Source organism: Amborella trichopoda, chromosome 12, assembly GCF_054954075.1.
Source record: "Amborella trichopoda isolate Santa Cruz 75 chromosome 12, AtrichopodaSantaCruz75HAP2 v2.0, whole genome shotgun sequence".
Classification (NCBI taxonomy): Eukaryota; Viridiplantae; Streptophyta; class Magnoliopsida; order Amborellales; family Amborellaceae; genus Amborella; species Amborella trichopoda.
Window position 1 is genome coordinate 28,150,767 of NC_142347.1, and position 60,948 is coordinate 28,211,714.

At 42.4% G+C, this 60,948-nt stretch overlaps 1 long non-coding RNA gene across 1 annotated transcript; it reads right to left on the reverse strand.

The window, feature by feature from the left end:
* Positions 1 to 50,197: 50,197 nt before the first annotated feature.
* On the reverse strand, positions 50,198 to 60,661 carry LOC148779510 (uncharacterized). Its single transcript, XR_016045139.1, has 3 exons — positions 60,606 to 60,661; positions 55,756 to 55,803; positions 50,198 to 51,362 (listed from the first exon to the last, which is right to left on the reverse strand). It is a non-coding gene; the product is annotated as an uncharacterized LOC148779510 (long non-coding RNA).
* Positions 60,662 to 60,948: the final 287 nt, after the last annotated feature.

The following is a 60,948-nucleotide window of genomic DNA, read 5'->3' on the forward strand; positions in this document are numbered from 1 at the left end:
AGACCTCCTCTACAGTTTATGGTTTTATAGTTTGGACCGTGCTATTTGAAGTCATGCACCTAGACAAAAGCTATGCAATTTTAAGGTCATGCAACACGGACCAAGGCTATGCAGTTTAAGGTCATGCAGCACGGACCAAGACTAGGAAGTTTAAGGTCATGCAGCACGGACCAAGGTTGTGCAGTTTAAGGTCATACAGAACGTACCATTGTGTGGGCCACCATGTAGGTGTAGCTCCATAAGGGTAGGTATGCGGAAAGCAATCTGACTCCTTGGAAATAAAATAGCAAAGGCTATACAAAAGCGGAGAGCTGTAGATGAAAATCGTGGCCCTATGAGGAGTGGTAAACCTTACTGGGGATTAAGAGGGTAAGTGTGACTCTCTGGGAATAAAATGATTAAAGCCAGCAAGAGACTAGATGGGAAAGCCGACTCCATTGGGGAAAAGGGGACAAATGTGGTCCTTTATATCCTTAAGGACTGAATAACAAGGTGTGAGATAGACCCACTGGGGTTTGCAGCAGTAAAAATGACCCTAACTCCGCTGGGGATAATAAGTTGCAGTACGAGTATGACCCTCCTATAGGGGATGAGAAGTCATGACCTGAGTTTGAAAGACCAGGGTTCCACTTTTCTGGGGATAATAATAATAAGACACACACGGCTTCAGGATGGGGTGTGCGAAAATGGACTGTTTAGAACACAGTCGACACCGGGTGCAGCGACCATTATTTCTTTTGAGTGCTCAACCGTCGATGAGTCTTACAAAATGCAACCGGCGCTGAAAACTGTCAACATTGCTTCTTAACAACTCAGCCAGCATTAAATTTGTTAAAAACACAGTCAACGCTGAGGACGGCTCGTGCTATCGCATGAACACAGCCGGCGCTAAGTTGTCGAGCACACAGCTGGTGCTAGAGTTATTGAAACGCAGCCGGCGCTAGGTAACTTCAACCGCGTGGCCGACGCTGGGAAGGGAATACTCGAGCCATGACCCGAGCCCAACCCAATATTAGTCTGTGTCACATGGCGTTTGATGAGGTGGCAATGAAACTTTTCCCCAGCCTCGGGTGAAAGCCCGACTCGTTCTGACCCATTTGTCGCTTGGCTTTTCAGGATGCGGCTGGAATCCTCAGTTTGCAAGGGACATTTGAGGGTAGTGTTGGTTATTTAAAGGGGGTAAAACCCCATTTCCCTACTTTTCACCGAAGGTAAAAAAAGGACTTAAGCAATAAACTTTAACGGTGGGAAGACGGTTCCCGGTGGAAGCTCCGGCAAACAGTGGGATTCCGACAAGAGTTAGCGAAAGATTTTCCAGCAAGCAGAGAAAGTTTCGACGGGCAAGAGACGACACTTAGCATAGAAGTGGCAAAGGATCCGTTGAACTTGCAGGAGCTTCACGACCGGCACAGGGGTTTTTTCCAAGGAAACTCCAGCTGTGGTTTTTACGGCTCCGACAAAGGAAAAGGAGATGGGAACTGCAGCAATGGGCTGCCCAAGCATCTCCGTTAGTTCTTTGGGAATTTTCCATGAGACATAAGTGGTTTCCCGATAACTTGGTGGTGTTGTAGAGGTTTTCCAACAATGGCAGGGGAGTTTCGATGGGAAACCGAAGGGCCCAGGGAAACGAACCATCACTGAAGCTGGATGGTTATGTGTGAGACACATGTCAGGCGGTGTAGGAAGATGTGGTGATGACTGTCAGGCGGCATATCAGGGCTTGAGGTTTCACGGGTAGAATCTGTGGCACGTGTGAGAGATCTGAACACAGTCAACACTAGCTATTGGCGAATATAGCTAGTGCTAGGTATTAGCAGACACAACCAACGCTAAGCATTGGTGAACACAGCCGTCACTAGGCTTTGGCGAACACAACCGGTGCTAAGCTTTAGCAAACACAACCGACGCTAAGCGTTAGCGGACACAGCTGATGCTAGGCTTCGGCGGATGCAGTTAGGGCCAAGGTGGCTCTGAAGTGGGGGTAAAGGGTGAGGACTCCTCTTCAAGTGAAGATGCAGTTTCTTCAGAGATGGTTGTGGGGATGCTCGAATGAATAGGGGGTAGAAGGAGAATTTTGCCTTGCCTTTCTTCCAATTTGAACATGTTCACCAATGTTCTCCCAACATCCTCAACATCTTCATGAGGCGAAGATGTTGTCTTCATTGTAGAATTGTGACCTCCATCATTCAGCTTCTGAGGCCACACCAAATCTGTGAAGTAATATTTAGAATCAGCATAGTGAGTCTAAGCTACAGGGAACGGTCTCTTATCAGCATAGTCCGTATGTTATCTCCCATCTCGACTATACTTGAATCACTGATGCAATGTTAGTGGAATCACCCCCTGGTCATGGAGCCATGGCTGACTGAGGAGAATGTTGTAGGAAGTGTCGATGTCGATTATATGAAACCTGGCGTAATCATTCAGCTCATCGATCTTAAAACCAAGGCGAACCGTGCCAGCTGGCTTCTCTCCTGACTGATTGAACCCTTGAACTGTGACGTGGGTCGGAGTAAGATCTTTGGACCCTAACCCTGATCGAGTAAGGATCCTCCTTGGGATAAGGTTGACTATCGACCTGCTATCTAACATAATTCGGTTGATGGGACATACATGTAATTCACCAGTGACAAAGAGATGGTGATTATGAAACTTCTCTCTCAGTTGTAGATAATCCTCTGATAAGGTAATTGGCATACATCCTTCTAAAATTGTCGAGTCTACTTCAATGGGTTCTACTTTGATTTTGTACACCTCTGAGTTAGAGAGAGCCTGAACCAAAGCCATCCAGTAATCATTTTAGAGCATGAGGGTGTCGTAGATACTGAGGAGAGCTGGAAGCTTTTGTAGATGCCCCATCACATCATAATTCACCTTTTTTGGTTCAAGGCCTTGTGCTCTTAGTCCTGGAATAGATTTGGATGGTATATTGGGTTGAGGAGTAGACATGGGTGGAAGAGGTTTATTTTGGCCTACTGACAGTCTTGATTGCACGGCGGGTTTGGTTTGGGTGATGGAGGTTTGAGGTTTTTGGAAGTGATTGAGTCAGAGGTATCCCAGGTAATTGGAGAATAGGTGGATTGTTTGAGGCATTTGGATTGGGAAGGAGCCTAGGGAGCTGTAGGATAAGTAGATTAGTCTTTGGATTGGAGGTTGTAGATTGGAAGAGAACTAAGAAACTTCAAGGAGTCTGACTTCTGTGTTGGAGGTTGCAGCATCTTCCCTTATCTGAGATTTATCTGCCCCGTGTTGGGGGATGCTCCTGAGATTTACACCATATGGCAAGTTTCCTGAGAGTAGAAGCTTTTCCCCTTTGATTCTCTCAGTCTCTACTCAAGGTCGGGCTCAGGGGGCCACTGGGGTTTCTTCGACTTTGACTTTTTTATGCTTCTTCGAAGTAGATGGCTTTGCTTTAGCTTTAGCTACCAAGGCATCATCAACTATTTGGAATCCTGTTGCCTGTGCTAGAGTATTTCTTAATCATTTCTGTTGCATCCTGCTTATGTTGATTTCTTCAAATTCTCTGTCAAGAGCCTCGACGTCTGGACATTTCAAGGTTGTATCTGCAGGAGACATAGGTGAAGAAAGATGAGAAGTAGAAGAAGGAGAAGAAGAAGGGTTAGAAAGTGGGGGACTTTTAAGGTCATTCCCCTCATCGAAATGATCTGAGCGGCTTTTTACGTCATCACCAAGGTTGGACATGTGCAGGAAATCTTTTAGGTCTTTCCCTTGCTTAGACCATTGGGGAGTGCTTTTAACGTCATCACCCTCATTGGACGTGCTCTAATGAGAAGATGGCTCGGGGACATCTTCTTGATGGGATGGAGAAGGAAGAAGGATCGTGCCAGGGATAAAGTCCACTAAAGTTGGCAATGGGGAAATTCCTGCTCAACTGGAGGTTGAGCCGTCTTGTTTCTCTGGCGAGCAGCCCTTGGTGCCTGTCTTCTTCTGGTTTTCTGAGGTGGTGCTTGATTCATCTCATTAGGCTTATGAACAGCCCTAGCTTGGTGAATTGATTCTTGTCTTACGGACATGACTCTACTTCGCTCGTGATGGACTATCCACGGCTGGGAAGTCAAGGGTTCAACAGAATCTGAATCATTAATAGGAAGGTCTTGTGTTGGGAGATCCTCTTGTATCAGTGGAGAAGTGTCTTGGGAATCACTTACCGGGACGTTGTAAAACTCCTGACATTCCATCATTTTCATTGCGAATATATCATGGAAACTAGTGCATTCCTACAGGTAGTGGCCCCATATCTAATGATACGGGCACCAACGGTCCTCAGTCCCCAGAGCAAGGCATCGAGGCTGCCTGGCCCGTTTTGGTATGATTAGACCTTCTTGAAGCATTATAACAAAGAAGGCGTGAAGGATACAGGAGCTTGGTCTTCCTCTTGGACAGTTACTGCATGGGAGGCTTCTGCTGCCCCGAATGCTTCTTTAAGTCTTCAAGCTTTATCTGACCCTTCTGGATCAGGGCCTTGATAATATCTTTTAACATGTAGCAGTCATCTGTGGGGTGATTGATCCTTCTATGGTAAGCACAATAATTTGCCTGAGTATCGAGCCCCACTTGCTCAAGGAATTTGGCTTCTGGAAGCACGATCATATTTTGTTCCAATAATAACCGGAATAGTGCAGAGACCCATTCATTCTCAAAGGGGTAGACCTTATTCCTATGCCTGGTGAAATAATCATCCCGATTAAGATTTACCCGAGGGGGTACTCGATTATACGACTGTTGTTGCTTGCCTACCTGAGGCATTGTCTTTGCTATGCTCACCCCTTTAAAGAGGTCCAAAGTTTGGGAGGGAGCTTTCTTTGGATTAGTGATCGTGATAGCTTCACTGATCACTCGCTTCTGTTGACTGCCCCGGCTGTTAGTCTAAGAGCTACCATTGCCCCGATTGATCCCTGGGCTTGCAGACGGTTGTCGTGACCCTCCATGGTGGCGTGATAGACTTTCTATGCGGACTGATTTAAAAATCAGCTCCGACATGGACGTCAGATTAGAGGCCTCAACAAATAGAGTGATTTCAGGTCACATGTTCCACACACAAGTTTAAACTGCTTCCTTCTCAGATGTAGGATTGGATGGCGAGCGACCAAAGTTCTCCATCTTGATATGAACTGGTCCACGGGCTCATAGGGATCTTGAGTCAGGGTGAGAAGTTAAATGGTTTGAACCTTTCTCTCGACCTCATAGAAACGCCGATGGAACAACTTCTAGTATACCACTGACAGAGAAGGAGTCTCCCATCAGCCGTTGTTTCTCGACATGCTACTTGGATGTAAGCAATATGCTAATTGGGGGACGTGGTCCTGTTGAATAAGGGAAACTTTCCTTTCTTGTAATCGGAGGGAAACAAGACCTGGTCAATATATGAAGGGTACGGCCTTTGATAAGGTGTTACACCCTGTATCCCCCGAATTTGTCTGTTCTTTAAGCTATGGGTCACCATAGCATCGATATTTGCCTGTGAGACGGGGTGGGGGACAAAATTGTCATGTGAGGCAGAGCGAAGGGATTGCCTTGGAGGTGCACCATCTGAGTGGTGGGAATTGACCTCATAGTTAACTGATTGTTGTGTGGTATCTATACGATCAATCTTCTCCATCATCGCGCACACCACGTGTTCAAACTTGTTCATGAAGTCTTCCTGCGAGTCAGGTTCGTCTATAACCATCACGCTGACCATTTCTTCAGGGGGGTCAGCCTTAGCTATAGTTGAGGGCTTGCGATCTTGACGGGTCGTCCGTGGTAGATCAGTCAGCAGGGGGTCACTGTGCCTCAATTGGACTCGACTCTTGTATGCAGATTGCGTGAGGACCGGTTCTCAACGGTCTTGAGACCATGGCTGCTGAGTGGCTAGGTCGGTTTCTACAACGTTTACCACAGTGCAGGGCTGATGAAGCCCTTCGTCAGGCTTCATCATCTGAAGAGGGTAGAAGGGGTTCAGGCGAAGAGAGTCATCAGAGCTAGCTGCCCTGATTGCTTTGTGAGAATTCGCAGACCTTTATCGCGTTTAGCTTTGAGGTTTTAATGGACCTCGCACTAAAATTATGATCGGGACTGCGTCTGGTCAGCTCTTCTTACACAAGAGAGAGTTGTCTCAATTAGGTTGGGCAAAGGATGAGGGCTAAGGATTGGAGTCATCTTGGTCTGAGGAGGATGAAGGACTCGATCTTCAATCCTGTCTTTGCCCCGAGCTCTCTTGTGGGCTCCGGAGACATGACTGAAATGACGGGGCTGGTTCAAGATGGGACTCTTGGGGAAGGTCTTCGAGTACCATGGCTGGAGGTGCTTGCTCGAAGAAGGGGGAGCAAGCGAGAGCATGGTTGACTCATGAGGACACCTTAATAAAGGGCGAGGGAATGTCTCTGACGAAGACGTGTGTGTACCCCTTGAAAAAGGATCACGGTTGGCCTGAGAGTCAGCCCAGGCTCGAGCAAGGGGTCCGGCCTTAGGAGGTTGAGAACTGCGAGCAAGTGTCTGCAAGAGAACAGGTGGAGGCATGTCTCTTACAGGGTGCGCTTGTGTGTGCTGAGTAGGAGGATAAGAAGATCGTCTCCTGTGTTCTTAGGTTGGCGTAAGGATGGCGTTTTCTCGAGCAGTGAGATGCATATGAGCAGCGTATGCAGGACTCAGCCTTGGGAGGTCTGATCCGGGATGCTGCCTCAGAGTGACTTGAGCGTTGCCCTGAGGTGTGGCTTGAGTGGGTGACCCACAAGCCTTATGGTGTGTGCGAGGGGTGGAGGCCGTAGGGTCTCCGCCTTGATGTGTCAAGCCTCTATGGATAGAGACTTATGATGGTGCAGGAATATGGGGGGTAGCCTTGTGGCGACACATAGGAGCAATGACAACTTGGTTGCCCTTTACAAAGAGGGAATGGGCAGCCTTACGGTGTACCTCGATAATACGACCGACAAGTGACTTGCCAGTGGCAGGGTGCATGCTATGTGCAGGTGCATGCTGTGTGCGGCAACAGATGTGTTGCCAATGCAAAGGGCCTTGGTGGAAGTTCCACCAGAGCTAGGAGATGGGGACTAGAGGATTTTTTGGTCCCTCTTCATGCCAATCCAGGTTAGGACCTAGGAGCTAGACCTGGGGTCTTTGCTCAAAAGAAGGGTTGGTAACAAAGTTGGAGGAATTTGTTCCCTGGGGACACTTGAGAATGCAGGGATGAGAAAATCTCCGATCCGGATGAATGGGTTACAGAACCCAGCAGCCATAAGTAATGTGTGAATGCAACAAATAAAAGGAGAAACTTAGCCAAACAAGTACGATCCCTCTAAGGGGTAGTAAGTCCCCAATAGAGCCTTCAAGCTGGTTAGGTGCCTTGATCTCGCCCTCCGGATCAGGATGATCTGACGGCACGCATTTTGAGTTTCAAGGGAGACCCGGGACATTGAGATTGCTCTCTTGAGAACCACGTTCGAGAACAAGGGCAAGTATTACCTGCCGATGAGAGAGGAATTTAAGGTGGGTTCGGAACTTACTCAGGCTGGCTCACGTGGGCATCCTCTTAGATCACGAAGAAAGCCCCTAGTAGTAAAACTGGTTTGGAATTGCCTCCCTTTGCCAGTATCCTGTTTTCTACAACCATACACATATGGCAAATGTTATAGAACAGGTGGGTCAGCAGACCTCACCTTGCCTCTTTGGTGAACATACACAAGCATGCACATTCATAAGAAGAAGAGAAGAATAAGAGAAGGAAGATGGGAGAGAGAAGAATTTGACCAGGAGGGGAGATCGACACAGTGACTAAGCTGGTGGGTAATTGACTTGACGTGGTAGTAAAACGGGCTCAGTAACTGAGATCGACTCAACATAATTACTACTAGACGTCTATACCAATACTAACTAGCTAGACACGATGGTTAGTTTATCGTGACAATAAAGAAGGCACAATAATTCTGCCACGACAACATTACGGCTAGATGAGAAGACTATCATGATAGGCTAATCTCAACCCCTCTTAATCAAACGAAAGGATAACAGAAAGAATAGAGATCATAAAGAAAGAATAAGAAGTAAGATAAGAGAAGAAGAAGACAATAGAAAGAAGGAGAGGAAGAAGAAAGGAGGAGAAGAGTATGAGAAAAAATAGAAGAACACAGACTGCGCTAAGCGTCACTGGCTGTATTAAGCAATGACGAGGAAGAGGACACAGTCGGCACTGAGCATCACCGGCTGTGGTTGACAGAGATAAGAAAGAGGACACAGTCAGCACTGAGCGTCGCTGGATGTGTTAGATAAAGAAGAGAGAGAGAACATAGTCGGCACTGAGCTTCACCTGCTGCATTAGACAAAGAGGAGGGAGAAGACGCAGTCAGTGCTGAGCTTCACTGACTGTGCTAGATAAACAAAGGAGAGCAGACATAGTTGGCACTGAGCTTCGGGGACTGTGCTAGATAGAGAAAGGAGAGAAGATGCAGTTGGCAATGAGCTTCACCGACTGTGCTAGACAGAGAAAGGAGAGAAGACACAGTCGGCGCTAAGCTTCGCCGATTATGCTAGACAGAGAAGAGAGAGAAGACGCAGTTGGAGCTGAGCTTCACCGACTGTGCTAGACATAGAAGAGAGAAGATGCAGTCGGTGATAAGCTTCGTCTACCGTGCTAGATAGAGAAGAGAGAGAAGATGCAGTTGGCACTGAGCTTCACCGACTGTATTAGACAGTGGAGAGAATGAGGATACAGTCGGCGCTGAGCTTCGCCGACTGTGTTAAAAGAAGGGGATAGAGGATGGGACATAGACGACACTGAGCATCATCGGCTATGTTAGGAAAAAAAGAGAGAGAAAGAGAGATAAGGATGAGAAGAAGAGAGAGAAAGAGAGATAGAGATGAGGAGAGGAGAAAGAAAGAGAGATAGAGATGAGAAGAGGAGAAAGAAAGAGAGGTAAAGATGGAAAAGAGAGAAAGATAGATATTAGAAGAAGAGAGAGAAAGAGAGATAGGGAAGAGAAGAGAGGGGAGGAGAGAATAAGAGAAAGAAGAGGAAAGAGAAAGAGGAGAGGAGAGAGAAAATTACCTTATCGAAGGGTATCGACCCTTTTTTCTCTCTCCTCTCTCTCTCTCCAAGACGCACCCACGAATTTAAGAAGAAATTAAAACTTTATCGATGCTTTTATGAAATGAACCGAAGGTCCTTTACAATTTGACTTTGCATGTTTATATAGAAGGAGGCCCAAACATGAGTGGACTCTCAAAACCTACCTAAAGTTGAAGATAATTACAATTTAATTGAATTAAAAGAAATTTTAAAAATAGGTGCAAAAGGACTGTTTTACCGCTGCCTAACAATGTGTAGAATTCCAAAACAGTCGCTGCTGCTGCCCGAGAACTTGTGTGATATTTCATGACTGATATGGGGTTGTTCTAATGCCGTTTGATCTAAAAATTATTGTTTTCTTGTATGGATCGGCATGGCGATCGTTTTGATACCAACTTCGAGCCATGAATCATGGTTTTGAGCAATGATCATGAGACTTGAATTTTGGATGAATCTTGAAAACTTTGGATGGATTGTGTGTTCGTTTCTTGATATTTTTTTAGTTTCTTCGCTGAATCACACTGAGCTTATCGTCACTATCACGTTACAACGAACACAGGATGATTTCGTGTCGGAATGAAGATTTTGTCGTCTTGGATTTTCGGACAGAATCTTGAAATCCGGCGGCCAAAATTTACAACAGCTTCGATGCCTCTAGGTGTGAAATCCAACCGTTCATCGTACTCAAGGTTCGGACCAGAGATAGCCTAGAACCTTACGCATATAATGTAATTGATTTCATGCCGAACCGGCATGTGAGCGTCGTGATTTGGTCGTCGAAGTGAGGTGTGCTGTTGCTGAATTTTCTACAATTTTCTTCATTGATCAGCAACACCTCTCCAGTTTTTCTCCGTGCTCGAGCGTCGCCGCGGAGCGTATCACCTATCGAAACGCTCGTCTTGGTGAGATGAACACGCTCACCAAATTTGAGCATGATCCGATTCGGAATAAGTGAGAGATAGGCCCCGAAAGTCACTGCCTGTGACTGTAAGAACAATCGCTTTTAATGATGTTTTGGTGCAAGGTGGCCAAATGGGGATAGTGTGCGGCCTAGCCCTTTTCGGTATTTTATCCATAACTTTGTCCTGGAGTGTCCGATTAAGTCGAAACTTGACCCAAAGGAGTTTTCGATCATTTTGGATCTAATGGCAGTGGTCCCATAGCTGTTTGACACATCAAAAATATAGTTCTAGTTACGGGATCCATTTCAGGGTGCTAGAGGCCAATTTTTTCCAAAATTATTTCTTTATATTCACTACCTTAAAAATGTCTGATTGTGATAAAACTTGGCAGGTGGCATTTCGGAGTGTTGATAAAGGTGGTGACCAATTATTGGACCATTATGAGACTGTCAAAATTTCCACTATTTTGTAAGCTTTATTGACTTGCTTCCGCTTTTTTCCGCATCGGGGACCAAGGTGCTGAAAGATGTGTTCAAATAATGACCTTAAACATGGCCTCACAAAAAAATGAGCATGGTGAAATCCCGAATGGCCACCATGAGTAAAAATGATGGACACGCATGGTCACGAAACCATGAGTAAGAGTGTTCCGTAAAATAAAAATCGGGCACGGTGAAAACCTGAAAGGGCATCGTGAGCAAAAATGGAAAAAGGGCAAACATGACTGTTAGTTCATAGGCAAAAGAGCCTAATAAAAAGGAAGTTGGTGAAAACCATATTTACGGCACTGCTTCCCCCAGTCCAAGTGAAAACCCGAAAGGGCGCTCGGGCCAATAAGCAGGTTGATGCAGCGTTCGCTTCCACTTGCAGCTTCAGACGACACTTCAATAAAAATCCTCAGTAGCAGAATACCCTTTATCGGGACCCAAAAACAAGAAGTTCACAGGCAATAAACTGTCAAATCAAGTCAATACATGCCCACAACAACCAAGGTAGAGCCCTTTCAGGGCCGCCTCGCCAAAATGCCTTCCTGACCTGACCAGACATTCGAGACCCGCCAACAAAAAGTCCCCCGACTGGACTCGACAGGATGGGGCCTACAAAGGTACCCTGCTTGTCAAAGAAAACCTAGTGTAGCAGCAAACAACACCGCCAATACATCCAATAGGGTGTAGACTTCAAGAAACTGTCAAATCAGGTCAATAGCTGCCCACAGCAACAACGGTAAAGCCCTTTCAAAGTCTCCTAGCCAAAATCCCTCCTTGACCGGACCAAACATTTGGGACAGGTCAAAAAAATCCCACAACTGGACTCGGTAGGATGGGGCCCATAGAGGTACCCTTCTTGTCAAAAGAAAACCTGGTGTAGCAGTAAACAACACCGCAAATAAGTCCAACAGGGTGTAGACTTTAAAATCATCCCTCATAGAGTTCCTAACATGGACTAGGGTATTCCATGAGATGTCTCCCACTAGTATATCAAGTCTCTTCTCCCCTCAAAAGTCTCCACATCTGGGTCTACATGCCCTTAAACAAGTCCACCAGTCGTCAGACCACCTTGGTCATCCCATCGAGATGTAGCTTCGCACGAGTATCCCTTTAACGTTTGTGTGATCCGGTGGCCATGAAGAAAACTAAAATCGAAGGACAAATTTTAATTTTGAATATTGTCCTTCTCGCTTCTCTCGAAGCACAATATTCGGCAGGGCAGGCTATTTGAGGGTATTTTTCATCACTTGTATCCCCGATGCGAATAAGGAGAGAGCAGTTCGTGACTGTTTACGATGAAAATCTGACAGATCTTCCGATGAAGATATCTTGAATTTTAACGCCTTAAACTAATTAAAAAGATGTAAATAAAGCGGTAGAGAAAGTAGGACAGATCGCATTCAGATCTGAGGCCAGATTTGCCTGGAAAGGAGTAGATCTACTCTCAGATCTGTGGTAGAGCCAGCATGATCCAAAGCATAAAAATATGATTTTTAATGACAAGTTAACAGATCAAAAATAAATAAAAGAAGAAAAATAGTAAAAAGAAGAAGAAAGAGAGAGAAGAAATAATACCAAAGCGGGCCGGATGGCCCGGGATTCCTGAGCCTTCGAGGGATCGTCCGTATCAGAACCGGTCCTATTTGCCTCTTTGATTCGGATGTTGACCAGCAGATCTATAGTGTAAAGTGTTAGATCTAGGGTTGTTGTACCCTAATTCTAGTTTTTATCTAGGGTTTTTGTGCCCTAGGTCTAGGTTTTCTCAGTCCAGGGGGTTAGGACTTCAGGAGGCTAGGGTTTCTATCTTTTCTAAGGTTTTCAATCTAGAGATTTTTCTAAAGCTATCTGTCGTTCTCGAGGTCTAGAGGAGAATTTTCTTAGTTTTCTAAGGATTTTGTGATCTCTAGAGGTTGAATATGAATTATGATATTTCCTCTAATTATTTGGGATTTTTGGGATTTGTCCTAAATTTTCAAGAATTTTCTAAGGGTTTTTCCTATTTTGATATTTTTGGCTAATTTCCTATTTTCAGAAATTTCTAAAGTTTTTTGGTTTCTTTTTCTCTCCCCTTTTGAGTTAAGGAGAGGGGGTATTTATGAGATTCAATTTTTCCTAAATTTTTCGGAGTTTCTTCAGAATTGTTTAGATTTATCTTGAAGTTTTAACCTTATTTAATTAAAGAAAACACGTTTACTGCATCATCAGATATGTTGACTACGTCATAAGCTCGCATCTGGGCCAGTCGAACTCATTACTGCCCGGCCCATGGCTCGACGGTTGGGTTTGACAGTGACTAAATTGTCATTTGTTATATCTTTTTATCCGTAGGCCCAATTCAGGAGATTCTTGGACCGTTGGAAATCTCATAGGCTCTACTTCAAATTGGAATAGGATTTGGGTAGTTTTGGGGTAATTAAATTGGGTCTACTAGAATAATGTGGTTCTAAGGGTTCAAAAAACTATAGAATTTGTGAAATTTAAAATAGGGTGTCTACAACGACCTAGGTCCACGGGTACCAAAATGCCTGTGGACTATGGAAGCGGTAGGTCAATAAGCCATGATTTAGAAGTGAAAATTTCAACAATCTCATAAGGGCCCGAAAACATGTAAGAATGTGGCTAAGGGTCTCCTAAGAACATCTGCCAAGTTTCGTCACAATCTGACAAAGTTAAGGTAATCCAAATGACAAAACAGTTTTGGGAAATTCCACCCCTATCACGCTGAAAATGGACACTGAACTACAACGCCATAACCAAAGCATCAAATGATCTCCACAGCATTACCATTGGATTCAGATCGTTTGAAAACCCCCTAGTACCAATTTTCGACGCATTTAAACGCTTTTGGAGCAAGTTATAACCAAATTATCTAAAATGTGTGGGTCATACACTATTACGGTGCACCCTCGGTGAACCAGTTTCCATTAATAGAATCTGTGCTTCACCATTTCGAGGTAAACTTTTCATGGTCGTACATTTCTTATCCTGGGTCGGATAGAGTCCAAATTTTGGGAGCATGTTCGTCTCGTCGACCCGGTCGATTTGATATGTGGCACGGGCAAGGACACGGTCTGAGCTGAGAGAAATCAAAAAGAGAAGATCGCCAAAATTCTAAAAGTAGCTAGGAATTTCCAGAAGCACGTCCCCTCGATCGAATGCCCGCATCACGGTGCGCGCTCATTCGACTCACAATCGGACCCGTTTCAACCACAAGGTCGAGAGCTTCCTCCAGGTTGAACCACGCGCGTGATGGACAGTTAGATTCGTGAGAAATGAGGGATGAACGATGAAAAATTCCAGCCATCGAGTCCAAATTCCGGCCAAAATTTTCCAATTTCGAAAACGGTTGTCTGGTCACCAAATCGAGCCGTTCCTTTTGCAGAACATTCGTGGTGACTTGGTCATCATGCTACAGCGAAGAAATCGACCAAAAATGCTGAGAAATGGGCTGAATCATGAATCTAAGGTTGCACGTTTTCTCAAGTTTTTACCGTGTCATCGCTATAGTCCAAAACTCCGATCTATGGCTCGAAATAAATACCAAAACGACCGTCTTCCCAAGCTCATCAATAATACAGTATTCTATTGGCAGGATGGTAGCTGGAAAGGCTTTGAATCAGCCATGAAAAATTGCACAAAGAAGCCATTATAGGGACTGATTTGAAATTTTATAAATTATTGGTGTAGAGACAAAATCGTCATTTTTCCCCCTTTTTTAGAATTTCTTTAATTCATTTAAATGATAATTTCGATCAATTAGATTAGAGTTTGATTATCCACCCACGTTTGGCCCCACCTCTACAAATGTACGCATTCTCATTGTACTCAAGACCTTTCGGCAAAATTAAAAATTTGGGCTTACTCTGCGTTGTCTTTAAGTTGCGAGAGAGGAGAGAGAAACTTTTAGGTTGGTGCCCCCAAGCTTAAGGTAAGTATCTCTCTCTTCTCTTGCTCTTTCTCCTCTTTTTTCTCTTTTTTCTCTCCTCTTCTCTCTCCTTCTCTCTTTCTCTCTCCTCTCTTCTTTTTCTCTTATTTCTCTCTCCTCTCCTCTTTCTCTCTCTTGTTGCCATGCCAGTCCAGCCATAGTATAATCGTCGTGCCGGTCTAGCCATCATGCTCGTTTAGTCGTCGTGCCAGTCTTGACATCATGTCAGTCTTGCCGCCGTGCAGTCTAGCCGCCGTGCCGGTCATGCCACCGTACCCGTCTCGCTGCCGCGCAAAACTCGCTGTCGTGTTAGTCTAGGCGCCGTCCTCTTCTCTCTTTCTCTCTCCTCTTCTCTCCCCCTTTCACTCTCACCTTCTCTCCTTATGCTCCCTCGCGTCCACCTACCCCACTCTCTTTTGCTCAACCAAAAAAAATACACACGCGCCTTCTGTCCAACCTGCCGAGCACGCGCACACACTGTCGTGCCTCCACCCTGCTGCCTCCACCCTGCCGAGCACGCGCACACACTCCCGTGCCTCCACCCTGCCGAGCACGCGCACATACTACCGTGCCTCCACCCTGCCGAGCCCTCTTCCCACTTTGTCGTGCCCTTCCCCCATTTCTCTCCGACATTCTCTCTCTCCCATAAAAGAACACACGGCAACCTCAGGCTGCCATGCCCCTTCTCCCTCTCTCTCTACTGTCCCTGTCCGTGTCCTCGTCCTCCACTCTCTCCCTGCCAACTACGGCCACCTCACTGCGGCCTGCAACCAGATTGCCGTCCTCTCTCCTACCGAGAAACCTTACTGCCGCCTGCAACCAGGCTGCAGCCCCCATCTCCGCCTCTCTCCCCACCTCTGCTGTCTCATCTCAGCCACTCTGTTGTCCCCATTCCCACCATACTTCACCCCCATTTCAGCCACCTTGTTGTCCCATCTCAGCCACCTTGTTGTCCCATCTCAGCCTCTCTGCTACCCCTTCCTCCCATTCTCGCCCATCTCTTCTTTCCTACCTGCAACCAGGCACCAACCTTGCCCACCATTTGAAATCAAGCTGCAGACGCCACACTACCCTCTCCCTGCTCTCTGTCCCTCAGCGGTTCCCTTCAGTCTTCTCCGCCACCTGCAAGCTAGCCACTGCTCTTTCTCTCTCTCACCTCATTGTCCTTCTCTCCTATCCTCTCGCTGCTTTCCCTCTCTAACTCCCTGTAACCGTCTCACCACACGAGAATCCTGCTTCTTCCTCATTTCGTTCAATTTTTCTTTTTCTTTTCGTTTCGTTTTGCTTCCCTACGTTCCACCTTCGTTCCATGCTTCCCTACGTTCCACCTTCGTTCCATGTTCCCCCACCTTCCTACTTAAAACCCAATAATAAAGTTCTCTCTTGACCAAATTCCACTCTCTTTTTTCTATTTTACCTTACCTTCTTTCATGTGTTTTCTTTGATTTCATTACTTCTTTTCACCTTGTCATTCTTATTTCATCTTTTTCTTTTTTTCTTTTTCTTTCTTTCCTAACTCCCTTTCTGCCTCATTTCATTTCATTTTACTCCATTTTGTTTTACGTTTATTACTTATTTTATTCATTCTATTTTATTTTAGTTACATCTTTTATTTTCTTTACCTCTTTTATATTATTTCCATTACCTCATTTTATTTTATTTCTTTTATCCCTTTTATTTTACTTTATTTTATATTATTTTGTTTCTCTTACTTATTTCATTTTATTTTATTCTAATTCCATTTTCTAATTTTATTTTATTTTTACTTTAATTTATTCTTTTTACTTTTATTTCACTTCGTTACATTTTATTTCGTCCTCGACAAGTCAAGGTCTGCAAACCCGCTTGTTTGGACATATTAATTGTGTGTGTGTGCAGGAACGCAGAAAAACGAGTCAAGGGCGTTGACTCCGAACCGGCCTCAGGCCAGAGGGGCATTCTTCGTGATCTAAGAGGGCGCCCACACGAGCCAGCTCGAGTGAGTCACGGACCCATGTGAAATAAGTCTCGCGTCACGGCCCTAATTCTTCTCTCACCGGTTCGTACCCTGCTCGCATCTTCTTTACGCGGTTCTTGAGAGAGCTGTCTCAGGTCCTGGGCACATCGCTAACCCAGAACCCGACCCCAAGGTCATCCCGACCCATGGGCGAGATCGAGGCACCTAACCAAAGTGCACTGCCCCTTGCCTAATGAAATTTGACTTTTGTGTGATAAGGGTAGTCTTCCTGCGAATCCAAGCATCTACTTGTTTGCAGTGCTGCACTAATGAATCTTCCAATAAGGTCAGTTGAGCTCCCTTTAGCTCATTCGCCTCAGATTCTTCCTTTTAAGGCATCTAATCACCAACCCTCCAAGTCACTCAAGAGATTTTCAAAGCAAGCACAGTAGAAGATGCTCAAAGCAGCTGCACAGCCGCTAACATTAGCAATCTCAAGACCAAGCTATGAAATAGGCTTCCCTTTTAATAATTGGAGCCTCGACCGCAGCATGCCAATGACCATGATGGACTTCGTGCTAGAAGGAGACGATGATGAACTCGGGGCTGAAGTCGCCTTGGTCAGGGGAACAACTACGAATGCAGTAGCCACCTCCGGGGTTGTGTCATCAAAGCCCATACTCAAAGACCCCTTTGGCTCCGAGCGTGATTCTATGTCCAAAGCCAAAAAAACCAAGGCCTCACCAACGTCAGTGTTGTCAAAGTGAGGAGCGATCAAGGGCTCTTCAAGCGTCACCTCAACGCCGGAGCTCTCCCTTGGAATATCATCCATGTCACTACCAATGCTCACCATGAACGTGTGAGTTGTTTCTGTCGTGGGGGAAGGATCACTCTCTCAAATGAGAGCCCAAGTCAAAAATGACCCGTCGAGAAGGAGTAGGTACAAAAATCACCATCTTGCACGATGGGTTTGCAATCTGGGGCATCGTGGGAACAACTTTTGGTATAGACGAAGCATCACCGAGATTAGTGTGTCCCATGGCAGTGGTGGTTTCACCATCAGTCTCAGGGGAGATCGGATGGGGAGGGTTGGACACAAACTGGGACCCAGAAACTGACTTTGTCAATCGAGCACTCTTTTGACGAGCGGTGGGTTCTTTGACGACCTCAGGTTCGAACCGCTGGCTTCTTTCTCTTCTTCCTCTCACTTTGAGGTGGCTTATGCTCTTCTGAAATATGGCCATAACGAAAGCCAGCATCCATGGCAGAGTGGGGGCCACTGCCAATTAGGGCATTGTCATCTTGAACAGGGTGCCCCTCACGACCACAAACCTTACTGTCTTTCTTTCACTTGAAGATCAAGCAAAGGTAATGAAAAAGAGTCCCAATCCTCTCTTTGAGGACAAGTACTTGTAGTGAGTCCCCATCTACCACCATGGCTCTCAAGACCCCAAGTTGTTCCCAGTCTCAAGGATAATCCAATTCAAAAAGGTTTAGGGAAGGCGGGTGGCACAAAGTTCTTCCCCTGCTTGGTATCATGCCTCCAGGTGTTGTTCTCTCCCTTCCAAGAGTGATCGACTTGCCAATACCAGCAGTTGGTAATCCTCCACCAACGCTAGTAAGCATTTGTAGCCTGACCCACTTTGGCATATGGGGAACAACAAACTCGTTCACCTCTGTGAGGTCAAGGTAGGTCGTCCAAGCTGTTCTCATATGTATGGCCTTCAATGACTCCCGGCAGGTCCCTAACTCATCATTCTTCCTCTTTGAGCCATCCTTTCCATATCGCTTATCGAACAAAACTGGGAATGGACACCCCTAATCTAGCCCATGCTGCCATGCAAAGCAATGAGGATAGTAGGCCTCAAGTCTCAAGCCTAATGGTGTCCGAAAGGTAGGATGCATCCCCTCATACTCAGCAAAAACATCAGCTCTGAGATGTCAATGGAAGTGCCATCTAGCTCATGGCCCAGCTGATCAACAAAGGGGCAGTTAGTGTAACCACCCATGGGAAATGGATTCCGGTGGGTGAAGAAGAAATTCCCTCTAAAGAGGCTTCGCGTCTGTCTGGGGGTATGAAACTTGGCCTTGTGACCCATGATCTTCACGATCTGAGTGCACATGGTCCCAGACAAGTCAACACTCATTGTGTAAGTGCTCGGGAAGTACTCCGAAAGCCAACCAAACAAGTAATGGACTGGAATGCTATCCTGGAATTCCTTGGGAAGGCCTCTCCCACGACTATCCCTTATCCATCGTCCCCTTTATACAGCTTGCATCGAGTGATGGACCCTAAGCCATAATAGATGATGCATAGAATCAGTTGTGCCAAAGCATACTGGCGTCCTCATGCCATGTCACAGACCACAAAGAAACAATCGGGTTGGATAATGTCACTAGACCACCCAAGGAGAGCAAACTTAAATAAAAAAAAAGTGACAAATACGCGGCAAGATAGACACAGTCTCTCTCGGAACGATGTACAAAAGTTGAAGGAATGGCTACTACACTTTCCTTTCCCTTGCCACCAAGCACGCATTATCCTGGCTCCACAGCATTTGGGCGCTCACCATAGAAAACTCGAATCCAACAGGAAAAGCTCACATGATCGTCATTGGCCTATGACCTTATCAGCTTGTAGATCTCAAACATTTCTCGAAGCTTGAGAGGAGGCACTTCACCCCCCAACAATTCTCTGCCAAAGATAACCGAGTTATATGGAACAAACTCATCATACATGGCGCCCATCATCGAGAGGCCACCAATAAAATGAATATCCAACAAAGAGTATCCACCCTCCCCATGACCGCAGAGCCATGAGTTGCCGAGATGACTCCAAGTCTCTAAAAGGGCCTGCATGGTGTTCGGGCAGCGGTCAAAGTACCCTACCGAACTCTGTACTGCTGCCAGCAAAGAAGCAAGTCTGAGGTCACTTTCATGGACATGAAGTATCTCAAGTGTCCAAGAGCTATACCCCTTTAGGAACTGCTGTTCCCCTTACATCCTCAGTTCATCTAGGGACCAGATCAACCCCTTTTTCTTTGCCATCCGTTTACCGAGGATAGTACATAGTCGAGTACTTCCACTCAAAATAGAACTGGTTGACTAAGCGGTCAACATATTGGCTCCTGAATTGGGGGCCATTGTCAGAATTTATTCGGTCTAGGAACCCGAACCAATATATGATGTGGTACCACACGAAGTTAGCCACAGCAGTCCTTGGAACCTGTCTGAAAGGGATTGGCTCAGCCCATTTGGAAAAGTAGTCTGTCGCCACTAGGATGAAGGCATGACTCAAGGCAGAAGGAGGGCTAATAGGTCCTACCATGTCCATACCCCACTGAGAAAAGGGCAACGAAGTCACTATAGGATGGAGAGGCTCTAGGGGCTGATGAATGAGGCTTGAGTAGATTTGGCACACCTGACATCTTTTGGCGTAGTTTTGAGCGTCAGCTACCATGAAAGACCAGTAATAGCCAAGTCTGCGTATGCGCTCGTAGATCTTAGGGTCGGACTCATGCAGCCTGCAGATGCCCGAGTGTACTTCTTCGAGTACTTTGCTTGCCTCTTGCGTGTCGACGCAGCTGAGGAGGATTCTGTCAAATGACCAACGAAAGAAGACATCCCCATTAAGAAGGGTGTACTTGGTGGACATCCACCGTATGTTGTTGCGTTCCGCCCGATCTTGAGGCAACCTCACATGTTTTACGAAGTCCATGATGGGCTCCCTCCAATTTTCTACTTGTTCAACCTCTGCGCACATCGGGTCGAAGACTTAGAGCTCCTGCTCACTGGCTTTGGCTTCTTTTCCTTGGGAAACTTCCTGTTCCACCTTGAGGACATCCCTAGCCACGAGGAGTGCCCCGAATGGGTAAGGTAGAAACTCAGGGAAGACATCCCTCTCATCATCTGCGTCAACTTCGGTTCTCAAGTCAACATGTCTCAATTCGGTTACCCAGATTAGAGTGGGCCCTGATGAAGACAATTGGATGGTGGCGCCGAGCTTTGAGAGCACATCAGCCTGTGAATTTAGCCTTTTAGGGATATGACTTAGGGAGAAGTCATCGAAATGGGCCATGTAAGTTTTGACTGGGTCATGGTAAGGGTTGAGAGTATCCTTCCTTACGTCATAGATCCCCTTTAGCTGCCAGATGACCAGCTCAGAGTCACCGAAGATGTTTAAATGTTCCAAGTCTAGTTCCTGAGCGATCTTCAGTCCGATTATGAGGGCTTGATACTCGGCTTCACTATGAGAAAACGCCTCTGCAAGTGAGAAGGATAGAGGAATCTTTCCTCCATTGGGAATCAGGAAGATAACTCCGGCACCCCCTCAATCAGACTGGAATGCTCCATCAAAGTACATCTCCCACAGTCAAGCTAGTGCCATACAAAAAAATTCCCCATTCGGGAGATCTCTTGACGGGGGAGATTCTGAGAGGATTGCGTGAGCCACAAGGAAGTCAACTAGGGCCTGACCTTGAACTGCCTTCTCTGGTACATACGTGATGGGGGATCTCTTGACGGGGGAGATTCAGAGAGGATTGCGTGAGCCACAAGGAAGTCAACTAGGGCCTGACCTTTAACTGCCTTCTCTGGTACATACGTGATGTTGAACTCCATTAGCAATAATGCCCACTTGGTTAAATGTACTGACAAACATGGCCGGGTCAAAAGGAACTTGAGCGGCTTTCGTTTCAAACTTTACCACCAAGTCATCCACATAGCACTAGACCACCTTGTGAATCATGTCCCTGAAGATGATTGTCATGGCTCGCTGGTACATGGCACCGGCATTCTTTAGACTGAAAGGCATCATAGTGTAGCAAAAGACACCTTTTGGAATCAAGAACACAGTGGCCTCCTCATCCTCTGGCACCATCCTGATTTGGTTGTAACCAGAATAACCGTCCATAAAGGAGAAGCTTTGGCAATGGGCTGTGGAGTCAACCAGCATCTTGGTGAACGACAGTGGAAATCATCCTTGGGACAAGCAATGTTCAAGTCACAGAAGTCGATGCAGACCCTAATTTGGCCATTCTTCTTCTTGACCGAGACGACGTTCGCCAACCATCTTAGGTATTTGACTGCATGTATGAATCGAGCTTGCCTGAGCTTGTTTACCTCGGCATCAATCTGCATCTCGAGGTCGGGCCTAAACCTTCTTGACTTTTGCTTCATGGATTTGATGGTAGGATCAATACCGAGGCGATGGACAACAATCTTAGGGTCTAGACCAGGCATCTCATGATAAAGCCAGGAGAAGATGTCCTGATTTGCTCGAAGGACGGAGATATAACTTTTTTTCTCTTTTGGGCTCATCTTTGCTGAGATGAAGGTTTGCCTTGCGTCGGTCTCATCCCCTAAGTTGATCTCTTCCAGTTCATCAGCCATGGCCTGACCTCCCTCTTCCCACTCTTCGGGAGCTTCCTGAAGTTCCTCGTTGGGATACTCACAAGGGTTTTCTTCGTTCTCGAGTGCAGCCACCCATGACCCTGACATCTCAACCTCTAGGAGGGGCACAATGTTGGGGAGGGCTGATCTTTGGTTAGTCCAGGCGATAGAAGGGTAAACTTCAAGCGGGGAATCCATAGCCTTGTGATGAGGCTCACTCGGCGCTTGCCCCGAATTGGGCGACGCCTCGTGCGCTTGGATCATGTGGCGAGCTTCATGGAGGGAGGAACTTGGAGATGGCCTGGCTTTGATTGGGGTTGCCAGGGCATCGGTGGCTGTTGAGAATCCTGCCGCTTGGGCCAGCATTTCTCTGAGGCATTCTTGCTGCGGCATGGTGAGGCTGGTGTCTTCGAACTCCCTATTTAGAGAGTTGAAGTTTGGGCATTACCGAGCGGTACATGTAGAAGGAATAGAGGAGAGAGAAGGAGAAGAAGGGTTAGAACATTCTGGGTAGCTTTTTATGTTGTCGTCGGAGTTGAACATTTGCAGGGGGTATTTAAGGTCTTGCCCCCTATTTTGATCGTTGTGGGGTGCTTTTAATAACGTCCCCCATTTTGGCCATCTCCTGACATATTGATGACTCAAGATCGTCTACCTGATTGGATGATAAGATGAGGCGAGCTGTGCCTGGGATGAAGTCCCGCAAGGTCGGCAGCGGAGGCAGGGGTCTAAGGAATTATTCCTTGAATGGTGGCTGAGAAAGATGATTCCTTTGGCGGGCCGACCTAGGTGTTCGTCGCTCCTTCGGGATCCCCGAGGGGGTGTTTGGACCCCCCTATCAGGCTGGTGAGAGGCGGAGTTCCTCGCAACTCAGGGACTTGAGCCGACTTCGCCCATGGTAGACTTCCTAGGGCTGAGAGGTCGAAGGCCATGAGTAGTCCAGTGCATACTTATGAGGGGCCTGCAGTGTGGCTTCTACTTGAACGCGAGCGAGAGCTTGGATGTGTTCTGAAAGAATCGCACAGTCGATGTGACCTTGCTGAAATTTCTCCACGACTATGGCCTCGAACACAGAGCAGTCATTGAGTTCGTGGCCCCACACTTGGTGATAGGGGCACCAGAGTTTTTCCCTGCCCCGGGCAAAGCGTCTCGGCTACCTGGCGAGATTGGGAGTGACGAGACCTTGTTGGCGCATTGCCTCAAAGAGAGATTACAGAGGTTCTGGCTCAACATTTCCCTGGGCTTGCGTCGGGATGTCTTGTGCAGACTGGAGAGGGACTCGAGGGTGTCTCGTCGGGTCGCTTTGAACTTCCTGGCACTGGTGCATCTTCTCGACTATGAGATTATGAAAGCTAGTGCACTCACTGATGTCGTGGCCTCGTATCCGGTGATATGTGCACCACAGGTCCTTGGTACTTGGAGGCAGGAACTTAAGCTGCCTTGTTGGCTTTGGGGTGGCGATTCCTTCTTCGAACATTATGAAGAAAAATGCGTATAGGATAGCGAGTGCCCCGTCATCTTCTTGATATGTGATTATGTGAGATTCTACAGCTGCCCCGAACGCCTTTTTCAATTCTTCAAGCTTTATCTGACCCTTGTTGATAAGGGCTTCGATAGTGTCGTTGAGCTTATAGAAGTCGTGAGTGGGGTGGCAGACCCTCCTGTGATAGGCGCATTACTTCTCATTTGCCTCCTGCCCAGCCAACTCCGCAGTATTGGCCTCCGGCAACTGTATCATGTTCTGTTCTAGCAGCAGTCGAAGTAGTGCAGGTGTCCACTCCGTGTCGAAGGGGTAAACCTTATTCTGGTGCTGCACCAAGTAGTCGCTTCGCCCAGAGTTTTTAGGAAGCAGGACGCTATTGTAGGATTGCTACTTGCCCTTGGCCGGAGACTCCTATGCCTGGGAGAGGTCCAGGGTTTGAGAAACCGAGCCTTTGGTATCAGCCACGGCGACGACCACACTCGCTCTGATTACTGCCTTCTGATTGCCCCGTCTGCTGAGGCATGAGTCGGCAGGTTGTTGATGGGTGTTGATGTGCTAGAACAATCCCTCAATACGAACTGCCTTACAGATGAGCTCTGACATGGAGGGTGGATTGGATGCCTCAACATGTAGGGCGATCTCAGGAAGCATGTTTCGTTTGCAGATTTGGACTGCTTCCTTCCCGATCATGGGAGTGGCATGAAAGGTCGCCAACTCTCTCCATCGGGTGATAAATTTATCGACCGGCTCACCAGGGTCTTGCATCAAGGTGATGAGCTCGATGGTTTCCACATTCCTTTGGACTTTGTAGAAGCATTGGTGGAACAACTGCTCCATTTCTTGCCAAGTATTCACCGAGTTCAGTGACAACCGAGCATACCACTAGAAGGCTGGTCCTTCGAGAGTTTCGACGAACTGGCGAACGAGAAGATGTTTGTCAGTTGTTGTCTCCCGGCAGGCCGCTTGGAAGTGGGTCGTATGCTAGTGAGGAGACGTGGTACCATTGAACAGGGGGAGTTTCCCTTTTTAGTAGTTTGGGGGAAACGCACCTTGTCAATGTACGAAGGATACAGATTTTGGTAGAGTGGCATCTCCTGTATGCCCGGGACCTTGTTCTTGAGGCTATGGGCCACCATAGCATCTATGTCGGTTTGGGAGACCCCGAGAGAAGAGGAGCTGTCTTGAGAGACCGGTGGGGGAGCGTGCTTAGGAGTTGTGTCCTCACCGGTCAGGGAGTCAGGCGTAGAAGGGCCCCTGGAGGCCTCTAGGCGCTCCATCTTTCTGAGGATAGCTTGCATCATTTCCTCGAACTTCTTCATCCGCTCCTCCTGAGCGTCGTTCGGGTCATAGATCACCATGACACTGATCATTTCTTCTAGGAGGTCAAAGTCAAGTGATGCAACAGACTGCCGAGGCTGGTGAGTCACGCATGGCAAGTCAGTCTGGAGGGGCTCAGCTTGCCCCAACTGGACTCGGGCTTTGTATGTCGATCTTGTGAGGACCGGTTCGTGACGGTCTTGCGACCGTGGCTTCTAGGTGGTGATCACCGAATAGTACTCCTGGACTTGCTCAGGCTCCAAAGTTTGAAGAGGGAAAAAGGGATTACAAGGCAGGAGGTTGTCAGGGGTGGCGACTGCAACTGCCTTGGAGGCTTCCCAGGTCAAGATTTGTAAGGCTCTCTTCTGCTTGATCCTGAGGTGGCTGTGGACCTCACTCCAGAACTGAGCCTGAGGCTTGGACTGCTCCGTTTTCTTTAAACAGGCGAGGGCCATGTCTATGAGCTGGAGCAGGGAATGGGGCCCAAGGATGGAGCTCAGCTTGGGTTCTTGTTTTGGAGCCTGAAGGCCACTGTCCCACATGAAGCCAGCCCGAATTCCTTTGTTAGGCCAGGGTGTTCACATGACCCAGGGCTGGCTCAGGATGGTACTCTTAGGGAAGACCTTTGAGTACCAAGGTTCGAGGTGCTTGCCTAGCATCAAGAGAGCAGCAGGGGAAAGAGGGCCGGCTAGTGACCCCGCTTGAGTTTGGCTCCGGAAGGGACTTGCGAAGATGTTGCGTGTGCACCTTTATGGTTAGCCATCCGAGTGACTTGGGGGTCAGCCCAGGCCCGATCAATGGATTCGACCTGTGGAGGCCGAGACCCACGAGCTTGTGTTTGTGAGGGATGAGGCGGGAGCTTGTCTCTCACAAGGTGACGTTGTGTGTGCCGGGAGGGAAGACCCACCCTCCTGTGCTCGAGGTTGCATAGAGCTAACACTACCCCGAGCTGTGGAAAGCGAATGCGTGGTGCATGCAGGGTTTGGCCTGAGAAGGCCTAGTCCTGAATGCAAGCTCAAGGCAATATGAGGGTCGCCCTGAGTTGTGGCTCGAGTGGATAGACCATGAGCCTTTGAGTGTGTGCGAGGGGTGAAGACCTCAGGGCCTCCACCTCTGTGTATCGACCCTCTAGGTGTGGTGGCTCGAAATAGTGAAGGGGCATAGGGGGTTGTCACGTGGGGAACCTAAGGAGAGACTACAGTTCGTTTACCTTCGTAGGGATGGACAAGGCAGCCTTACGGCTTACCATAGTAGTATGACTAGCAGGAGATATGCCAATAGCAGGGTAGCAGCAGCAGAAGTGCTGCCCATGCAAGGCGCCTTGGTGGAGAGTCCACCAAGGCGAGAAAGAGGAGAGGCAGGGACCTTTAAATCCCCTCTCGCACCAACCCAGGTGAGAACCTGAGAGTCAGACCGTGAGTCCTTACTCAGGAGAAGAGTAGGGAAGGAGGCTTGAGTGGCTTGCTTCCTTGGTACAGCTATGAGTGCGAGGATAAGGAAATCCCCGACCTGGAAGAATGGGTTAAACAACCCAAGTGCCACAGAAATGAGTACAGAAAGTAAAGAAGGAAACTAGTCAAATAAGAGCGAACTGACTACGGGGTAATAAGTCCCTAATGGAGTCGCCAAGCTGGTTAGGTGCCTCGATCTCGCCCTCCGGATCTATGTGATCTGACGGCACATGTCTCGGGTCTCTGGTACACCCGGGATTTGAGATCGTTCTCTCGGAACCTTGCTCAAGGGCAAGGGAAAGTATACTACCAATGTGAGAGGAATTGTAGGTCGGTTCGGGACTTACTTGGGCTGGCTCTTGTGGGCGCCCTCTTAAATCAAGAAGAAAGCTCCCAGATGCTTGAGCTAGTTCAGAATCGCCTCCCTTGACTTGTAACCTCTTGTTTTTCTGTACAACACTTATGTGGTTAATTTGTAAGACAAGTGGGTCGAAAAGGACCTACCCTTATCTTAGGGCAATGCACGTTCATGGGAGAAGGTGATGAAGAGCAAGGTTAGATGAAAGATAGAAAGGAGAAGAGAACTTGACAAAGAGGCGAGGCTAGCATGACAATCGAAAGCCACCGACTCGGAGTGGTAGCAAGACAAGCATGGTTCAAAGGACGGCAATGCTACTTGAAACCGAGGTCTGCGCATCGATGCTAGGCTAGGCCTACCCTCAATCAAGTGAGAAGAGAAAGAGGAGGAGAGGAAAGAACAAGACGACAAAGAGAAGGGGAAAATTCGAATGTCGATAGACATCGAGGTGGGCATTGCATGGAGACGGCGTATCCCTTATGGATGGTGCTAGCTCCTGACGAGGCTCACGGTAACAGCTTCTCCTAGGTCGCACGGCGATAGACGTGGGTTGCAGGGAAAACAGTGATAGACACCAAACGCACGGAGGAAGCTCACAAACAGCATAGGGTGTTGCCAGGGCCTCTAGTGGGTAGCGATAGATATCGCCGTCTAGGTTCTTCACTGATACGTCAAAGCTACGTTTGTGGGTGGCGATGGGCAACGCCGTCTACATACTTCACTGAGAGAAAGAAACAGTCAAGAAGGAGGGAAAGAAGACTCGTGCATGGCGTTTCCATCGTCACGTGCGACCTGTGAGACCAAGGGAGAGGCATGTTGTCACGCCCCAAGATTTCTAACATTCCCGAGGTGCGATAGACTATTCTTATACTAGGAAAATTCAAATTCCTATTAACAAAACAAATTTTTCTATTAATTAAAATTTGTACAAAGTTTGCTCACAACTGGTATTAACATGAAGGCTAGGTATACATCTGCTGATAGAACAAGAATTTACAGTGGTGAAGTTAAACAAAAGTTACAAAGGAGAATTTAGTTATGACATGACTGCATTTTCTTCACAAGCTGGTTCTGATGTGCATTTAACTATGAGACTGCAATTACCACGAAAAATATTTACCATAGTTTGGTGAGTTTGGCTACTCAGTAAGTGATTATCTTGGTCCTAAATATAATCATGGTTGGAAGATATAAACATTTTCTGAAAAATGTACGTAAAAAAAAACAACCTGAGGAAGAAGTTCAAGCAAAAGCATTTATAGATAACAATTGCACTTTCACAAATCCATAGTTAAACATAATTCAAATGATGGAAATGCATATAAACATCTTAACAGAGATGCATACTTCAAACGATTTCACAAAATACCCTACTGGCGTTTCAAGTAGGTCACCTATATACCCCATCGGCGTCCTGCTGGGTCCACACAATCTCTGCAGGTCCAAACATACCTCACCGACGTACCGGATGAGTCCAAATAGCCCCTACCAGATAGGTCTAAAAATTCCCTGCAGGTCCGATCATACCTCACCGGCATCCCGGATGAGTTCAAATAGTCCCTACCGGCTTAACCGAATAGGTCTTAACAATCCTTGCAGGACTGATCATACCTCACCGGCATCCCGGATGAGTCTAAATAGTCTGTACCGGCATAACCGAATATGTCCTAACGATCCCTGCAGATCCACTTATACTCAAATTATCTCTGAAACTCTTTAAACATCAGAAAGCAACAATATCATATATGCAAAGTATCATTGAAAACATTAGCATGAATTCACTTGAAGCAATTTAATAATAATCACTTCCATTGAAATATCTCTAAGTAGCTATTTAAACATTTGTGCAATAATTTTTAAAAGGTAACAGTTCTGAAAGACATTCTTGAAATCTCACATGATAACCGTCTAATATTAATAGACGAACTTTTATGAGAATCCAAAATTAAATACGGAATTCTCACAATTTATGGAATTGCCAATTTGTAAATAATCATTTCATAGGCAATACTACAATCAAGTGCAAAAATATCAATTTTTTAAATAATGAGGCAGACATTTGTATATGAATTTTACAATGTCTAAATATTCAAACAAAGTAGAAGGAAATCTCATAACTTTACTAAAAGCGAAAATATCACATTTATTTTTATTAATTTATAGTATTTAAAATTCTGAACAATAGACATGAAAATTATAAATTTATTTCTAATAATTTACAGCATTTAAAATTCCTAAGAATAGATAAAATATCACAATTTTACTAAAAAGATTATTTTTCAAAACAATGAAATCACTTACCTATAATATTTGAGAGGGAACTTTCGATAAAATTCGGCTAGAGAGAAAATGAGTTCACTGCGTTTGTAAGAGGAAGAGCGAGAAAGGAAGTTCTGTAGGGCGAGTGTCCTTACCCTCTTTTTATTTAACTCCTTAAAACTTATTCTTATATTACTTTATTAAACTCCACCTCATACGTGTAGTACTAACATTAAATATGTAATGTTTAAAACCCACGTCCACCAAAGGACGTGGCAATTGAAAGAAAAAGGTGAAGGGTAAAAGGGAATAAGAGTAGTGATGATCCCTAAGGACCATAATGCTTATATGGACCATCATACTATAAAGAGCTCTTTTTTTTTCTTTTTTTTTTTTTTTTTTTGTTCTAAAAATTAAGGTTGTTACATTCTCCCTCCCTTAAAGAAATTTAGTCCTCTAAATTTTGTACCTGATTGCTGAAAAAGATAGGGATATTTTTCTTTGATTTCATCTTCTCGTTGTCAAGTCGAATCCTCTCTTGAATGGTACTGCCATAATATATGGACTAAAGGAATCTCCTTGTTGCGCAACACTTGTACCCTCCTAGCCAGCATCAAAATTGGCTGCTCAATGAAGGATAGGTCCTTCCTGATCGATAAAGGTTCATATTTCAAGACATAGGATGGGTCGGGCTGATATTTTCGTAATGAGGATACATGGTTATAGACGTTTGCCAATTCGGGTGGTAAGGCAAGTCTATAAGCGATACCTCCAACTCTCTCCAAGATTTAAAAGGGTCCAATGTAGCTGGGGCTCAGCTTTCCTTTCTTGCCGAAGCTCGTGATGCCTTTTATTGGTGAGATCTTTAGGAAAACTCGATCACCTTCCTCAAATTCAAGATCTCTCCATCGGTTATCGACATAATTCTTTTGCCGACTTTGAGCTGTCCTGAGCCTTTCTCGAATTAATGTTATCTTATTTATGGCTACCTGGACGATTTCTAACCCCAAAAGCTTTCTTTCACCAAGCTCATCCCAACAGATGGGTGACCTGCATTTCCTTCCATACAAGGCTTCATATGGTGCCATCTGAATACTGGCTTGGAAGCTATTATTATAAGCGGACTCAATCAGGGGTAAACGGTCATCCCAGCTTCCAGTAAAGTCAATGACACAGGCCCTCAGCATATCTTCCAAGGTTTGGATGGTCCTCTCCGATTTCATCAGTTTGGGGGTGAAAGGCAGTACTAAAGGTGAGTCTTGTCCCCATGATTGACTGTAGCCTAGCCCAAAATTTATAAGTAAACCGAGTGTCCCTGTCCTATACAATACTAACCGGAACTCCATGTAATCGCACTATTTCCTTAATGTACAACTGGGCTAGTCGATACAACTGTTCGGGTCTGTAGAAAGTGGGCAGCTTTAGTCAGCCGGTCCACAATGACCCAAATGCTGTCATGCCCTGAATTTGTTCTAGGCAAGCCGGAGACAAAATCCATAGAGATGTGCTCCCACTTCCACTCTAGCATGGGTAAAGGTTGCAACAACCCAGCAGGCCTTTGATGCTCAGATTTTACTTGTTGGCATGTTAGGCACTTAAACACAAATAGTGCTACTTCTTTTTTCATATCATTCCACCAGAAGGTTTTCTTTAGGTCCTGATTTATTTTAATACTTCCGGTATGTATAGTATAGCGGGAGTGATGTGAGTCTTCCAAGATAACACTTTTCACACTCTCGTCGTTCCGAACACAATCCTACCTCTAAATCTCAACAAATCATCACTGCTTATAAAGAATTCGTCATTTCTTCCCAATATCTCCTCTTCTATAATTGTTATAAGCTGAGGGTCCTCCTTTTGTACCGACCGAATCTGTTGAATTAATTGGGGTTCTACCTTAATGTTGGCAATCATACTTACCACACCATTAAAGGATAGAGCCGAATGTCAATCCACTATTTCTTCTAACAATTTCATTTCTTGGATCATTAGATGAGCTAAGACTCCTGTAGATTTTCTACTTAAAGCGTCGGCCACAGCGTTAGCTTTTCCTGAATGATAATGGATTGTACAATCATAATCTTTTAAGAAATCCATCCATCTTATCTGCAACATATTTAAATCCTTTTGGGAGAAGAGGTATTTCAGGCTCTTATAATCTGTGTATATTTCGAATTGCTTACCATTTAAATAATGCCTCCAAATTTTCAAAGCGAATACTATTGCAGCCAGCTCCAAGTCAGGAATTGGATATTCCTTCTCATATTCTTTCAACTGTCTGGATGCATATGCCATTACCTTCTTATATTGCATTAATACACAGCCCAAGCCTTTATGTGAACCATCACTATAAATTACAAATCCCCCACTCGCCTCAATAATAGTTAAAATAGGTGCTGAAGTCAATCGAGCTTTGAGTTCTTAAAAACTCTCCTCACATTTCGTTGTCCATTCAAATTTAGCATTTTTTTGTGTCAATCGAGTTAATGGGGTTGCAATTCGAGAGAATCCTTCTACAAATCTTCTGTAATATCCCGCCAATCCCTGAAAGCTTCGCATTTCAGTCACATTACTTGGGTGTTTCCACTTAACCACGGTTTCAACCTTTGAAGGATCAACTGATAACCCTTCCTTTTATATCACATGTCCTAAAAATTTCACTTGTTCAAGCCAAATTCACATTTACTTAGTTTGGCATACAACTTCTTTTTTCTTGGTATTTGCAACACCAATCTTACATGTTGTTCATGTTCCTCTCGATTCTTGGAATAAATTAGAATATCATTGATGAATACCACAATAAAACTGTCCAGAAAAGGCTTAAAGATTCGATTCATCAAATCCATAAATACAGCCGGTGCATTGGTTAATCTAAAAAGCATGACTAAAAATTCATAATAGCCATACCTTGTTCTGAAAGTTGTCTTGGGAACATCATCACTTTTAATTTTGAGCTGATGGTATCCAGATCTAAGATCAATTTTTGAAAATACTTGTGACCCTTGTAATTGATCGAATAAATCATCAATTCTAGGTAGTGGATATTTATTTTTCACTGTCATTTGGTTTAGCTGTCTATAATCGATACACAACCTCATGGTCCCATCTTTCTTTTTAACAAACAATACCGGAGCACCCCAAGCTGACACACTGGGTCTGATAAAACCTTTATCTAATAATTCTTCCAATTGTTGTTTAAGTTCCTTAAGTTCTACAGGTGCCATTTGGTAAGGGGCCTTAGAAATTGGGGCTGTCTCGGGAAGTAACTCAATAGAGAATTCAATTTCCCTATCAGGTGGTAATCCTGGCATTTCCTCAGGAAATACGTCATGAAATTCTCGGACGATCGGAATGGTGTCCAAGTTTATCTTTTCCTTTTTATCTACTTTGACATAGGAAAGAAAGCCTTGACATCCTTTTCGAAGGGGGCGATTAGCTCAAATTGAGGAGATTAAAAATGGTGGAGAGGCTTCCTTGATACCTTCGAGGTAAAATAGTGGTTGATTCGGAATACAAAAAGTAACCCTTTTTTTGTAACAATCAATACTTGCATGGTATGCAGAGAGCCAATCCATGCCTAAGATCACATCAAAATATTGAATTTCTAGGAGTATTAAATCCACTAACATTTCCTTTTCTTCTATCCTTATCACACAAGACTTGTATACTAGATTAGTATTAATTGAATTCCCCATAGGTGTGGCTACCTCTAGAATGTATTCCAATTGTTCTGGTTCTACCCTTAAGTGGCATGCAAAGTGTTGTAACACAAATTAATGAGTAGATCTAGGATCAATCAAAACATGAGCTACTTTTTGAAAGATAGTAAGAGTACCTTGGATCACTGATTTTGAGGCCTGAGCATCTTGCTGGGTAATTACAAATACTCTCCCCTTCGTCTGAGGTTTCTAGGCTATCTCTTCAGGCTTGGAAATGTTGTTGCATTTTCAAGGCAGGACAATCTTTGATCATGTGCCCCAACTTCCCACATTAAAAACAAGCTCTGATTTCCCAACAACAGGGTTTCATCCCATGTCTCTTCCCACATTTTTTGCAAGGCTCTAATGGTCTTTGAAATGGCGCCGGCCTTGGCTTTTTGTTAGCTCCTTCATAGTGTTGTCGATTCGGTGGTGTGGGCCTATACTGATTTCTCTGACTAGTCCTCTTTTGGTAATCTTCGCAGTCCTTTTCAACAATTTGGGCTCTGTCCACTATTTCGGCATAAGTCCTTAGTTTTAAGACTGATATTCTGCTTCTGATGGCTAGTGTGAGGCCCCTTCCAAATTTTTTTACCTATCTTGCTTTGTTGATGACCATATGTGGAGCGAACCTGGCCAATTCAGTATACTTGGCCTCGTACTGTGTTACTGTCTTGCATCCTTGAACTAATTCCAGAAATTCCATTTCTTTTTTGTCTCGAATAAAATCTGGGAAGTACTTTTCATTAAATGTCTCTAGAAATACCTCCAAAGTCAAGGGTTTATTTTCTTGGACCAATACTCCTTTTGCCATTCGCCACCAATGTTGTGCTTCACCTTCTAACATAAAAACTGCCAAGGCCACCTTCTTATCATCAGGACACTCCATTACCTCAAATATTTTCTCCAATTGCATAATCCATCCCTCGGCTTCTAGTGGGTTTACAGCACCCTTAAAAGACGATGGGTTCAATTTCTTAAATTGTTCGATATTACACCCACCATGTATCGTAGCTAACTGCCTGGGTGGATTGTTGTTCTCCATCTGATGTTGCATTAGGGTAATCATGTTTTCCAAGGCTTTATGAATTCCTTCCACATTAGCTTCAGCCATTTTGGATCTTGATCTCGTACCGGTCGGTACCTACAATAAATATCACTCAAAGCACATTCTTTTCAAATTTCCTAGGAATCTTAAACCTATTGCTCTGATACCATAATTGTCATGCCCCAAGATTTCTAACATTCCCGAGGTGCGACAGACTATTCTTATACTAGGAAACTTCAAATTCCTATTAATATATATTGTAACAAAATAAATTTTTCTATTAATTAAAATTTGTACAAAGTTTGCTCACAACTGGTATTAACATGAAGGCTAGGTATACATCTGTTGATAGAACAAGAATTTGCAGTGGTGAAGATACACAAAAGTTACAAAGGAGAATTTAGTTATGACATGACTGCATTTTCTTCACAAGCTGGTCCTGATGTGCATTTAACTATGAGACTGCAATTACCCTAAAAACTATTTACCATAGTTTGGTGAGTTTGGCTACTCTGTAAGTGATTATCATGGTCCTAAAAATAATCATGGTTGGAAGATATAAACATTTTCTAAAGAATGTATGTAAAAAAAAAACAACCTGAGGAAGAATTTTGAGCAAAGGCATTTATAGATAACAATTGCACTTTCACAAATCCACAGTTAAACATAATTCAAATGATAGAAATGCATATAAACATCTTAACAGAGATGCATAATTCAAAGGATTTCACAAAATACTCTACTGGCGTTCCAAGTGGGTCACCTATATACCCCATCAGCGTCCTGCTGGGTCCACACAATCTCTGCAGGTTCAAACATACCTCACCGACGTACCGGATGAGTCCAAATAGCCCCTACTTGATAGATCTAAACAATCCTTACAGGTCTGATCATACCTCATCGGCGTCCCGGATGAGTCCAAATAGTCCCTACTGGCTTAACCGGATAGGTCCTAACAATCCTTGCAGGACTGATCATACCTTACCGGCATCCCAGATGAGTCCAAATAGTCCGTACCGGCATAACCGAATATGTCCTAACGATCCCTGCAGATCCACTTATGCTCAAATTATCTCTGAAACTCTTTCAACATCAGAAAGCAACAATATATTATATGCAAAGTTTCATTGAAAACATTAGCATGAATTGACTTGAAGCAATTTACTAACATTCACTTCCATTGAAATATCTCTAAGTAGCCATTTAAACATGATGTGCAATAATTTCTGAAAGGCAACAGTTCTGACGGACATTCTTGAAATCTAACATGATAATAGTCTAGTATTAATAGATGAACTTTTATGAGAATTCAAAATTTAATATGGAATTATCACAATTTATGGAATTGCTAATTTGTAAATAATCATTTCATAGGCAAATACCACAATCAAGTGTAAAAATATTAGTTTTTTAAATAATGAAGCAAACATTTGCATATGAATTTTACAATGTCTAAATATTCAAAAACAGTGGAAGGAAATATCATAATTTTACTAAAAGCGAAAATATCACATTTATTTTTAATAATTTATCTAAAATTCTGAACAATAGATAGGAAAATTATGAATTTATTTCTAATAATTTACAGCATTTAAAATTTCTAGCAATAGATAAACTATCACAATTTTACTAAAAAGATTATTTTTCAAAACAATGAAATCACTTATCTATAATATTTGCGAGGGAACTTTCGATAAAATTCGGCTAGAGAGAAAAGGAGTTCACTGCGTTTGTAAGAGGGAGAGCGAGAAAGGAAGTTCTGTAGGGCGAGAGTCGTTACCTTCTTTCTATTTAACTCCTTAAAACTTATTATTATATTACTTTATTGAATTCCACCCCATACGTGTAGTACTAACATTAAATGTGTAATGTTTAAAACCCACGTCCACCAAAGGACGTGGCAACTGAAAGAAAAGGTTGAAGGCTAAAAGGGCATAAGAGTAGTGATGGTCCTTAAAGACCATAATGCCTATGTGGACCATCATACTATAAAGAGCTCTTTTTTTTTTTCGTTCTAAAAATTAAGGTTGTTACACATGCACGACACTACCACTACCATGCATGACCTTCGCAAGGGACTCAGAAGAAGATGAAGAAGAAGAGAGGGGAGAAGGGAGAGAGAAGAAGAAAAGAAAAAGAAGAGAGAAGATTTACCTCAACTGTAGGGGTACCGGTAAAAAGTTTCTCTCACCTCACCCTCTCTCTCAAGCGTAACATCACAATGGTAAGAAAGAGAAACTTGTATTAAGTGAAAACTCTCTCTTGTATGTGTATGTGTCAGCCTTCTCTCTTTTCTGCGTATAATGAGCTACGTATATATAGAAGTGTGCCCTAAACATGGGTGCATGATCAATGGTAACCCTAATTTCTGAAAATTAAGATTAAATTGAATTAACAAGTTGTGGAATTTCATAACAATCCCCGTGTTGCCCTACGACTTGCGTGTTCTTGCATGGCTGATCCTGGGTCGTTCTGATGCCCGGTTGATCGTAAGATGATTGTTTTCTTGTAGCACTCGGCATGGTGATCGATTTGATACCAACTTCAAGCCATGGATCGTGTTTTTGGTGCACGATCATGTGACTTGAATCTTGAGAAGATCTTAAAACTTTGAATCGATAGTGTGTTCGTTCCTTGATGTTTTTATGTGTTTTCTTCGCTGAATCACACTGAGCATGCCACTACGATCACGAGGCACAAAAGGAAACTTGATTCTGTGGCCGAACGAAGATTTTGCGAGTTTGGAATTTTGGCCAGAATCAAGGATTCCGACGATGGAATTTACAGTTTGTTTGTCAGCTTCATGTGCAGACTCCGACCATTAATCATGTACGGGGTTCGGGTCAGAGATGGCCCGAGACCTTATGCCCGCAATGGATTTGGTCTCGCGTTGATCTGGCTCGCTAGCAGCGTGACTTGGCCACTCGAGTGAGGCACGATGCTGCTGAATTTCCTGCACTTTTCTTCACGGATCAGCAACTTCTCTCTAGCTTTTCTTCGTGCTCGGGTATCGTCACGGGACTTGCCACATATCGAATCGCTTGTCTTGAATAAATGAACATGCTCACAAAATTTGAGAGCGATCCGACTTAGAACTAGTGAGATATGAGCGTCAAAAATCACTACTTGTGACTGTCCCTTCAATGGTGTAGTGTTGTAGGGTGGCCGCACGGGAATAATGTGCGACTTCTCCTGTTGTACTCTTTCTCCTATAACTTCTTTATGGAGTATCCGTTTGGGCTGAAACTTGACCTTTGGGGGTTTTCAATCGTGTCAAATCCAATGGTGGTGGTTCTACATCCGTTTGGGATGCTAAAAATGTAGCTCTAGTTATAGGGGTCCGTTTCAAGGTGCGAGAGGCCGATTTTGCCAGAACTATTTCTCAGTCTGTAATTCGTTAAAAAATGTTGGAATACGACGAAACTTGGCAAGAGACTTTTGAGAGACCTCATGAAGATCTTGACCAGTTTTGGGGTTGTTCTGAGACTGTCAAAATTTCCACTACTTGCTAGGCCTTGATTGAGCGGGGGCCTCATGTTGATGAAAAATACCTTCCAACAGTCACAACTGTAGAGTTGTCGGGGCAGGAGTGGAATGAGAAGCACTATGCCTATCATAGGAGAGTAGCCCACCCTACTCACGACTACTACAAGCTCAACGACACTATCATGGCTCTTATCAATAAGGGTCAGATAAAGCTCGAGGAGTTGAAAAAGGCATTCGGGGCAGCTGAGGCATCTCAGATAGTCACGATCCAAGAGGACGACGGGGCACCCGCTATCCTTCGTGCATTTTTCTCTATAATGCTCAAAGAATGGATCGTCACCCCAAAGCCGACAAGGCAGCCCAAGTTCCTGCCTCCAGGGACCGAGAACCTCTTGTGCATGTACCACCAGATACGAGGTCATGACATCAGCAAGTGCACTGCTTCAATAAACTCTTAGCAGAAAAGATGCAGTACTGTCAGGAGGTTCAGGGCGACCCGGCAAGATACCCTCAGGTCCCTCTTCCGCCTGTGTAAGAAGACCCCCTGATGCAAACCCAGCAAAATACTAAGCAAGACCCCGTGCAGACTCTCTTTGAGGCAATGCTCCAACAGGGTCTTGTCCCCCCAAAGTCATCCAAACAGCCTAAGCCCCTTGCCCGGGCAAGGAAAAACTCTGATGCCCCTATCACCAAGTGTGGGGTCACGAACTCTGGGTTCAAGGCCATTGTCTCAGAGAAAGTTCAGCAAGGCCACATCGCCTGTGTGGTTCTCTCAGGACACGTCCAAGCCTTCGCTCCCGTTCAAGAAGAAGCCCCGCTACAAGCCCCTCATGAGCATGCACTGAACCTTTCAGAGCCCTCGACCTCTTAGCCCTGGGAAGTCTACCATGGGCGAAGTAGGCTCAAATCCCTGAAACGTGAGGCAGTCTACCAAGCTAGGGCCACTCACCAACCTGATAGGGCGGTCCAAACACCCTCTTAAGGATCCCGTAGGAGACGGCGAGCACCTAGGTCAGCCCGCCGAAGGAATCATCTTCCTCAGCCATTAGTCGAGGAAGAATTCCCCAGACCACTTCCTCCACAGCCAACCTTTTGGGACTTCATCCCAGGCGCAGCTCACCTCATCTTATTGTCCAATCAGGCAGATGGCCCTGAGTTATCAATATCTCAAGAGTCGACCAAAATGGGTGACGACGTTAAAAGCACCCCACAATGGTCAAAGTCAGGGCATGACCTTAAATACCCCTTGTAAACGTCCAATTCCGGCGACAATGTAAAAATCTGCCCGGAAGGTTCTAACTCTTCTTCTCCTTCCCCCTCCTCTATTCCTTCTGCAGGTACTGCTCGGCGATGCCCAGATTTCGACACTCTGAACAAAGAGTTCGGAGGCACCAGCCTCACCATGTCGCAGCAAGAGTGCCTCAAAGAAATGCTGGCCCAGGCGGCAGGATTCTCGACAGCCGCCGACGCCTTGGCAACCTGAGCCAAAATCGAGTTATCCTCGACCTCCTCTTCTAAAGAAGCCTCCCACATGGTGCAGATCTCAGAAGTACCAGCTAGCACAGACCAAGTGAACTTAAGATCGGGAAAGAAGCTATAGCCCACACCTCAAAAGATCAAGATCCTCAAATATCCTGATCCTTCACATTCCCCTAAGCCTAAACCTCAAACCTCAAACCTCTACATCCCTAATACTAACTCTTATTACTGCCCCTTCAACCCAGACCGCACAACTTGAACAAAGTCAGCCAGTGTCACAAACCACAACTCAACCAAAGCCTGTTCCTAAGCCTACCCTACCACCTACACCAGTGACTGGAGCAGGAACACAGAAGATGAATGAGGATAAAGTAAAATACAACGTAATTGACCACTTGAGAAAACTTTTAGCCCTTTTAAGTATCTATGATGCCCTCCTACTATCTAAAGACTATCGTATGGCTTTATTCCAAGCTCTTTCTAACCCAGAGGTGTACGAGACTAAGGTGGAACTTATTGAGGTTGACCCAGCCATTCTAAGTAGGAGCATGGCAATCTCCTGTTCCAAAGATGACTTTCAGTTGGGAGGCAAATTCCACAATTGGCCCCTCTTTGTGAATGGTGAACTGCACGCCTACCCTCTCAATCGGATCATGCTAGACAGAGGGTCAGCAATTAACCTGATCCCAAGAAGGATTCTCACTCGACTGAGACTAGGGTCTGACGACCTGACTCCTACCCACATCATTGTCCAAGGGTTCAACCAGTCAAGAGAAAAGCCAGTTGGCAGAGTGCGTCTTCTCCTCAACGGTTACGCTCAATTCCATGTAATCGACATCGATACCTCTTACAACATCATTCTTAGTCGTCCTTGGCTTCATGATCAGGGGGTGGTTCCTTCCACGCTCCACCAATGTTTCAAGTACAGCAGAGATGGAACACAACACATGGTCTATGCTGACAAAAGATTGTTCCCCATAGCTGAAACTCACTACGTCGATGTCAAGTACTATTTCACAGACCTTCCAGCATCAGAAAAGCCAAAAGATGATGATCGGAATTCTGTGAGAGAGACAAGACCTTTGTCTCATGACAACATTGAGGATCTGGGGCGAATGATCACAGATATGTTCAAAGAAGAGGAAAGACAAGGCAAGATCCTCCCTTTGACCCCCATTTACCCAAATATACCTTATCACCTCTCCAAGGTCATGGTATCCTCTCTCGAAGATGAAGTTTCTCCCTCAACTTGTAATTCGCCAGAATAAAATGATGAGTCAAAAGTAGCTCTTGAACCCGAGGAAGCCCCAGAGGTAGACCTTCTAGCGCCAAGGGTAACCTATACATCGGACCAGCAAAAGGTCCTGAATGTCCCCATCGCTCTTCTAGAAGCAGAACTGGTATACCAACCACCAAGGAAGGTACTCCAAGTTCCAGCCTCCTTGAACAAAGGGAGCACCAGCAGCCAAAAGAGGATCCTACACTTCTAGGGGGTTGTTGAAGAACTACAGACTAACAAGAGTCAACCCTCTGGTTCTCAGGAACAAGACCCCATGGTGGAGCTAAGAAGCGAGGTGCGTAACCTCCAGAATAAGCTAAAGGCTATGCGCGTCACTTCAAAGTACTTAAAGGAGTTTGTCCCAGAGACTAAGACTTATGACGAGATCAAAAGAAATGTACCTCGAATCGAAGCCAAGGCTCCCCTAAACTGGAGCATTTACAATCAAATCATGAGGACCATGAATTATGAGCCCCTCTCCAAACAAACACTCAGGGGTGAGGTAATAACTGCTCCCCCATTTGAGGTCATTGAAGCCATAGCAGGCTGCCACAAGATGAAGCAAGGAGTGGGCTACTCGTTCCCGTCTCAAACCATGAAAGGGTGGAAGCAATGAAATGAAGAAGAAAAAGAGGAAACAAAAGACATGCCATGCATAGGGAAGAGAAAAGGGTCATCTCATTCTTCAATAAAAAATATTACAAGTGTCTTTTCTTTACAAAATAAAAATAAAAAATGGAAAGAAGGCACCATCAAAAGCGGTCAATAATCGCATTGACCCTCCCTCTACACTCTTCGGTTGAAGCCTTCACTTGCTCAATCTCGGCTCTCAGTCTGGCCACCATGCTGGCCTCATGGTCCACTAAACCCAGTTGCTCCCTCAAGGAGCTCCCAAGGTCCAGTAACTTCTGGCCTAACTCCGTGTCCATGGCTTCCTAGGTTGTTGTCCCCTTCTCCTCCTTCAACAACCAGAGAGCTAACGAAGCCCTCTAAACTCTCTGCGACCTCCACTTCAGCAGCTGAACGGCCGGAGCAGCACTCAAACCCTGGCACGGCACCTCTGCAAATTCTGTTATGCAAATTCTACTAAGGCCTCGAGAGACCCTCTTCCTTGCTTAGAAAACCTCGACACTCGCTGAAAAGTCTTCGCAATCACGCTGCGAAGCGTCACACCTCTTGAAGCTCACTAACAAAATCCCTAAGGACTTGTCTCTGCAAGTTTTGGTCAAGAAGTGCTTGTCGAAAAACCCTCCCTAGGAAGCTTTGGATCTCTCTCTCTAAAAGACTTTCTACTATTTTACCATTCGATAAAACAGTAAACTGAGGTTTCTCCCCTTTTTATACCCCGCAGTACCAAAGACTACTAATGAAAAACTCAGAATGATGCTCCAATCCCTAGCTCTTGATGGCGATAAGACCAGGTCGGGGCAGGCCAGGCCCGAGACCCAAAGCATCATCGTCGAGTGCCTCGTCCAGACTTGCGTCGCGTGCCTCATCAGAAGGCTAGTACCGCGTGCCCCATCAAGACTTTTACCGAGCACCTCGACCAGAGACTATCGTCGTGCATCTCGTCCAGAGATTATCGCAATGCGACTCTTCCAGGGGTCATCGCTGCGCGTCTCGTCCACAAATCACTGCCGCACAGAACGTCAAGGGCTACTCCCATGTGCTTCACCAAGCAACTTAACACATCACCTAGGCTTATTGATGAATGTGCCACTCCATACTTAGTGTCACGCACAGGTCTTGGCACTCCCTTTTAGACCATCGTCTCTCATCCTCAGGAATTTCATTCCCTGCATCACAATATCACTCATCAGGGAGCCCAGTCTCCTGTGACCGCTCTATTCCCCCATGGAGTAACATCCCCTCACCACTACCACCACGGCCTGTGCTGCATGACTTTAAACTGCACTGCCACAGTCTGCGCTACATGACCTTTAACTACACTGCCACGGTCCGTGCTGCATGACCTTAAACTGCGCTGCCACAGTCCATGCTGCATGACCTTAAAATGCACTGCCACAATCTACGCTGCATGACTTTAAACTGCACTGCCACGATCCGTGATGCATGACTTTAAACTGCACTGCCACGATCCTTGCTGCATGACCTTATACTGCACTGCCACGGTCTGTGCTGCATGACTTTAAACTGCACTGTCACGATCCACGCTGCATAACTTTAAGACCTTACTTTGCAATGCAATTACCTTAAACTGCACTGCAATGGTCCATGTTGCATGACCCTAAATTGCATAACCATAGTCCTTGTCACATTACTCAAAACTATACGATCGTGGTCCGAACTATATGACCGTAAACTATAGCGGAAGTCTAGTTGCACGACCTTAAACTGCGAAGTCCTTGTCACATGACCTTAAACTTACGACCATGGTCCACATGTGTGACCTTAAACCATAGTGCGCGTCCTGACCGTATGACGATAAAAGGCTTAACATCATGGTCCAAATTATACGACCCTAAACTGTAACAGAGGTCTAGTTGTACGACCATGGTCCGAGCTACAAGACCCTAAAACTGTAACGAGCAGTACGACAAATAGTCCATACGCATAACTCCAACTGGACCCCCAGCGGAGTTAGATGTATGCAAGGGTCGTACTCACCCCGTCATCTCCAGAGAGTTAGGGTCATTCTTACCCCTTCAACCCAAGGTGGGGTTCATCTGTGCTCTGGCCTGTCAGAGTTCCATGCATACCGATATTCATTATCCCCATGGAGTCACACTGGTCCTCCTAATCCCCAGTGAAGCCTCTCTCATTTACTACTCCTCGTAAGGTCACCACCTTCATCATCATCTCTTCACATGTGTATAGCTTTAACGATCTTTATCCCCAGGGAGTCAAATTGCTATCCACATACCTACTCCCCATGCAACCCTATTGACATGGCGATTCGTACATGGTGACCCTAAACTGCATCGCCATGGTCCAAACTATATGACCATAAACTATAGCAGAGGTCTTGTTGCACGACTTTAAAATGCACGGTCCTGGTTGCATGACCTAAAATTGCATAACCACAGTCCAAGCTATATGACCTTAAACTATAGTGCGCGTTCTGGTCGTATGACGTTAAATTGCTTTGCCCAGGTCTAGGAGGCACAACCTTAAAATATGCCCTCGTTAACCGCACACCCTTGTCATGTGCATTTTCATACATGCATTCCCTAACCGACCCATTTGTGTGTGCGTACCCTCTTCTTCTCTCCATCGAGCCTACTTAGACGCACACGCCCTTTACGTGCATCTCCATGCGCATCTTCCCTAGCCGTCCCATTCGTGTGCGTGGGCCACCTTCACCGTCTTTCACCATTCCTCAGTAAGTCTTACCCATGCTCACGAAACGACAAGCCATCTTGGCACCCATATTCACCGTCAGCTAGTGGGTCACCACCTTTCACCTACCATCCAATAAACTCCCCATAGGCAACTTCATGTCATCCTCCCAAGTGAGTCAAAGTCATCACCAGATTCACTCTGTGGCCTCTACAGACTGCCATTCCTTACTGTTACGATCCAGCTGTATGACCCTAAACTATAGTGCGTGTTCTGGCCGCATGACGTTAAAAGACTTCGCACAGGTCTCGAAGGCACGACCCTTCTAAGAAAAAAGGGGGCATGGTGTACACCTGGACAAGGGAATGCCATGAGTAAAAATTACGGACGGGCATGGTCATGAAACCATGATTAAGAGAGTTCCCTAGAAAAAGAAACCCAGGAACGGTGAAAAAACCAAGAGGGCACCGTGAGAAAAAATGGATGAAAAGGGTGGACATGACCACAAAGTCATGGGTACAAGAGCCCAGAAATACCAGAAGTTGGTGAAAACCATTCTCATGGAGCCACTTCCCATGTTCAGGCGAAAACTCGTGAAAGGGTGCTTGGACCGACAAAGCAAGTTGACACACTTCCACAGCCCCCATCGACTCCCCAGTTTCATCGCTCATCATGAGTGAGAGAACATAAGATCTCCCCGGTTTCATGGCTCATCAGGGGGTGAGAGCCACATAAGATCTCCTTGGTTTCATGGCTCATCTGGGAGAGCACATAAGATCTCCCCAATTTCATGGCTCATCAGGGAGTGAGAGTACATAAGATCTCCCCAGTTTCATGGCTCATCAGGGAGTGAGAGCCTCATAAAATCTCCTCAGTTTCATAGCTCATCAGGGAGTGAGATCCGTATAAGATCTCCTTAATTTCATGGCTCAACAAGGAGTGAGAGCCGCATAAGATCTCCCCAGTCCAACAAACAACAAGAGCCCTTGAGGGTGACGACGATGACCAAAAGATACCTCCAGAAATGCTAAGATCCATTGTAAAGGCAAGAAACTGATGAAGCCAGGGTCTAACCTGCCGCAGGCTTCAGGGTAGTCTTCACCAAACCCCCTAGCCTACATGGGACCAGACTTTCGGGTTGGGTCAGAATCCCCAGACTGGACCTCGCTAGATGGGACCTATAGGAGATACCTTGAGCATCAAAATCAAACTTGGTGTAGCAGAAAACAACGTCGATCAAATGTTCATAGCATTTAGCCTTCAAAAAAGGCCTAGTTCTGTACGAGGAGGTCCTGACAAAGGCCTCATGCTCCAAAACAACAGATGGTCTCTTGAGGGTGTGGACTTTGACAAATATAGCTCAAACTTCCTAAATTATTTCACTTCTCGATTCTCTCGAAGCACAAAATTTGGTGAGGCATGCTGTTGGAAGGTATTTTCCATCAACATGGGGCCCCCTCTCAATAAAGGCCTAGCAAGTAGTGGAAATTCTGACAGTCTCAGAAAGCCCCAGAACTGACCAAGATCTTCATGAGGTCTCTCAAGAGTCTTCTGCTAAGTTTCATCCCATTCTGACATGTCAAAGGCAGTGCAGACTGAAAAATAGTTCCTGCAGGATCGGCCTCTAGCACCCTAGCACCCTGAAACAGACCCCTATAACTAGAGCTACTTTTTTAGCATCTAAAATTACTGTGAGACCACCACCATTGGATCCGATACGGTTGAAAACCCCCAGGGGTCAAGTTTCAGCTCAAACGGACATTTGAGGAAGAAGTTATAGGAGAAAGAATGAAACAGGAGAAGTCGTATGTTATTCCTGTGCGGTCACCCTGTAACACTACACCATTGAAGGGACAGTCACGAGAGGTGACTTTTGAAGCTCATAAATCACTCGCCTTAAGTCAGGTTACTCTCAAATTTGGTGAGCATATTCATCTAGTCAAGACGAGCGATTTAATATGTGGCACGCCCCATGACGATACCCGAGCGCGAAGAAAAGCTAGAGAGAAGTTGTTGATCCGTGAAGAAAGTGTAGGAAATTCAGCAACGTCATGCCTTGCTAGAGTGGCCAAATCACGCCCCTCACGAGCCCTATCGATGCGAGACCAATTCCATTGCGGGCATAATGTCTCGGGCCATCTCTGTCCCGAAGCCCATAAATGATTAACAATCGAATTCTACACACGAAGTCGATGAATAGGCTACAAATTCTGTCGTCGGAATCCTTGATTCCGGCCAAAATTACAAAATTACAAAATCTTCATTCGGCCACGGAATCGAGCTGCATTTAGTTCCCCATGATCGTAGTGATATTCTCAATGTGATTCAACGAAGAAAACACAGAAAAACATCAAGGAATGAACACACTATCGATCCAAAGATTCAAGATCTACTCAAATTTCAAGCCACATGATCATGCACCAAAAATGCCATCCATGGCTCGAAGTTGGTATCAAATCGATCACCATGTCGAGCCCTACAAGAAAATAATCATTTTACGATTAACTAGGCATCAAAAATGACCCTGGATCAGCCATGCAAGATCACGTAAGTCCTAGGGCAACACAGGGACTGTTTTGGAATTCCACAACTTGTTAGAAAGGGGCAAATATATCATTTTGTACCCTATTTTCTAATTTATTTTAATTCAATTTAATCTTAATTTTCAGCAATTAAGGTTACTTTTGATCATCCACCTATGTTTGGGGCACAATTCTATATATACGTACCATCATTGTACGCAGAAAAAAAGAAGAGAAAGAGGCATACACACACAAGAGAGAGCTTTCACTTAATACAAGTTTCTCTTTCTTACCATTGTTATGTCATGCTTGAGAAAGGGAGTGAGGTGAGAGAAAATTTTCACCGGTACCCTTAGGTTTGGGGTAAACTTTCTCTCTCTTCTTTTTCTTTTCTTCCTCTCTCTTTCTTCTCCCCTCTCTTCTCCTTCTTCTTTGTCCGAGTTCCTCGTAGGGGTCATGCACAGCATTGGCAGTGTCGTGTATGCCTCTCCCTTGGTCTCACAGGGCGCGCATGGCGATGGCAGCGCCATGCGCGAGTCTCCTTCCCCTTCCCCTTCTACTCTTCTGTTTCTTCCTTCAAGTGAGGTCTATAGACGGCGCTGCCCATTCACCACCCACAGATGTAGCTTTGACGTCTCAGTGAAGAACCCAAACGGTGAGGTTTGATGTCGCTTGCAGGGGTCTCTCCCCGTCATGCTTCTAGTGTAGACGGTGATACTTAACGCCGCCCGCTAAGGGCTTTGGCAACACCTATTGCCATCCACGAGCCTCCTCAGTGTGCACGGTGCTCGTCACCATTCTCCCTGCATCCCACGCCTATCGTCGTGCAACCTAGGAGAAACTATCACCGTGTCCCTTGTCAGGAGCTAACGTCGTCCACAAGGGATGCACCTTCTCCTTTCATTGCCCACCGCGATGCTTATTGACGTCCAGATTTTCCTTTCTCTTTATCGTCTCGTTCTTTCTTCTTCACCTCTTTCTCCTCTCCCTTGATTGAGGGTAGACCTAGCCTATCACCAACATGTCGACCTCGGTTTCGAGTAGCATTGCCGCCGTGTTGGTCCTGAGAACCATGGCCGTCTTGCTACCACTTCGAGTCGGTAATTTCTGGTTGTCATGCTAGTCTCACCCCTACGTCAAGATCTCTTTTCTTTTCTATCTTTCACCGAACCTTGCACTTCATCGCCTTCTCATGTGAACGTGCATTACCCTAAGACAAGGGTGGGTCCCTTCAACTCACTTGTCATACAAATTAACCATAAAAGTTTTGTGAAAAAAAACAAGAGGATTACAGGTCAAGGGAGGCGATTCCGAACCAGCTCAAGCAGCAGGGGGGCTTTCTTCGTGATCTAAGAGGGCACCCACATGAGCCAGCCCGAGTAAGTCCTGAACCCACATAAAATTCCTCTCTCATTAGTTGGTATACCTGCCTTTGCCCTCGAGCAAGGTTCCGAGAGAGCGATCTCAAATCCCGGGTTCACCAGAAACCCGAGATACGTGCCATCAGATCACCTAGATCCGGAGGGCGAGATCGAGACACCTAATCACCCTTATTTATTGGGTGTCCCTTAGGAGATATCATTTTTCAAAGGGTACAGTTTCTATAAGGTTGCAACCTTCAACAATCCAATTAAGGCGCACCTCCGAATTTTATCATAACATGAAATTTTGGTGAAACAAATTCTTAAGATTATCTCAAAATTTATTTTCATATGTAATTATAAAATTTTAAATTCCAAAAAGAGGTTAAAATCAAGTAAATGTATAAACATATGAAAATCTTGAAAATAGACAGTCTAGATAATGTGTTGAAAGATGCACTATTTCTAGGACTCAAAATCTGTTTTTTTTTTTCATATTCATACATCTTGATGTCAAGATGATCAATTAGAGGTTTTTTTCAACATTAAAACAACCTTATTCGATGGTTTTTAGAGGGACACCTATAGTTCTACATTTTAAGTTTGCAACCTTATATAAACTTTTTCTTTTTTCAAATACTTATATTTTTAAAAGAAAAAGTTCTTAATCAAAAGTCAACTAGACATTTCTTAGAAAACCTGATCTTCAAGTAACTCTAGGATTTCCACAATTATACCTGCATGATTTTGGAAACTACTTATATTTCAAAAGAACATAACAAAATATGAATTTTAGGTTTTCAAACACTTAGATCTCAACTTCAAAAATTGGACAGTTTCTATTTAATCTTGAGGCACTATTTTTTTAAAGCTCATAGAGAATGCAATTCGGAAATCCTTTTTGTTGAGCATAGAATATGTGTTGAAGAGGTTATCAATTATTACATTATTAAGTGAAGGTTAAGGGATGGACACCTGTTACAATAATAAGAATGACCATAAGCTTGAGTGAATGTAGGGTAAATTTCCTAAATAATGTGGAAATTTAGGTTGAAAGGTGTATTCTTTTATGTTCTTATAGGAATGCGTAAGTTACCCCAATATTGATGAAGTTAAGTTAAAAGGTGCATGCCTATGGGAGTACCTAATTAAGGAAAGTTTATTTCTCATCACTACATCGATTTTTGGATTCTTACTCCCCTACGTCTTTTTGAGCTTTCAAGGATATATGGTTCCTACATAGTGAGTTTTCCTTTTGTTTTATTATATAATAGCATTATGAATTTTGTGTATTTTGTTTGTCTTTTGACATTGCTATGAATGTTCTCACGAATACGGATGCACGCAGTGGAATCAGAAAATATGGGAAACAAAATTATGCCAAAACTGATGTGTGTGTGAGTGGGAAAACATGTAATAAAACAAATGAAGAAATAAATCTTACTGGCCGGATTTGCGTGGTTCACATTTTCAAGCTACGTCTACGGGAAAAAGAGACGTCTCCAATTTTAACTCAAAAGTTACAATAGTCTTCCAAGAAACAACTTTCTTGGAATCACTGATTTCTCCTAGAAGCTTCTCTCTCTAAGATTTCCCTCTCTGATCTCAAAGAGTTATTTTCTTTCTAGAGGCTTTCACTCTCTTAAAGGAAATGTTCTCTCTTTCTCTTCTTTATCTTCTCTTCTCTCTTCTTTCTCTCACCAAAGAGAAGGCTTAAGAAGAGGATCACATGATATCTTTCATCTTCTTCTCTCTAAGAAGAAAGACAATTTTCTCTTTCTCTTCTTCTCTCTCAGAGAAGGATATTTCTCTCTCCTTCTCTCATATAGAATGATGAATCTCTGTCTTCTTCATCTCCTCTCACAGAGAAAGATGAATCTCTATCTTCTTCTCCTTCTCTCACAAATAAGGATGAATCTTTATCTTCTTCTTCTCTACAGAAGAAGGCGTCCTCTCACAGAAAAGAATGAATCTCTATTCTATACACGTCCGCCCAAAAATGACTTTGGTTTTAACCAACCAAGTGCCCATAAAATTCTAACCATATGAGATCAAGAGACATAAGACGAATATCTTCCCAAACCAAACCAAAACCTACGTGAGATCTCATATTTGTGTGGGATGGTGACTTGGTCAACATGTCACCCCTCTCACTTTCTCAAAGTGCCCTCCCTCATAGGATAGGAGGCCGATAATATTTGTTCTATGAAAAAGAGAGAACAATTCCATTGGTATCCCTCTCTCATGAGATGGACACCCAATATCCCTCTCTCATGAGATGGATGCCCAATAATATTTATTCTATGAAAAAGAGAGGAGACAATTTGTTAATACCATTTATCCTCTATGAGTTGATACTTCAAGGAGGGGGTTACTTGAAATTAAAAAAGAATAATTAATTTATAAAGGTGTAATTACTGAATCACTTCCTAATGGCATGTTCCAAGTGCGTTTAGATAATGGAGACTTAGATCTATGTTATGTTACTGGAAGGATCCAATGTAGTTTTATACAGATTTTGCCGCCCGATAGAGTGAAAAATGATGTAAGTCATTATTATTCAACTTGGGGACGTATTATATATAGGCTTCGTAACAAAGATTCAAATGATTAGGCGGCGTTTGAAAAACTCCTTTCATTACTTCCATAAGGATATCATGGCTCAAAATTTCAAGAAACTTATGTTTTTCTTCATAAGAATAAATTCATAATTCAATAAAGTTAGGAGCGGCAAATATGAAAATAAGGGCCTCTGCTTGTAACATTTGTAAAAGATATCAACTGATTCGTAGGCGAAGATGAATTATAGTAATTTGTTCCAATCCGAGACATAAACAGTGTCCCTAAGTTATCAAAATGGAATCTACTTTGAATGTTTTCTTATCGATTGTTTTGTTGTTAGTTTTATTGCATTATTTTGAGGTTGTTTCTTTGTTTAAAGTTTTTGTTTGTTTTTTCTTTTTTTCAAATTTTGTTTGCATCAGCATATAACATCTCCACTTGAAAACAAAAAGAAAAAACTTACACAAAAGGAAAAAACCAGTGAATGCGCATAAAATATTTTTGGGTAAATTCAGTAAATTCAAACTTTAATAACAAAAAAAAAAAAATCAAAACTGGCACAACAGAAAATACTAAAAATTTCAAAACTGGCACAACATAAAATACTCAACAAGAAAATACACAGAAATTCAAACTTACACAATAAAAAAAATGCTCACAAAATAGTGGAATTCAAATGCTCACAAAATAGTGCAATTCAAATCAATGAACACATAAATTATCCATTAAGCTCCCAAATCACATAAAAATTTGAAAGGAAAAAAAAAAGTACCCAAAAGAACGACAAAATTAAATAATGATAATAACAAAACGCCATTAAACCAAACAAAACAAAAAAAAGTAACCTGCTCCTTTTTTTTTTTTTTTTAGAGAAATTCAATACTTGTATTAATCTTAAGATAGAAAGAGATTATAATATCCGAAGTTAAAAAGGACATAAGGTCGAACCACCTTTTGCAAGATGATCGGCTAGCACATTAGCCTCACAAAAAACATGCACAAACGAAGTATCAAGAGTCGTAAATAAATCCCAGATCTGCCGCAAGGTGGACCTAAGGGGGGTTATGAGTTCCATTACACCAGTTAATAACGTTCAATGAATCCCCCTCCACAATTCAGAACCGGCCCAGTTGCCTTTCAGTGAAGATCTTTAAGCCATGAAGAAGGCTCTACATCTCTGCATAGTTGGCCGTTTTGTCTCAAAGGGACCCTACATAAGAAAATGGCACCATACCATTCCAATCTCTTAGAACACCTCCAATGCCAACCAGACTAGGATTTCCAAAAGAACTTCCGTCAAAACTAAGTTTAAAAGTTCCCTCCAAGGCGGCCACCCATCTACCCTTCGGGTTACTTTTGAAGGCATTTAGACAAAAGAGGATTGATAGGTTCCTCTTGCAATCAACTTCCAACATATCGGACCGATCCTTCGACACAAAGTAGAAGAGCCACAGCCCACGAAGAATATTGTCCAACAACTTCGCAAAAGGTAAGCTGATACCATGGGAATACCCTACAGTTCTTTTCCTTTCAAACTTCCTAGAGTATTAGGCCTCTTGCCATCTGTCATAAGATCAAGCCAGCCTTGGGCAGGGGAGCCAACAAATTTGAGATGATCGCAAGTGGGTTGGAGATGTGCCGACAAATTTGAGATGATCCCACTTGTGGTGCCAGAAAGACATACTGCAATCATCACCCAGGCATCACCGGATATCCCTGTGAATCAGTGCCCTATACGAATGAATGTGCCTCCAAAGAGAAGACATCGCCTCTATACCACTCTACCTCCGATCCACATCTGAAATCTATCAACCCCATATTTTGCAACAACAACTTTGTACCACAACTGGTCTTTAAGGACCAAGCTTCTCCACTACCATTTAGACATAAGTGCTTGGTTAACCAAAGTAACTCGCCTTAAGCCCAGTCTACCTTTCATCCTAGGGGTACACACCCTATCCCATTGCAAGAGGTGAAACTTTTTAGAATTATCGAAAGAGCCCCACAAGAAGTTTCTCATCATAGTTTCAATCTTCTTGGCCACCCTGTGAGGAATCTGCAGCAAGAACATTTGATAGATCAGTAAATTTGAGAGGCAACTTTTATCAAGGTAATCCTACCTCCAAAAGAGTGGTATTTGTACTTCCATAAATCTAATTTAACTTGAATTCTTTGGATTAGTTTATCCCAAACAGCCATAGGTAACCTCCAATCAGAAATTAGCAGCCCCAAGTACAAGATAGGGAAGTTCTCGATTTTACACCCCAAGGTAGTTGCTCTTAGGGCCAATAAGGAGTCATTACAGTTAATACCAACTACAGCCGACTTCGCGAAATTTACCTTAAGCCCCAAAGCCACTTCGCAAATGTTCAAAAAGCTAGCAACACTTACCACCTACTCAATCTTAGGCTCACAAAAGAGCAAGGTGTCATCAGCATACTGAAGGTGCGAGACACACTGGCTATCATTGGGCATTTGAAAGCCCCGAAAGTGTCCCTTAGCCACCACATTGTATAAAAACCTACTGAAGTGCTCAGCATAAATGGTGAACAAGAAGGGGGATAGGGGATCACCTTGACGGAGCCTCCTAGTAGCACGGAAGAAACCAGAAGGACTTCTCTTAAAAAGTACGGAGAAATGAGAAGACGACAAGCACCCAAAAATCCAACTCCTCCACTTCTCACCAAAGCCCATGTTCTTCATGACCTCTAGCAAAACACTCCATTCTACTCTATCATTGGCTTTCTCCAAATCTAACTTAATGACCACTCCAGCATCACGACTCAAGATCCTCGAGTGAATGCATTCCTGCTCAACTAGAACACTGTCCGTAAAAATGACCAAATAGCCCATAATTGGGATTTTTAAAATGCAAAAATGCTTATTACTTGAGAAAAATATGTGAATTAATCAAATAGATAAACTTGAACAAAATATATAAAAAATATTAAGAGAAAAATTAAAAACTTACTTTAGCGTAAATTACCGATATAGCCTTTATTTATGTTGTTTACAATTATTTAAGTACTTTCCTCTGTCATTACATTTGTACAAATGACTGAGCAACCCATGTTTTGGATCTTTAATATGCAAAATTGATCATTTTTTAAAGTTGATTATTTTTCTACAATCACTTTTTATATTTCAAAATTTTTATTTGAAAAAATGCTGACGGTCCTGACACCCATGCCTCCATGCATATCAACATCTAATGAGAAAAAATAAGTGAATAAATAAGTAGATTGTCTACAAAGAGATCATTTATCTTTTGTACATAGAGTTCACACTTGTCCCTTAAATTTCAAAATAGACGGTTGTAAGAGTGTTATTGAATAAATACAAAGTACCCAAAAAACAAAATTTGAACTTTCTGACTCATCCCAAATCGTATAATTTGACTTCTAATGAGTGATGATTGTAACCTCCATGTATACTTTTGGTAGCCAATCCCATAAATAAATTATAAAAACTTAAATAACTTGTTACAACAAATATTAAGAGGAAATATATATAAATACTATAGACAAAATTACGCATGTATTCTTCTAAATAATGTTGTTTAAATCTTATCTAAATATTTTTTGTTATTACATTCCGTACTATGTTGTTAGGAATTATCTTAAAATGACCAACCAACCCATAATTTGAATCCTCAAGATCCAAAATTGATCGTTTCTTCAATTTAAATTTTTTTTCCGACAAAGATTTTTGGATTTTAAAGATCCAAAAAATAAAAATATTTTGGATTTTCAAAATCTAAATGCTTCTAGCCCTACTTTTGAAAAACGAACAAATGGAGCAAAATAATTTTTGGATTGTGAAGATTTGAAAATTTCAACAAATTTTTTGACTTAAAATATCCAAAACAAAAGGACAACTTTGGAACAAAAAAAAAAAAAAAAAAGCAAATTAAAAAAAAAGAAAAAAAAAAAAAAAAACAAACAAACAAACAAAAAACAAAAACAAAATAAAAAAAAAAATCGGTATGAATGTAATTTGTGAACTATGACGGGGACTTTTGTAATATCAGATATATTACAAGGGGTTTAACTTACCCAATACTTTACGGCGAGATGGCAACATTTTGTTTGTAAATTTCACTTTTAAGCCTGATTTAATTGACTGATTCAGTCGTGATTGTTTGATCTCTTCACAAGGATAATTGATGGAACTATTACCGGACATGCTTTATTCCACTTTGTTGGCATGTATCTGACAGGTATTGACTAAACCTCCTAAAGGAATCACACAATAAAACTTCCAAACCCTAGAAATTGGGCCGATGAATGTGGACAATTGTTATCCAAAACTTGATTCTCTTTATGGAACTTGGTTCTCTTTAAACTGATCGATGTGGGACAATCCTCTCACTTCGTGCTTCAGACGCATAGAAGGAAACTTCCAAACCCTAGAAATTGGGCCGATGAATGTGGACAATTGTTATCCAAAACTTGATTCTCTTTATGGAACTTGGTTCTCTTTAAACGGATCGATGTGGGACAATTCTCTCACTTCGTGCTTTAGACGCATAGAAGGAGAGACTTTAAGCAATTGCCCACCAAAATAAAATCACAATAGTATAAGGCTTAAACTTTAAGCAATTTAAGCTCCAATACAATGCGTGTAAAGTGATATAGTAGCAATAGTTTAAGCAATTTGAGCCTTAAAACAAATCATAAAACAAAAAACAAAAACAAAGAACAAAAAAAAACTAGTTTATGGGATATTTTAAAAGAAAAACTAAAAAACACTAGCTCATGCCACTTTAGAATTTATTTTCAAGTTATTTTATCCATTATCCCACATTGCAAGTATCATCATCATTATAGCATTTTCCAATTAATTTGGTCGGCTCCATAATGCAAGTATGAATTTATTTATTTTCTTTTTTTTATTAAAAAATAATTATAAATTTATGTTCTTAAATTCTATATTTTTGTCCACACTAATTATAGCATATTAAATTTTTTTATTTGTGAGGGTCATACCCTTGTTTTTCTAATCATGTTTATTATAATGTTATAATTAACTAGTTGGATTACGTGTGTTGCACGTAAGAATGAAAAATAAAAGTCTTTGGTGAAAATATGAAATCTAATCATGAATCTTAATAAATTTTAAACATAACACTATAAAATGTAGATTTATTAAAAATTCCTAAAAGATACAGAGTTGAATTTCCACTTTATAGTAAAGACAAAAAATTATGAAATATGAAAATACATAAAACAAATCTCTTCATAATATAGAAAATATTATTTTGCTGAAAAAATCGTACTACATTAAGATGACTATAAGTATTTAAAAGTATCACAATAAGCATTATTCATACCATAAGAGTGCTCAAATCTTAGATGCCATAAATGAAATTCACTATTTTGTCACTCCAAAAAATTTAAATAGATATTTAAAAGGAAAATGGGAAAAAAATAAAAGTTCTAACCCAATAAGGAATTATTTCGTGTCAATGATCTCAACAATTAGTTTTGGAAACTCTTGCGGTTTTGATACTATCTAACATATAATTAAGAGAGAGAGAATTAAAAGAAGAGCACAACAAAACTGTATTTCATCGAGCTTAGCCAATATAGAGAGAGAGACTAAGTTGAGAGAGAGGGGGGAGAGAGAGAAACCACGTTAAGGGAGAGAGAGATAGAGACCAAGTTGAGGGAGTTGAGACAGAAAATGTTATGATTTAAATGTGAAAAGCAAGAAAGGTCATAAAAAGAGGAGCTTGCATACATATCTAATGAATAATCATTTTAATAAAATTTATATATATATTTAACACTATTTTGTATATCTAATGAATAATCATTTTAATAAAATTTGCATATATATTTAACACTGTTTTCTAATGAATGATCATTTTCAAACAATTTGAATGCATATCTAATAAGATTTTAAATGTAGAAAGAGACCAAGTTAAGAGAAAAAAAAGGGAGAGAGAGAAAGAGAGATGCTTTCTCTCTAATATTTTATCTCTATTTACATTTTCATATCATATATTTATTAAAAAGGGAAAAAACTTCCTACCTTCTCTCCCTGTTCATCTTTGTTTACGCTTCATATATTTAGAGGGTAGTAAATATCTCATAGATTTTTTAATGGGAAAAAAAGTCATGAAGAGATAGATATTAAGCAATGTGGAGGTGGTGGATTTATTTCTTTAAAAAAAATGTACATATCACTCATTTAGATCCCCTCCTTAAATGTCTCTCCATCTATCTCATCTATTTAGCTACTTTCTAAAAGATGAAGATGAGAATTGATTCTCTCTTTTTTTTTTCTCTCTCCATCTCTCTCTATCATCAGGATATGAAATAAATTTGTAATTATTTTCATTGCTTGTAATTTTTGCTGACCATGTACAAACTAATTCAAAACAAGTGCTTATGGAATTTTAAAAAAATAATGACATATGTCTGGAGAAGCAAGATTTCTCTTACCTTTAACTATTAATGTGTTTCTCAATCTTCACAAAATGAGAAGAACACCTAAAAAAAATACAATCAGAGGTAATGCAAAACATATATAAAAAGAGTTGACTTACCTTAAATATGAACACCTAAAAAATAACAAACATAGATAATAATAAAAATTAAATAAAAGGAATCACTATGACTTAGCTTCAATAAGGACTTTGTTATGCTTCATTCAATGGGAAATAGTATCTGGAAAATATTGCAAGTGCAAAATTTAGATGTCAAAGAATAGGTACTTACCTTTCGTCCTTTCTCAAAGACTTATAGAAGTAGGTACGATGCAAGGCATTTGAGACATGGGATAATCGGATCAAACAATTTACCACATCGCACAATTAAGCACACAAAATCAGCCGTTCTCTTAACCAATACAAAACTCAATAAAAACCATATCAATGTAAGTATCCTATCATAAATATAATCCATAAAGCACATAATTATTATGGAGAAATAGGGAATAGAAGTAGATGGAGAAGGTGCTTTCCTTCTTCTATGAATCAATGGGACCGAACCAATCTTTAGAAGGTATAGGTCCGGGCCCGGTGCTGCCCCCTTAGAACCCCCATTTTTTGTGTCTTTTTTTATTCTTTTTTTTTTTTAACCAATCTGTAGAAGGTGTACGTCCGGGCCTGGTGCTACACCCCCAGTTTTTGTATCTTTTTTTTTTTTAAGCTTGTCTAATGTTTTTATGCCTGTTGGCCTCCAAAAAAAAAACAAAAGCAAAAAAAACTTAAAAAAGCTAAAGAAAAATAATATATATATATATATATCCATTTTAAGCAATATTTTTTTACTCAATGTGAAATTAGAATTTTATATGGAAGGCGTCAAAATTTTAATAATTATAAATTCAATCTAAGTTTACATTATAAAGAATTAAATTTTTCTAAGAATTTGAATTTTCAAATTTACACTCATAAATTAAATTATTCTAGTTAAAATTTAAACATTCAAGATTTAGTCTAGGGTCAAGGGACACATTGGATGTCCATCTTAAGATGGATGTTAAAAGAAAGGGAAATTATCGCTAATATACCCAAATTTAAATAAAATTGGAAAAAAAAAAACCCTAACTTTCAAAAATCTCGCCCATACCTTTTTTCCCTATTTTGCTTTTTTTGGACGAAATTACCCTTTACGGTAGAAAGACTACCGTAATACATTATATCTTTACGGTAATGTAAATACCATTATACATTGCATTAGTATTACGATACAAAATATGCCGTAGTATTTTGAATTTGTATTACGATAAATAGAGTACTGTAATACCTTATATTTCTTTTACGGTATTCTTAATACCGTATTGACTTCAAATACTATTACGGCAATCGAGTTGCCATAATTGTTTGGCACCTATAAACCCTAACCCGCAACCCCATTCTGTCATTACAATCTCTGAACCCTTCGAAGAATATGGTTTTCCTTCTGCTGTTATATAGCTCTGTCCCTCATCATAGGTATGTGTTTTTGTCTAGATTTATTCCACGTTTTCGAGTGGTTTTCGAGTTATATAAAGATGTTAGTTTTGTGATGTAAAATCGATTTAAATAGATTTTGGATGAAATTGAGAGATGAAAATTTGGGTTTGCTCTTTTTGGCTTAATGATAGATACCCTAAAAAAAATGAAACAATTAATTATTATTGAATTATCAGTGACAAGAAGTACATCCAAATACCTCTTTATATAGAATTTCTTACAATATGGAATTATTCTAAGTTATATAAAATTGTTAGTTCAATTATATAAAATCGATTTAAATAGTTTTTGGACGAAATTGAGAGATCAAAATTTCGATTCATTTATTTTGACGGGAAATTGTTCTTGAATATTGGATTATTGAGTTTTTAGCCATGATTTCATTGGACATTCGCGTTTGTATTAGCAGCGATCTACAAATAGGTATCAAAATTTATTTGAAGTTGTTCAGATAATTGTATTAGCCATGATTTTATTGGACATTCAGAAAATTGTATTAGCCATGATTTTATTGGACTTTCATATAATTGATCTTGAAGTTATATCATAAAAATTTTATTTGAAGATTTTCTTTTATCAATTTGTGATAATTGAGATCTCTTTTACTTTGTGTCACCTAGAAGACACTGATCCATCAGGTTGAATTCAATGTTTAGTAACGATGTATAAAATATTAATCATTGATTTCTGTCTCCCCCTCATCTGTAAATTTTTTATTATAAAATTATATTTTTCAGACATTTGTGCCCAAATTTGTTAATCACAAGCATAGGGAGAATTATTGTTTACAGTTTTTCTTTTATCTATTTGTGATAGTTGATATCTCTTTTACTAGTGTCACCTAGAAGACACTAGTCCATCAGCTTGGATTCAATGTTTAGTAACTGATTTATACAACATTGATCATTGATTTATGTCTTTCCCTCATCTGTAATTTCTAATGTAACTTGCGCAGCCACCATCCACTAATAGTAATAATGATTACTCTTTAGCTTTTTGAACAGTAATAATGATTTATGATGGCTCTTTGAACAGTGATCATGGCAAAAGATGGACCCTTCCCTGGAGGTCCTGAGATTCCTACATTGCTTACTAGACAGAGAATATATATCACAGAAGATCTGGGAACGAGATGTATGTACAAGTATTTAAAATTATATTATTTGTCTATCATGTTAGTTAACAATATATTTATTTTAGGATCTGAAATCACAAATTCTATTTCAGGATCGGGAAAACACCCTCAGGATTGATGAGAAGCCCAATGCAAATTCTTCATGGCCGTTAACAAAAAACGATCAAATTGATTTGGTCAGGAGATTAGGATTGTATCCTCTGACCATAGTACCGATGACTCACCATAACCGTGGTACACTATCTACTATTATCGAGAGGTGACGCGTAGAGACTAACACAGGGCATTTCAATGTAGACATCAGAGAGATGATGCCTACTCTTGAAGATATATGGAAAATTCTATGGTTGAAGGTGACTGGTATCGCTGTAACTTCGAGGAGAGTGGAGAACTACGAGGTTATATAGTCCGCATGATAGGAGAGCTACCACCTAGTCGTAGCCATTATTAGGCTGACATGGCTGAGGAACACGTTTAAGCAGGTACCACATAACTATAACCGCACCACTCTCCTACGACACACATGTTTGTACCTCTTATGTCTAGTCGGCTGCATAATATTTACAGATTCCACAGATAGTACAATTCCTACAGCTTATTTACAACTTTTTTAGGATATGGATGTAGCTAGTCAGTATGCATGGGGTGCAGTTGCGTTAGCTTTTTTGTTTAGAGACTTGTCAAAGCCTGTTCGTTCTGATCATCAACACCTAAGTGGATCGGCCACTCTTTTGTTGGTAATGCTAGTATATTAATGTTTTGATACTTTTTATAGAGTTTGATAGATATTTGTTGTAGTGATTCTTATTTTTTTATACATGCATTTTAGTGTTGGGCGTACGAGCATTTCAAATTATTGCGCCCAATTCTCAAAGAAATAATGGTAGGGCAAACTAGATCCCTCAGGTGGGCCCCTCCTAGAGAATGGGATAACGCTCACAACTTCGGTCTCGTGGGGCGACAAGAGATTGACAACACGCAGATAAATAATGTTAGTATAGTATAGTTATAATTTATTTGGTTTATTTATAATTTAATTAAATTTAGGTGCAGGTTATTTAATTTAAAATTTGTTTTCATTTTGTCATAAGTCATATGGACCCCATACGACGACTATCCTGACATATGAGAGGAAACTGCAAAGGGAGATTATGGGCTTCGTATTCGTCAGACTGCTTTTGTGTTGCATATACATCATATGTGGATACATCTGTGAGGGGTATATGTCAGATCGTGTGCTTCGACAATTTGGCCTTCATCAAGGGATACCGGAAGATCCCTTACAGTGGGAGAGGAGGGAGAGAAGGGGGAAGAGGACTGACAACTAGGGAGATGAGCTTGGAGCTGAAATGGATATGTGGACGACTCGCTTAGATTATATTTGTCAGTCAGGTGAAGACAAGAATACATCGAGTTGTACAGGCTAAGGACTAGGCCCCTAGTCCATAATCCATTTAGGAAATGTCCCTTCAAATACGCACCTCGAGGTTATACTGATGAAGATAGAATGGTAATAATCTAATTTCATATGACTTGATGCAATTTAGAAGTCTCAATAATCTAATTTCATATTTTATAAATAATCCCTGTAGGTTTATCTTACCTCACCGGCATACCGGATGAGTCCAAATACCCCTCCAGCGTCCTGGATGGGTCCACTTATACCTAAATTATCTCTGAAACTCTTTTAACATCAGAAAGCAGCAATATCATGTGTAAAATATCATTGAAATTATTAACATGAATTCACTTGAAGCAATCTAAATAATCATTTTCATTGAAATTTTTGTAGGTAACCAGTCAAATATTTTGGTAATAATTTCTGAAAGTTAGCAGTTCTGAAGGACATTCTTGAAATCTAACATGATAATAGTCTAGTATCAATAGAATAACTCTTATGGGAATCCAAAATTAAATACGAAATTATCACAATTTATGGAATTTCCAATTCGCAAATAATCATTTCATAGGCAATACTACAATCAAGTGCAGAAATATTAGTTTTTCAAATAATGAGACAGTCATTTGCACATGAATTTTATAATATCTAAAATCGTAGAAGGAAATCTCACAATTTTACTCAAAAGATTATTTTTCGAGACAATGAGGTTACTTACACATAAAACTTATAAAATAAAGATGATTGACTGAAATATCACTATTTTGAAAGCGAACTATTTTTCAGTGATGTCACTTACCTTTATATGTCACGAGATGTGTTACTATTGACAGAGCAAAATTGGGATCATTGGCTTCGGCTACAGGTATGAAAAAAAATCAATGAGTTTATTTAGAAAGGAGTACATATATAAAATATGTTCATAAAAGTAATAGAATCAAAATACTATGAATACTATTTTTATGGAATAATGTCATTTTTGTGGGAATATTGTAGTTATGAATATATCAAAAATATGAGGACAAGGTATGGTTTAAAAGTATTATTTTTATTTTTATTTTATTTTTTTGTATAAGATTGTGATATTATCTTTCATTTTATCTATACTGTACATAATAAATTAAAACATATGGTTTTTTTAT